The following is a 60,948-nucleotide window of genomic DNA, read 5'->3' as shown; positions in this document are numbered from 1 at the left end:
CGACTACTTCCTCTACGTCGTGTCATCGCTTCCGCAGTCGGTCTGCGTTGGGTACGTAGACAACACTCTCCCCTCGTTGCTATGCATCACATGATCTTGCGTGTGCGTAGGAAATTTTTGAAATTACTACGAAACCCAACAGTGGTATCAGAGCCTAGGTTATTGATGTTGATGTTATATGCACGAGTAGAACACAAGTGAGTTGTGGACGATACAAGTCATACTGCCTACCAGCATGTCATATTTTGGTTCGGCGGTATTGTTGGACGAGACGACCCAGACCAACCTTACGCGTACGCTTACGCGAGACCGGTTCCCTCGACGTGCTTTGCACAGAGATGGCTTGCGAGCGACTGCCTCTCCAACTTTAGGTGAACCAAGTATGGCTACGCCCGGTCCTTGCGAAGGTTAAAACGGAGTCTATTTGACAAACTATCGTTGTGGTTTTGATGCGTAGGTGAGATTGGTTCTTACTTAAGCCCGTAGCAGCCACGTAAAACATGCAACAACAAAGTAGAGGACGTCTAACTTGTTTTTGCAGGGCATGTTGTGATGTGATATGGTCAAGGCATGATGCTGAATTTTATTGTATGAGATGATCATGTTTTGTAACCAAGTTATCGGCAACTGGCAGGAGCCATATGGTTGTCGCTTTATTGTATGCAATGCAATCGCGATGTAATGCTTAACTTTATTACTAAACGGTAGTGATAGTCGTGAAAGCATAAGATTGGCGAGACGACAACGATGCTACGATGGAGATCAAGGTGTCGCGCCGGTGACGATGGTGATCATGACGGTGCTTCGGAGATGGAGATCACAAGCACAAGATGATGATGGCCATATCATATCACTTATATTGATTGCATGTGATGTTTATCCTTTTATGCATCTTATCTTGCTTTGATTGACGGTAGCATTATAAGATGATCTCTCACTAAATTATCAAGAAGTGTTCTCCCTGAGTATGCACCGTTGCCAAAGTTCGTCGTGCCCAGACACCACGTGATGATCGGGTGTGATAAGCTCTACGTCCATCTACAACGGGTACAAGCCAGTTTTGCACACGCAGAATACTCAGGTTAAACTTGACGAGCCTAGCATATGCAGATATGGCCTCGGAACACGAAGACCGAAAGGTCGAGCGTGAATCATATAGTAGATATGATCAACATAATGATGTTCACCGATGAAACTACTCCATCTCACGTGATGATCGGACATGGTTTAGTTGATTTGGATCATGTGATCACTTAGAGGATTAGAGGGATGTCTATCTAAGTGGGAGTTCTTAAGTAATATGATTAAATTGAACTTAAATTTATCATGAACTTAGTCCTGGTAGTATTTTGCAAATCATGTTGTAGATCAATAGCTCGCGTTGTTGCTTCCCTGTGTTTATTTTGATATGTTCCTAGAGAAAATTGTGTTGAAAAATGTTAGTAGCAATGTTGCGGATTTGATCCGTGATCTGAGGTTAAATCCTCATTGCTGCACAGAAGAATTATGTCCTTAATGCACCGCTAGGTGACGGACCTATTGCAGGAGCAAATGCAGACGTTATGAACGTTTGGCTAGCTCAATATGATGACTACTTGATAGTTTAAGTGCACCATGCTTAACGGCTTAGAATCGGGACTTCAAAGACGTTTTGAATGTCATGGACCATATGAGATGTTCCAGGAGTTGAAGCTAATATTTCAAGCAAATACCCGAGTTGAGAGATATGAAGTCTCCAACAAGTTCTATAGCTAAAAGATGGAGGAGAATCGCTCAACTAGTGAGCATGTGCTCAGATTGTCTGAGTACTACAATCGCTTGAATCAAGTGGGAGTTAATCTTCCAGATAAGATAGTGATTGACAGAATTCTCTAGTCACCATCACCAAGTTAGTAGAACTTCGTGATGAACTATGACATGCAAGGGATAACGGAAACGATTCCCAAGCTCTTCGTAATGCGGAAATTGACGAAGGTAGAAATCGAGAAAAACATCAAGTGTTGATGGTAGACAAGACCACTAGTTTCAAGAAAAGGGGCAGAAGGAAGAAGGGGAACTTCAAGAAGAACAGCAAGCAAGTTGCTGCTCAAGTGAAGAAGCCCAAGTCTGATCCTAAGCCTGAGACTAAGTGTTTCTAATGCAAAGGGACTGGTCACTGGAAGCGGATCTACCCCAAGTGATTGGTGGATAAGAAGGATGGCAAAGTGAACATAAGTATATTTGATATACATGTTATTGATGTGTACTTTACTAGTGTTTATCGCAAACCCTCAGTATTTGATATTAGTTCAGTTGCTAAGATTAGTAACTCGAAACGGGAGTTGCAGAATAAACAGAGACTAGTTAAGGGTGAAGTGACGATGTGTGTTGGAAGTGGTTCCAAGATTGATATGATCATCGTCACACACTCCCTATACTTTCGGGATTAGTGTTGAACCTAAATAAGTGTTATTTGGTGTTTACGTTGAGCATGAATATGATTTGATCATATTTATTGTAATACAATTATTCATTTAAGTAAGAGAATAAATTGTTGTTCTGTTTACATGAATAGAACCTTATATGGTTACACACCCAATGAAAATAGTTTGTTGGATCTCGATCGTAGTGATACACATAATCATAATATTGAAACCAAAAGATGCAAAGTTAATAATGATAGTGCAGCTTATTTGTAGCACTGCCGTTTAGGTCATATTGGTGTAAAGCGCATGAAGAAACTCCATGCTGATGGGATTTTGGAATCACTTGATTATGAATCACTTGATGCTTGCGAACCATGCCTCATGGGCAAGATGACTAAGACTCCGTTCTCCGGAGCGAGCAACTGACTTATTGGAAATAATACATACTGATGTATGCGGTCCGATGAGTGTTAAGGCTCACGGCAAGTATCGTTATTTTCTGAACTTCATAGATGATTTGAGCAGATATGGGTATATCTACTTGATGAAACATAAGTCTGAAACATTTGAAAAGTTCAAAGAATTTCAGAGTGAAGTGGAAAATCATCGTGACAAGAAAATAAAGTTTCTACGATCTGATCGCGGAGACAAATATTTGAGTTACGAGTTTGGTCTTCAATTAAAACAATGTGGAATAGTTTCACAAACTCACGCCACCTGGAACACCACAATGTAATGGTGTGTCCGGACGTCATAACCGTACTTTATTAGATATGGTGCGATCTATGATGTCTCTTACCGATCTACCACTATCATTTTTGGGGTTATGCATTAGAGACAGCTGCATTCACGTTTTAAAATAGGGCACCATCTAAATCCGTTGAGACGACACTGTATGAACTATGGTTTAGCAGTAAACCTAAGCTGTTGTTTCTTAAAATTTGGGGCTGCGATGCTTATGTGAAAAAGTTTCATCCTGATAAGCTCGAACCCAAATCGGAGAAGTGCGTCGTCATAGAATACCCAAAGGAAATTGTTGGGTACACCTTCTATCACAGATCCGAAGGCAAGACATTCGTTGCTAAAATGGATCCTTTCCAGAGAAGGAGTTTCTCTCGAAAGAAGTGAGTGGGAGGAAAGTAGAAAACTTGATAAGGTAATTGTACCTTCTCCCTTATTGGAAAGTAGTTCATCACAAAAATCTGTTCTTGTGACTACTACACCGGTTAGTGAGGAAGCCAATGATAATGATCATGAAACTTCAGATCAAGATACTACTGAACCTCGTAGATCAACCAGAGTAAGATCCGCGCCAGACTGGTACGGTAATCCTATTCTGGAAGTCATGTTACTAGATCATGATGAACCTACGAACTATGAAGAAGCGATGGTGAGCGCAGATTCCGCAAAGTGGCTTGAAGCCATAAAATCTGAGATGGGATCCATGTATGAGAACAAAGTATGGACTTTGGTTGACTTGCCCGATGATCGGCAAGCAATTGAGAATAAATGGATCTTCAAGAGGAAGACGGACGCTGATAGTAGTGTTACTATCTACAAAGCTAGAATTGTCGCAAAAGGTTTTTCGACAAGATCAAGGTGTTGACTACGATGAGAGCTTCTCACTCGTATCTATGCTTGAGTCTGTCTGAATCATGTTAGTAATTGCCACATTTTATGAAATCTGGCAAATTGATAAACAAAACTGCATTCCTTAATGGATTTATTAAAGAAGAGTTGTATATGATGCAACAGAAGGTTTTGTCAATCCGAAAGGTACTAACAAAATGTGCAAGCTCCAGTGATCCATCTATGGACTGGTGCAAGAATCTCGGAGTTGGAATATACGCTTTGATGAGTTGATCAAAGCATATAGTTCTATACAGACTTGCGGTGAAGCCTGTATTTACAAGAAAGTGAGTGGGAGCACTACAGCATTTCTGATAAAGTATATGTGAATGACATATTGTTGATCGGAAATAATGTAGAATTATTCTGTAAAGCATAAAGGAGTGTTTGAAAGGAGTTTTTCAAATAAAGACTTCGGTAAAGCTGCTTACATATTGAGTATCAAGATTTATAGAGATAGATCAAGACGCTTGATAAGTTTTTCCAATGAGTACATACCTTGGCAAGATTTTGAAGTAGTTCAAAATGGAACAGTCAAAGAAAGAGTTCTTGCCTGTGTTACAAGGTGTGAAGTTGAGTAAGACTCAAAGCCCGACAACGGCAGAAAATAGAAAGAGAATGAAAGTCATTCCCTATGCCTCAGTCATAGGTTCTATAAAGTATGCCATGCTGTATACCAGATCTATTGTATGCCCTACCACTGAGTTTGGCAAGGGAGTACAATAGTGATCTAGGAGTAGATCACTGGACAGCGGTCAAAATTATCCTTAGTGAAATAAGGATATGTTTCTCGATTATGGAAGTGGAAAAAGGTTCGTCGTAAAGGGTTACGCCGATGCAATTTTTGACACTAATCTAGATGACTCTAAGTCTCGGTCTAGATACATACTGAAAGTGGGAGCAATTAGCTAGAGTAGCTCCATGCAGAGCATTGTTGACATAGAAATTTGCAAAATACATGTGGATCTGAATGTGGCAGACCCGTTGACTAAGATTCTCTCACAAGCAAAACATGATCACACCTTAGTACTCCTTGGGTGTTAATTACATAGCAATGTGAACTAGATTACTGAATCTAGTAAACCCTTTGGGTGTTGGTCACATAGCGATGTGAACTATGGGTGTTAATCACATGATGATGTGAACTATCGATGTTAATCACATGGTGATGTGATCTAGATTATTGACTCTAGTGCAAGTGGGAGACTGAAGGAAATATGCCCTAGAGGCAATAATAAAGTTATTATTTATTTCCTTATTTCATGATAAATGTTTATTATTCATGCTAGAATTGTATTAACCGGAAACATAATACATGTGTGAATACATAGACAAACAAAGTGTCACTAGTATGCCTCTACTTGACTAGCTCGTTAATCAAAGATGGTTATGTTTCCTAACCATGAACAATGAGTTGTTATTTGATTAACGAGGTCACATCATTAGTTGAATGATCTGATTGACATGACCCATTTAATTAGCTTAGCACCCGATCGTTTAGTATGTTGCTATTGCTTTTCTTCATGACTTATACATGTTCCTATAACTATGAGATTATGTAACTCCCGTTTACCGGAGGAACACTTTGGGTACTACCAAACGTCACAACGTAACTGGGTGATTATAAAGGAGTACTACAGGTGTATCCAATGGTCGATGTTGGGTTGGCGTATTTCGAGATTAGGATTTGTCACTCCGATTGTCGGAGAGGTATCTCTGGACCCTCTCGGTAATACACATCACATAAGCCTTGCAAGCATTACAACTAATATGTTAGTTGTGGGATGATGTATTACGGAACGAGTAAAGAGACTTGCCGGTAACGAGATTGAACTAGGTATTGGATACCGACGATCGAATCTCGGGCAAGTAACATACCGATGACAAAGGGAACAACGTATGTTGTTATGCGGTCTGACCGATAAAGATCTTCGTAGAATATGTAGGAGCCAATATGGGCATCCAGGTCCCGCTATTGGTTATTGACCAGAGACGTGTCTCGGTCATGTCTACATTGTTCTCGAACCCGTAGGGTCCGCACGCTTAAGGTTACGATGACAGTTATATTATGAGTTTATGCATTTTGATGTACCGAAGGTTGTTCGGAGTCCCGGATGTGATCACGGACATGACGAGGAGTCTCGAAATGGTCGAGACATAAAGATTGATATATTGGAAGTCTATGTTTGGACATCGGAAGTGTTCCGGGTGAAATCGGGATTTTACCGGGTTACCGGGAGGTTACCGGAACCCCCCGGGAACCATATGGGCCTTCATGGGCCTTAGTGGAAAGGTGAAAGGGCTGCCCACCAGGGCTGCGCGCCTCCCCCCTTCCCCTAGTCCTATTAGGACTAGGAGAGGTGGCCGGCCACCCTTCTCCTCTTTCCCCCTTTGGGGATTCCTAGTTGGAATAGGATTGGAGGGGAGTCCTACTTCCGGTAGGAGTAGGACTCCTCCTGCGCCACCTCCTCCTGGCCGGCGCCTCCTCCCCCCCTTGGCTCCTTTATATACGGAGGCAGGGGCACCTCTAAACACACAAGTTGACACAAGTTGATCCACGTGATCTATTCCTTAGCCGTGTGCGGTGCCCCCTGCCACCATATTCCTCGATAATACTGTAGCGGAGTTTAGGCGAAGCCCTGCTGCTGTAGTTCATCAAGATCGTCACCACACCGTCGTGCTGACGGAACTCTTCCCCGACACTTTGCTGGATCGGAGTCCGGGGATCGTCATCGGGCTGAACGTGTGCTCGAACTCGGAGGTGCCGTAGTTTCGGTGCTTGATCGGTTGGATCGTGAAGACGTACGACTACTTCCTCTACGTCGTGTCATCGCTTCCGCAGTCGGTCTGCGTTGGGTACGTAGACAACACTCTCCCCTCGTTGCTATGCATCACATGATCTTGCGTGTGCGTAGGAAATTTTTGAAATTACTACGAAACCCAACAGCAGCACAGTAGCGTAAGTATTTCCCTCAGTTTTTGAGAAACAAGGTATCAATCTAGTAGGAGGCTCCTCACAAGTCCCACGAACCTACACAAACAAACAAAGAACTCGCAACCAACGTGATAAAGGGGTTGTCAATCCCTTCACGGCCACTTGCGAAAGGGAGATCTGATAGAGATAATATGATAATATAAATATATTTTTGGTATTCTATAATATAGATGCAGAAAATAAAGATGCAAATAAAAGTAGATTGGAAACTTATATGATAAAAGATAGACCCGGGGGCCATATGTTTCACTAGAGGCTTCTCTCAAGATAGCATAAGTATTATGGTGGATGAGCAAATTACTGTCAAGCAATTGATAGAAAAGCGAATAATTATGAGATTATCTAGGCATGATCATGTGTATAGGCATCACGTCCGCAAAAAGTAGACCGACTCCTGCCTGCATCTACTACTATTACTCCACACATCGACCGCTATCCAGCATGCATCTAGAGTATTAAGTTCATAAGAACAGAGTAACGCATTAAGAAAGATGACATGATGTAGAGGGATAAACTCAAGAAATATGATATAAACCCCATCTTTTTATCCTCGATGGCAACAATACAATACGTGTCTTGCAATCCTTTCTATCATTGGGTAAGAACACCACAAGATTGAACCCAAAGCTAAGCACTTCTCCCATGGCAAGAAAGACCAATCTAGTAGGCCAAACCAAACCGATAATTCGAAGAGACTTGCAAAGATAACTCAATCATACATAAAAGAATTCGGAGAAGATTCAAATATTATTCATAGATAAACTTGATCATAAACCCACAATTCATCGGATCTCGACAAACACACCGCAAAAAGAGATTACATCGAATAGATCTCCACAAGTGAGGGGGAGAACATTGTATTGAGATCCAAAAAGAGAGAAGAAGCCATCTAGCTAATAACTATGGACCCGAAGGTCTGTGGTAAACTACTCACAAATCATCGGAGGGGCTATGGTGTTGATGTAGAAGCCCTCCATGGTGGATTCCCCCTCCGACAGAATGCCGGCGACGGCTCCAAGATGGGATCTCGCGGATATAGAAGGTTATGGTGGCGGAAATATTTCTTCGGTGGCTCCCTGGATGTTTTTGGGGTATGTAGGCATATATAGGAGGAAGAAGTACGTCGGTGGCCGCCCGAGGGGCCCACGAGACAGGTGGCGTGCCCTGTAGGGGTGGGCGCGCCCCCACCCTCGTGGATGCCTCGCCTGCTTCTTGACTTGCACTCCAAGTCCTCCGGATCACGTTCGTTCCAAAAATCACACTCCCGAAGGTTTCATTCCGTTTGATATTCCTTTTCTTTGAAATACTTAAATAGGCAAAAAAACAGCAATACGGGTTGGGCCTCCGGTTAGTAGGTTAGTCCCAAAAAATGATAGAAATGTGTAAAATAAAGTCCATAGACATCCAAAACAGGTAATATAATAGCATGGAACAATAAAAAATTATAGATACGTTGGAGACGTATCAAGCATCCCCAAGCTTAATTTCTGCTCGTCCTCGAGTAGGTAAATGATAAAAAAGAATTTTTGATGTGGAATGCTACCTAGCATAATTCTCAATGTAATTTCTCTTTATTGTGGCATGAATGTTCAGATCCAAGTGATTCAAAATAAAAGTTCATATTGACAAAATAAATAGCAATACTTCAAGCATACTAATAAAAGCAATCATGTCTTCTCAAAATAACATGGCTAAAGAAAGTTCATCCCTACAAAATCATATAGTTAGGCTATGCTTCATTTTTGTCACACAAAGATGTTCCCAACTTCTATACCCCCGATGACAAGCCAAGCAATTGTTTCGTACTTAAATAATCTCAAACTCTTTCAACCTTCACGCAATACATGAGCGTGATCCATGGACATAGCACTATGGGTGGAATATAATAATGATTGGGGATTGTGTGGAGAAGACAAAAAAAGGAGAAAGTCTCACATTGACGAGGATAATCAACGGGCTATGGGAATGCCCATCAATTGATGTCAACATGAGGAGTAGGGATTTCCATGCAACGGATGCACTAGAGCTATAAATGAATGAAAGCTCAACAAAAGAAAACTAGTGGGTGTGCATCCAACTTGCTTGCTCACGAATACCTAGGGCATTTGAGGAATCCCATCGTAGGAATATACAAGCCAAGTTCTATAATGAAAAAAATTCCCACTAGTATATGAAAGTGACAACCTATGAGACTCTCTACATGAAAACATGGTGCTACTTTGAAGCACAATATATGAGACTCACTACATGAAGAACAAGGTGCTACTTTGAAGCACAAGTGTGGAAAAAGAGATAGTAGCATTGCCCCTTTATTTATTTTATTTTCCTTTTTTCTTTTTTTGTTTGGCCTTTTTTTGGACTTCCTTTTTTTTCTTTTTGGGCAATGCTCTAATAATGATGATCATCACACTTTTATTGATTACATCACATGAATTACAACTCGAAACTAGAACAAGATATGCCTCTATATGAATGCCTCCGGCGGTGTACCGGGATGGTGCAATGAATCAAGAGTGACATGTATAAAAATTATGCATGGTGGCTTTGCCACTAATACGATGTCAACTACATGATCATGCAATGGCAATATGACAAAAGTAATGGATGTCATGATGATGATGAACAGAACGGTGGAAAGTTGCATGGCAATATATCTCGGAATGGCTATGTAAATGCCATAAATAGGTAGGTATGGTGGCTGTTTTGAGGAAGATATAAGGAGGTTTGTGTGTGATAGAGCGTATCATATCACGGGGTTTGGATGCACCGGCGAAGTTTGCACCAACTCTCAAGGTGAGAAAGGGCAATGCACGGTACCGAAGAGGCTAGCAATGATGGAAAGGTAAAAGTGCGTATAATCCATGGACTCAACATTAGTCAAAAGAACTCATATACTTATTGCAAAAATTTAGAAGTCATAAAAAACCAAGCACTACGCGCATGCTCCTAGGGGGATAGATTGGTAGGAAAAGACCATCGCTCGTCCCCGACCTCCACTCATAAGGATGCACAAGCCAGGTACACTTCATGCTTCAAATTTGTTACACAACTTTAACCATACGTGCATGCTACGGGACTTGCTAACTTCAACACAAGCATTCTTTAAATTCATAATCACCCAACTAGCATGACTTTAATATCACTACCTCCCTATCTCAAAACAATTATCAAGTATCAAGTTGATCATAGCATCCAATTCACTTCTCATGATAGTTTTTATTATACCCAACTTGGATGCTCATCATTCTAGGATCAATTTATAACCATAGCAAATACCATGCTGTTCTAAAATACTCTCAAAATAATATAAGTGAAGCATGAGAGATTAACAATCAGTTTGAACATACTCCAAATATGTGGGATCTAAAGTTGACACTCTTCCAAACCCACTTTCAATATTATTGCAAACACTATTATCAATCTCATATTCATCATGGGGCTTAAATAAATTTTCAAGGTTATAAGAAGAATCACCCCAATCATGATCATTTAAACAAGTAGTAGACATAGCAAAACTAGCATCCCCAAGCTTAGGGTTTTGCATATTATTAGCACAATTGACATCAAGAGAATTTATAGGAAAATCATTGCAATCATGCTTTTTATTCAAGGAGTTATCATGAATCTCTTCATAAATTTCATTATCATAATTTTCAGATTCACAAATTTTTAGCAAAGCTTCATAAAGATAATCTAGTGCACAAAACTCACTAGCAATTGGTTCATAATAATTGGATCTCTTAAAAAGATTAGCAAGCAGATGAGGATCCATATATCTTAAGTTCTCTGTTTAGCAATAAATAAACAACTATTCCAACCAAACGAGCAAACGAGCCAAGTAAGACATCAAAGCAAAAACATGAACAGAAGAAGGGCGAATTAAACGGCAAGGGTGAAGTGGGGGAGAGGAAAACGAGAGGCAAATGGCAAATAATGTAAATGCCAGGGAGATGAGTTTGTGATGGGTACTTGGTATGTCTTGACTTGAGCAAAGACCTCCCTGGCAACGGCGCCAGAAATCCTTCTTGCTACGTCTTGAGCTTGCGTTGGTTTTCCTTGAAGAGGAAAGGGTGATGCAGCACAGTAGCGTAAGTATTTCCCTCGGTTTTTCAGAACCAAGGTATCAAGCGAGTAGGAGGCTCCTCACAAGTCCACGAACCTACACAAACAAACAAAGAACTTGCAACCAACGCGATAAAGGGGTTGTCAATCCCTTCACGGCCACTTGCGAAAGTGAGATCGGATAGAGATAATATGATAAGATAAATATATTTTTGGTATTTTATAATATAGATGCAGAAAATAAAGATGCAAATAAAAGTAGATTGGAAACTTATATGATAAAAGATAGACCCGAGGGCCATAGGTTTCACTAGAGGCTTCTCTCAAGATAGCATAAGTATTATGGTGGGTGAAGAAATTACTGTCGAGCAATTGATAGAAAAGCGAATAATTATGAGAATATCTAGGCATGATCATGTGTATAGGCATCACGTCCGCAACAAGTAGACCGACTCCTGCCTGCATCTACTACTATTACTCCACACATCGACCGCTATCCAGCATGCATCTAGAGTATTAAGATCATAAGAACAGAGTAACGCATTAAGAAAGATGACATGATGTAGAGGGATAAACTCAAGCAATATGATATAAACCCCATCTTTTTATCCTCGATGGAAACAATAAAATACATGTCTTGCAACCCTTTCTGTCACTGGGTAAGAACACCACAAGATTGAACCCAAAGCTAAGCACTTCTCCCATGGCAAGAAAGATCAATCTAGTAGGCCAAACCAAACCGATAATTCGAAGAGACTTGCAAAGATAACTCAATCATACATAAAAGAATTCAGAGAAGATTCAAATATTATTCATAGATAAACTTGATCATAAACCCACAATTCATCGGTTCTCGACAAACACACCGCAAAAAGAGATTACATCGAATAGATCTCCACAAGAGAGGGGGAGAACATTGTATTGAGATCCAAAAAAAGAGAAGAATCCATCTAGCTAATAACTATGGACCTGAAGGTTTCTGGTAAACTACTCACAACTCATCGGAGGGGCTATGGTGTTGATAGAAGCCCTCCATGGTGGATTCCCCCTCCGGCAGAACGCCGACGATGGCTCCAAGATGGGATCTCGCGGATACAGAAGGTTACGGTGGCGGAAATATTTCTTCGGTGGCTCCCTGGATGTTTTCAGGGTATGTAGGCTTATATAGGAGGAAGAAGTACGTCGGTGGCCGCCCAAGGGGCCCACAAGACAGGGGGCGCGCCCTGTAGGGTTGGGCGCCCCCCCACCCTCGTGGCTGCCTCGACTGCTTCTTGACTTGCACTCCAAGTCCTCCAGATCACGTTCGTTCCAAAAATCATGCTCCCGAAGGTTTTATTCCGTTTGGACTCTGTTTGATATTCCTTTTCTTCGAAATATGAAATAGGCAAAACAAACAGCAATACGGGCCGGGCCTCTGGTTAGTAGGTTAGTCCCAAAAATGATATAAATGTGTAAAATAAAGTCCATAGACATCCAAAATAGGTAATATAATAGCATGGAACAGTCAAAAATTATAGATACGTTGGAGACGTATCACCACCGTGAGCCTCAACGCTCATTGGACCGCATACATCACTATGTATTATTTCCAACAAGTTGATTGCTCACTCCATTGTTCCAGAGAACGGAGTCTTGGTCATTTTTCCCATGAGGCATGGTTCACATGTGTCAAATGATTCATAATCAAGAGACTCCAAACATCCATCTACATAGAGTTTCTTCATGCGTTTGACACCAATGTGACCAAGGTGGCAGTGCCACAAGTATGTGGGACTATCATTATCAACCTTACATCTTTTGGTATTCACACTATGAATATTTATAACATCACGTTCGAGATTTAATAAAAATAAACCATTGGCCAGCGGGGCATGACCATAAAACATATCTCTCATATAAATAGAACAACCATTATTTTCGGATTTAAATGAGTAGCCATCTCGCATCAAAAGAGATCCAGATACAATGTTCATGCTCAAAGCTGGTACTAGATAACAATTATTGAGGTTTAAAACTAATACCGAAGGTAGATGTAGAGGTAGCGTGCCACCGACGATCACATAGACCTTGGAACCATTCCCGACACGCATTATCACCTCATCCTTCGCCAGTCTCCGCTTATTCCGCATCTCCTGTTTTGAGTTACAAATGCGAGCAACCGCACCAGTATCAAATACCCAGGAGTTACTACAAGCGCGGGTAAGGTATACATCAATAACATGTATATCATATATACCTTTGGTGTTGCCAGCCTTCTTATCCGCTAAGTACTTGGGGAAATACCGCTTCCAGTGACCATTTCCCTTGCAATAAAAGCACTCAGTCTCAGGCTTGGGTCCATTCTTTGGCTTCTTCCCGGCAACTGATTTACCTGGCGCGACAACTCCCTTGTCGCCCTTCTTGAAGTTCTTCTTACCCTTGCCTTTCTTGAAACTAGTGGTCTTATTCACCGTCAACACTTGATGTTCCTTTTTGATCTCCACCTCCGCTGATTTCAGCATCGAAAATAACTCAGGAATGGACTTCTCCATCCCTTGCATATTGTAGTTCATCACAAACCTCTTGTAGCTAGGTGAAAGCGACTGGATGATTCTGTCAATGACCGAGTCATCTGGAAGATTAACTCCCAGCTGAGACAAGCGGTTGTGCAACCCAGAATTTTAAGTATATGCTCGCTGACAGAACTGTTTTCCTCCATCTTACAACTGTAGAACTTGTCGGAGATTTCATATCTCTTGACCCGAGCATGAGCTTGGAAAACCATTTTCAGCTCTTGGAACATCTCATATGCTCCGTGTTGCTCAAAACACTTTTGGAGCCCCGATTCTAAGCTGTAAAGCATGACACACTGAACCATGGAGTAATCATCACTACGCGACTGCCAGGCGTTCATAACGTCTTGAGTTGCTGGGAAAATGGGTGCGCCACCTAGCGGTGCTTAAAGGACATATGCTTTCTTGGCAGCTATGAGGATGATCCTCAAGTTACAAACCCTGTCCGTATAGTTGCCTCCATCGTCTTTCAGCTTGGTTTTCTCTAGGAACGCGTTGAAGTTGAGGGTAACATTAGCATGGGCCATTTGATCTACAGGATAGATTGTAAAGATGATTTTAGACTAAGTTCATGATAATTAAGTTCATCTAATCAAATTATTTAATGAACTCCCACTCAGATAGACATCCCTCTAGTCATCTATGTGATACATGATCCGAATCGACTAGGGCGTGTCCGATCATCACGTGAGATGGACTAGTCATCAACGGTGAACATCTCCATGTTGATCACATCTACCATACGACTCATGTTCGACCTTTCGGTCTCTCGTGTTCCGAGGCCATGTCTATACATGCTAGCCTCGTCAAGTCAACCTAAGTGTTCTGCATTTGTAAATCTGGCTTACACCCATTGTATGCGAACGTTAGAATCTATCACACCCGATCATCATGTGGTGCTTTGAAACAACAAACTTTCGCAACGGTGCACAGTTAGGGGGAACACATTTCTTGAAATTTACGTGAGGGATCATCTTATTTATGCTACCGTCATTCTAAGCAAATAAGATGTAAACATGATAAACATCACATGCAAATCATAAAGTGACATGATATGGCCAATACCATCTTGCGCTTTTGATCTCCATCTTCGAGGCATGGCATGATCACCATTGTCACCGGCATGACACCATGATCTCCATCATCGTGTCTTCATGAAGTTGTCTCGCAAACTATTACTTCTACTACCATGGCTAACTATTAGCAATAAAGTAAAGTAATTACATGGCGCTTATATTGACTCGCGGGTCATACAATAAATTAAGACAACTCCTATGGCTCCTGCCGGTTGTCATACTCATCAACATGCAAGTCGTGATTCCTATTACAAGAACATGATCAATCTCATACATCACATATATAATTCATCACATCCTTTTGGCCATATCACATCACATAGCATACCCTGCAAAAACAAGTTAGACGTGCTCTAATTGTTGTTGCATGTTTTACATGGCTGCTATGGTTTTCTAGCAAGAACGTTTCTACCTACGCAAAAGCCACAATGGTGATATGCCAATTGATATTTACCCTTCATAAGGATCCTCTTCATCGAATCCGATATGACTAAAGTGGGAGAGACAGACACCCGCCAGCCACCTTATGCAACAAGTGCATGTCAGTCGGTGGAACCTGTCTCACGTAAGCGTACGTGTAAGGTCGGTCCGGGCCACTTCATCCCACAATGCCGCCGAATCAAGATAAGACTAGTAACGGTAAGCAAATTGACCAAATCATTGCCCACAACTACTTGTGTTCTACTCGTGCATAGAATCTATGCATAGACCTAACTCATGATGCCACTGTTGGGGAACGTAGTAATAATTCAAAAAAATTCTTACGTGTCACCAAGATCAATCTGGGAGATGCTAGCAATGAGAGAGAGAGGGAGTGCATCTGAATACCCTTTAAGACTGCAAAGGGGAAGCGTTACAAGAATGCGGGTGATGGAGTTGTACTCGCGGCGATTCAAATCACGGAAGATCCGATCCAAGCGCCAAACGGACGGCGCCTCCAGGTTCAACACATGTATAGCCCGGGGAATGACAATCCCCAAGTGCAGGGAATCATCATAGCAATTCCCAAAGGTGGAAGTGATAAGTATGGAGTGTCGAACCCACAAGGAGCTAAAGGTAAGATCAATATTCCCTCAAGCCCTATCTGTCATTGATACGACTCTACGTGCACCGAACGTTTGCTTCCAACTAGAAACAAGAAATAAAACTGTGTTGTGGGTATAAAGAGGATAACTTTGTATGATATCGGAGAGCTAAACTATAAAAGTAGGTGCTGTTATCATAAATTTAGAATATACTACTAAATAATATAAATAGCGAGTGTGGAATAGTGGTGGATCGGTGTGCGGAATTGTCCTAAGCAATTGTTAACAAGATCGATAGTCGTCATTGCAATTTCATATGAGGGAGAGGCATAAGCTAACATACTTTTCCATCCTTGGATCATATGCACTTATGATTGGAACTCTAGCAAGCATCCGCAAATACTAAAGATCATTAAGGTAAAAACCCAACCATAGCATTAAAGCATCAAGTCCCCTTTTATCGCATACGCAACAACCCCCTTACTCGGGTTTGTGTTTCCGTCACTCACGCAACCCACTATAAGTGAATTATGCACGTATTGCAACACCCTACAGCGGGAATCCCTCACTCTTGCGCGACACGGAGGGCACCGTAGGACAGCACCAAAATAAAACATACAACTCGTACCAATCTAGATCACCAATCAACTCAAGGACAAAAGATATCTACTCAAAACATCATGGGATGGCAACACATCATTGGATCATAATATGTAGTATAAAGCGCCATGTTCAAGTAGGGATTACAGCGGGGTGTGGGAGAGTGGACCGCGTAAAGGAGATGCGGATGGTGATGATGATGGTGATGTTGATGAAGACGATCACCGCGGCGATGATTCCCCTCCCGATAGCACTCCGGTGCCACCAAGAGAGAGGAGGAGAGGTTCTCCCCCTTGTGCTTCCTCCTCCATGGCTTTCCTCCTCTGGTCCTTGGCCTTCATGGCGATGATGGCCCCTCCGAGATCCTCCTCCATGGCCTCCAGTGACGATGGCCCCCTCCGGCACCCTGCCGGAGAGGGCCTAGATTGATTTCTCGTGGCTACAGTGGCTTGCGGCGGCGGAACTTCCGATCTAGGTTAATTCCCGAAGGTTTCTGTATTTATAGGAATACTTGGCATTGGTTTCATGTCAGGGGGGTCTCCGGGTTTTCCACAAGATAGGGGGGCGCGCCCTAGGGGGGGGGTCGCCCCCCACTCTCGTGGGCAGCTCGGGACTCTTCTGGCCCAACTCCGATGCTCCGTGGTCTTCTTTTGGTCCATAGAAAATCCTCAAAAATTGGCACGTCATTTGGACTCCGTTTGGTATCCCTTTTCTGTAAAACACAAAAACAAGGAGAAAACAGAAACTGGCACTGGGCTCTAGGTTAATAGGTTAGTCCCAAAAATCATATAAAATGACATATAAATGCATATAAATCATCATAGAAGGATAATATAATAGCATGAATACTTCATAAATTATAGATACGTTGGAGACATATCAGTATCCCCAAGCTTAATTCCTGCTCGTTCTCGAGTAGGTAAATGATAAAAGAAATAATTTATGAAGTGTGAATGCTAGTAGGTGCACAAGTTTGATCAAAGATAATTTCAATCACCTTTTCTAGCATCAATATGTGTCATAATAATAGCTTATCTCATAAAACTTTTCATGATCAAATAACAATCTATTCACAATGTCAAGTATGGTTCAGAAACTTCATTGAGAACTAAAAAACTATAATCTCAGTCATTGAAGAAATTGCAATTTATCATAACATCAGAAAGAGTCAAGAATAGAGCTTTTCAGCAAGTCCACATACTCAACTATCATATAGTCTTCTACAATTGCTAACACTCATGCAATACTTGTGGTTATGGAGTTTCAGCCGGACATTGAGAAAGATAGGGGCTTATTGTGTTGCCTCCCAATGTATTCACCTTTAGGTGATGTCAACAATAATAGCCCATGCTAACTTACATCCAATTTGATATATATATCATGATCTTTCAAACACGAGGAGCTTGCCAAAGGATAAAATGAAAAAGGGAAAGGTGAGGATCACCTTGACTCAAGCGTAAAGTAAAAGCATAAAGTAAAAAATAGGCCCTTCGCAGAGGGAAGCAGAGGTTGTCATGCGCTTTTAGGGTTGGATACACAAAATCTTAATGCGAAAGAATGTCACTTTATATTGCCCCTTGTATGTGGACCTTTATTATGCAGTCCGTCGCTTTTATTACTTCCACAACAAGATCGTACAAAGTTTATTTTCTCCACACTAATAAGTTATGCATATTTAGAGAGAAATTTTTATTGCTTGCACCGATGACAACTTACTTGAAGGATCTTACTCAATCCATAGGTAGATATGATGGACTCTAATGGCAAAACTGGGTTTAAGGATATTTGGAAGCACAAGTAGTATCTCTAGTTGGTGCTAGGAATTTTTGGCTAGCATGAGGGGGAAAGGCAAGCTCAACATGTTTGGAAGGTCAATGACAATATACAGAAAACATAAACCATTACGTTGTCTTCCTTGTCCAACGTCACTCTTTTAGCATGTCATACTTAATGAGTGCTCCCAATCATAAAATATGTCCAAGATAATATATTTGTATGTGAACCTCTCTTTCCTTATTACTTCCTATTAATTGCAACGATGACCAAAACTACGTTTGCCAACTCTCAACAATTTTTATGCCTCATACTCTTTATATGTGAAGTCATTACTATCCATGTTATAAGCAAATGAAACATATATAAATTCAGACTCATGACATTCAACTCATTCAACAATTTACTCATAGGATATAAGTGAAGCACACGAGTAAATGAAAAACTACTCCAAAAGATATGAGTGAAAGACACCGAGTAGTCAAATAATTAACTAGCCATGGGAGGGTTCCCTTTTTTATTCAATATTCAGATCCAATGATTTTATTCAAACATCAAGTAAAATTGAAATAAAATGACATTGCAAGGATAGCACAACTCATGTGAAGAAGCAAAAACTTAGGCTCAACCGATACTAACCGATAGTTGTTTGAACAAGAGAGGTGGGATGCCTACCGGGGCATCCCCAAGCTTAGATGCTTGAGACTTCTTGAAATATTATCTTGGGGTGCCTTGGGCGTCCCCAAGCTTGAGCTTTTATGTCTCCTTAATTCCTCTCATATCAAGGTTTCTCTTTTTATCAAAAGCTTCATTCACAACAAACTCAACAAGAACTCGTGAGATGGGTTAGTATAAACCAATACAAAACCTTATCATTTTCTACTGTAACAAATCACTAAAATTATTATTCAACATTGAATACTAAATGCCTCTGCATATTTAATACTCCTATCCTCAAATAGAATCATTAAACAAGCAAACATACGCAAATAATGCAAACATAACAGCAATCTGCCAAAACAGTACAGTCTGTAAAGAATGAAAGAGTATCAATACTTCCCTAACTCCAAAAATTATAAGAGAAAATTCCCACTGTAATAAATTTATCAGATCTTAATATGCAAAAAGATTCAACATTATACCATTCTCTTACTTTTCTAGGGAATTTTTGCAACAGCGGCAAACTTTCTGTTTTGAAATAGCAACATGTATACTAGCAAAATAAGCATGGTAAAGGCTATCCTTGACATTTTTATTGAAACTAAAGATGCAAAACATTATTATAAATAACAGCAAGCAAATACTAACAAGAGGAAATGACGCTCCAAGAAAAACACATATCATGTGGTGAATAAAAATATAGCTCCAAGTAAAGTTACCGATGAACGAAGACGAAAGAGGGGATACCTTCCGGGGCATCCCCAAGCTTAGGATCTTGGTTGTCCTTGAATATTACCTTGTGGTGCCTTGGGCATCCGCAAGCTTAGGCTCTTGCCGCTCCTTATACCATAGTCCATCGAATCTTTATCCAAAACTTGAAAACTTCAACCACACAAAACTCAACCAAACTTCGTGAGATAGGTTAGTATGATAAAGAGTAAACCATGCACTTTGGTACTGTAAAAGAAAAGGTTCATATTTTTTTTTCACATAATGCCTACTGTACCATATTATTTCTACAATTTATATTGAGAAATATAAGCCATAGAAACTAGAAAACAAGCAAACTATGCAATAAAAACAGAATCTGTCAGAAACAGAATAGTCTGTAATGATCTGAACAATAACCACACTTCTGCTACTCCAAACATTATGAAATAAATTTATGGAAGTGAGGAATTTTTCTATTAATCTTCTTCAAAAAGAATCAACTCAAAATCACTCTTCTGTATAAAATGACAGCTAATCTCGTGAGCGCAAAGTTTCTGTATTTTACAGCAAGATCACATTAACTTTCACCCAAGTCTTCCCAAAGGTCTTACTTGGCACTTTATTGAAACTAAAGCTATAAAACATGATTACTACAATAGCTTAATCATGTAGACACACAAAAACAGTAAGGATAAATATTGGGTTGTCTCCCAACAAGCGCTTTTCTTTAATGCCTTTTAGCTAGGCATGATGATTTCAATGATGCTCGTATAAAAGAAAAGAGTTGAAACACAAAGAGAGCATCATGAAGAATATGACTAGCATATTTAAATCTAACCCACTTCCTATGCCTAGGGATTTTGTGAGCTTAGGAACAAGAATCAACTAGCATAGGAAGGCAAAACAAGTACAACTTCAAAAATTTAAGCACATAGAGAGGAAACTTGATATTATTGCAACTCCTACAAGCACATATTCCTCCCTCATAAAAAATTTCAGTAGCAACATGGATAGCAACTTTGTTCTCATACTCAATTGTAACCTCTTCCAAAATAGTGTAATACTAACTAAAGTTGACACTCTTCCAAATCCACTTTCATAAATATCGTACAAAGATTCAACCTCCTCCAAGATAGTGGGATCACTAATTCCTAAAGTTGACACTCTTCCAAACCCACTTTAAATTATAGTATTATTCATACTCCAAAAGATATAAGTGAAGTTCATGGAGCATCTTACAATTAATATAAACTAGCCAATATCCAAGCTCAAAATATATAAGTGAAGCGCACGAAGCATTCTACAAAACCATACTCAAACGATTTAAGTGAAGCACAAAGAGCAATTCTATAAGATAATAATTAAAAGATATAAGTGAAGCACATGAAGCATTCTGTAAATCAATGAAGAGATAGCTCATACTAGCATGATTCTTAAAGAAAAATACAAACACAAAGGACACAAATCATGTGAACAAAACAAAAACCAAGGTATTACCGATATTTGTTGAAGAAGAAAGATGGGATGCCAACCGGGGCATCCCCAAGATTAGATGCTTGAGTATCCTTTGAAATACAGTGAGGAAGCTGGCGCCGGCTCCTCCGGCCCACGCTTGGCTCCGTGCGGGCTGCACAGTCCGTGCCTCCCCACGTTGTCCCCTTGCGCCGCCTGCTGCTGCTCCCCCACGCGGACAACGGTGGGTTCTTGTGCCCACCCCTGCGGCGCCGGCCCAGACACGCACGCCGGAGTCAGACGCGTGAGCCGCCCGTCGCGAGAGGCAGCGAGCAAGGGAGAGGGACGTGGCGAAGAGCTCTGTCCGCAGCCGCCGCGGGTTACCCATGGAGCCCGACGAGGACGAGCGGCTCCTCGCCTGGGTCTACCGCCGGTCGCTTACGACGGCGGAGACAGACGCTCGGCAGCTCCGCCAGAAGAATGTGAAGGCTCTCCGGCTAGCTATCAAGCAGTCTGAGCGCGAGGCCAAGGAGAAGGTGATGGAGGCGGCTCGGATGCCCAAGGTGAAGTGGCAGCAGGACCGGGTTGTCCGACGCCTCAAGGGCCTCATCATCGTCTCCTCCTCTTCCGACGACGACGACGGCTCCTCGCCTGGGTCTACCGCCGGTCGCTTACGACGGCGGAGATAGACGCTCGGCGGCTCCTCCGGAAGAATGCGAAGGCTCTCCGGCTAGCTATCAAGCAGTCTGAGCGCGAGGCCAAGGAGAAGGTGATGGAGGCGGCTCGGATGCCCAAGGTGAAGTGGCGGCAGGACCGGGCCGTCCGACGCCTCAAGGGCCTCATCATCATCTCCTCCTCTTCCGACGACGACGACGGCTCCTTGTTCGACGAGTCGGACGATCCTCCACAAACCGCCAACGGCTACAGCAGCGCCGCCGACCAGAAGGGGAAGGGGACGGCCCGAAAGTGGTGAAGATCCGCTTTGCTTCAATTTAATTTCAAGTTTTAGATGTAGTTTCAAGTTGTCCGTCGTTTGAACTTTGGTCGTCGTTTGGACATCCGATCTTTTGGTGAAAGTATTGTGTTTGCCTGTGTCCGTTTATTGATCTACAACCGTAGAGGGCAAATATGACCCCTCAAATGCCCGCAGACGCGTCCGGACGCATCCGTGGGCAGTGACCGGACACTCTAACTTTACAAAAGACACCATCTGATTAGTGTGGACCCGTTACATGTTCCATTGGTAAAAGATACCACATAGTACAATACCATCGTATTCAAGGCACTCCAGCTCATTTAGAAGGTGACACCAATAATATTAGACATACAATAAACATAAAAATACTAGCATATTTATTGTTTCCTATACATACCCATATTGTATTAAATGTCTTATAAAAAGTTACAGAGGGAGTATTTCATTAGCAAACTAAAGTATGTTGTATGGATATGTAGTTCTCAAATTAACACACCAATCAACCATGTACTACACCACCATTTCCAGAGCCACCACCTACACTTCCACCAGCTGACCCAACTCCGGTACCTCCCCCGCTTCCGTTACCGCCGTTTGCACTGCCATACCCTCCCCCACCACCCACAACAGTGCCGGCACGACCAACACCGCTACCACCTCCTTCGCCTCCCCCACTTCCACCTACACCGGCGCCACCACCGCCCCCACCACCGGCGCTTATAGTAACCCCGCGATGGCCTATGTGAAATCCGATGCCACCTCTACCGCCACCACCTGCATGCACACCGCCGGTGCTAGCTGCCCCGCCTCCACCTCCACCTATCCCTACATCCACGCCACCATGGCGCCCTATATGAACTCCAATGCCACCTCCACCGCTACCACCTGCATGCACCCCGCCGGTGCTAGCTGCTCCACCTCCACCCCCGCCTATCCCAACATCCACGCCACCATGCCCTATATTGATGCCAATGCCCGCACCTGCTCCACCACCTACGCTTGGGCCACCGCCATGGTTAGTAGTAGCTCCACCTCCAAGTCCGCCACCTATGGCGATGGAGGTGTCGTGCCCACCATGGCTGATACTCACACCGAAACCTCGGCCACCGCCCTTGCTTCTCCCACCTCCGATGGAGAAAGACTTGCTGTCATTGAGGGTGTTCTTGTCCGCATACAGGAGCCTTGCACCAGTAGGCGGGGGGAGTGAGAAGAACACTACTAGAATTGAGATGGCAAGGAAGCAAGAAAAAGAAGTGGCCATGAGGAACTGCGGGGAAGGGTGGTGCAATTGTTGTATGTGTAGTGTACACCGATCGATGATGTAAGTGGGTAGCTGGTAGCTGCATGCCTTTATATATAATCCGGTTATGATAAATAAATCATGTTGCTTGATCAATGCTGTACTGAGTAACCGGCCTCAAGCAAAGGTGGTTTGTAGGTGAGCTGTATAGCACATGCATGGCCAAGAAAATGCTGTTCAATGCACGGAACAATTTCATTTGCTGTCATGTTCTAAAGTGTTGCTCTGGTCTTTTTGAAAAAACTAACGCAACCATTCACACGTACTTTGGTCGACATGTACATGCAAAGTTGAGTTCCACATGGCCTTTCAAGCTCATCTTCTGGGTGCAGATTTACTTTTCTTGCAGGTGTGCTGACAGCTAGCGAATATGTTCTGCTCGAGGGCATGTGCTAAACCAAAGGCATCTCCAACGCCGTGTCACAAAATGTCCGCAAATCGTCCAGATTGATGCGTCCGAACGTTTTTTTTTACCATCCAACGTGATACCGCAAACTTTGGAGGACGGGTTCGCGAGTCTGGATTTCCGCAAACCGGCCACAAACCAGGAGAGATTTGTGGGAGTCCGAACCTCCGCCACGTAGGACTCTGACAATCCCAGTCCGCTTTTGTTCCACTATGTTCCTTCCCCCTTGCTCTGTATCCATACCCTTCTAGCCCAACACCGACATTCTCTCACTCCACCGTTTCGGCCACCGACGCCCCCCACCCTCCCACGCGCGTGCCTGCCTGGCTTCGACTATGCCGCCGTTCACCCCGAATCTGTTAGCAACTAGGTATCCTTCGCTCCCTGCTGACGCACGATGGCACAATTGTCTAATTTTAACCTATAACTACCTTGTGAGAGAGAAATTACATACATAATATAACAATAAAATCACTGTATATAATTGTTTGCAAAAATCCATCTAGTTCTCTCTCCGTTTTCTCTACTCCCTCCGTCCCAAAATTCTTGTCTTAGATTTGCCTAGATACGGATGTATGTAATACTAAAACGTGACTTGATACATCCATATTTAGACAAATCCAAGACAAGAATTTTGGGACGGATTGAGTACTTTAAGGACCGTGAGCCAAAAAACTCAAGGTTGACCTTTTCTATTTTGTACATCACTAAATTCCCGATATGATGTACTCCCTCCATTCCAAAAAAACTCGTCTTCCATTTGTGTATCTAGACACGTTCCAGTGTTAGATACATCCGTATCTAGATAAATCTAAAACAAGTTCTTTTTGAGATGAAGGTAATAGAAATTGCTACCTACTGTACCAAGATATTTTTTCTGTAAGATTATAAAGGTAACTGCAGCGGAAATTTGCAATGACTTGTTGATGTTCTTTTTCAATTTTGCACATATGCTAGGAGTCTGCCTTTTCCTCATGGGGCGTGTACATGCCTGAGGCCGTGCCATAATGATCTAAACAAGCTTTGTGCCGCGAAAGCTCAAGTCCACAGTGGATGTGCAAGAATTATCGAGGCAATTGATTACATCAAGATTCTTTCTAGGAATCTAGTAAAATAGCCTAAAATGCATCCAAAATTTCCCCTTCAAGCCCCTCACGTTTTTCTCGATACACTTCAAACACATCTCACTCATATTCCTCCTGTTAAAAGCACTTCAAGAATGGCAAATATGTTCAAGCTCACGGATGCAAACACATATAATTTACATCCACCGTTGGATGCAGATTGAGCATCCATGATAGATTGGGGACGTCCATATGTGTGTGGAAAACTGTGTTGGACAGGTAGGTGAGTGCCTTCTTATGGGCTGAGTCCATGCTTAATTGTACATTGGGCCAACTATTACATGTGCATGTGGTTGTTAATCCGTCACAGCATCATTTTCATGGTTAAATCCTATTCGACGCTTATTGCACCCAACTATCGACAAAACACACCAGATGTTAGAAATGGGTCGATTCAATTCCGGAGTCCCGCCGGTAGTGTATTTAGGGGTGGATAGGGTGGTCCATGGACCACACCGAGGTTTCCCTATAGCCTCCATATTAAAGCAAAAAATATATTCTTTATACATAAATAAATAAATTCAAATGGAATGTTCTAGTGCTAGGCCAACTTGGCCCACTGCCTGGCTATGCCACTGGGTCTAATTTTATTTTTCTCTCACCGTGTGCACTTGTATTGGTTTAGCAATTTTTCCTTCTCATTTCTTTTTCTTTGTTTTTTTCTCTTTACTTTATACTTTTCCATTTTTTATGTTTTTATTTTCATTTTCATTTTTTATTTCCCAACTTTTTTCATGTTTTACCATTTCAAGAAATACTTTTTTCATTTATATATAGACAAAGGCATTTTTAAAGTTCTTTTAAAAAAATAAACAAACCTTTGAAAGACATGAACAAATTTAAAAATGGAAAAAATATTTTTAATACATGATGTTCTTTTTTCAAATGGTATGAATTTTTATAGAATTAAAGAATACTTTTACTAAAATATGTGAACACTTCTAAAAATACATGTACATTTTTAAAATGTGTGAAGACGTCTTAAATTCCATGAACAATTTTTTAAATACTTGAATAGTTTTTTACATTTTTTTGAAAATACGTAGAAATTGAAATATGTTTGAAAAATTTATTAAATACATAAACATGCCTCAATAACATTTGTGAAACAAAATAATTTTTAAACAAAAAAGCTGTAAAACTAAAATCTAATAGTATTGGCGTGCCTTTGGTGGCCCAGTAATTAGTGTATGTGCGCTACCCTGCCTATTTATTTGATTCCCTCAGCGGCTGTTTGGGCTCCTCAGCGGCTGTTTATCATGGTATAACGGATCCCGCTACCTTGGAGACACTAGCGTGCAGAGAGGCCCTTGCTCTTGCAGAGGATCTTCAGGTGACAAATATGATGATTGCCTCGGATTGCAAAGGAGTGGTACAGGATATAAATGAAGGTTCAGGTGGGGCGCACTCGGCCATTGTACATGAAATAACACTTCGGAGAAGCTTCTTCAATTTGGTTGTTTTATGTTTTCGAGCGTAGAAGTCATAATTTCGAGGCTCAGTCTCACCAAATTCGCTTGTAACTTAGGAGTTGGTCAGCATGTTTGGTTGGGAACACCCCATGACCAACGCCGTGTACCTATGAACATTGCTATTATATAATAAAGTGGCGAGATTTCTCAAAAAAAATATTATTTGATGCCCTAGTTTTAATGATGGGTGGGAGTTCTTGCAATCTCTCATTGACTAGTTTTTTTTTCTTTTTTGCACGAGTCTTATTGACTAGTATTAGTATATTTTTGTTCCTGGTAATTGATGAGCATGTTTGATCATTTGAGTATTTTCATATTGAAATGGTTTCAACAGAGAAATGAAATAAAGATCACGATATGAAAGTTGAAGCCAGCGATCAACCTTAATTATTTCCCATAAAAAACTTTATTAATTATTAATTCTTACATGGCGATCGACATAGCTAGGAGTAGTATGCATACATGGCACTACTCACTAGTCACTAGCTATGGTTTATTCAGGAATATAACACACACAAACACACGCACACACATAAAACGGTGGAGCATGAATCAAAGCTAGCCAATGCGGGGGGTCTCCGCGACGGTGTCGACGAAGATGCGGACACGGTCGGGCCTGAAGTCCTCGGTCACGGCGGTGCCGACCGGGAAGACCTCGATGATCTTCACGTCCGGCCTGTCCTTCATGATGATCTTCTTGGCCTCCTCGATGGACTTGCCAACCAGCTCCGGCCACGACGCCTTCTTGCCGCAGGCGTCGTCCGAGGAGCTCATTCTCGTAGTGAGGACCTTATAGATTGTAAGTAGAAATCGAAATAGCCAGCCAGCTAAAGATTCACCAAAACTGAGACATGCACGGTGAGTAGTGCTCACCTGTTGAACTGAAGCACGCACTCTCGAGCCTCGACTGATGGAGGATGATCCTGATCGAATTCGTGATAGAGAGCTTTGTTTGTACTACTTGACTTGGCTTGGAGGCTCGGCTCGCTCGGGGGCTGTATTTATGGACGAAGATATGCAGCGAGATTGGTGCGCAGTCGCCACACGATAGTACTATCTTCACAGATGCGGTCAGGTCAAACAAGCAACCTCTAGCTTAATTAGTTAGGCTGTATTTGACTATAGTACTGAATTCCATGAGGTGGATAACGACATGGTACTGCTGAAATAGTGGAGGATAAGGTTGATGTATATGTACGAGAGTAGAAAAAAACGCAGGCGGTGCAACATACGCCTCAAAGTCACACTTGAATTGCAATAAATGGACAGAACGACGATCTGACTGCTAGCTAAGCAACAGATCAATGACGGGGACATGACTAGCTTGTTCACTCTCAGAATGATAATTAATATGAAAAAAGAGATAATGTATGTAGACTTCGCTTAAGATGTACTCCAGTAGTCTAAGAATGTGACGGGCCAACTAGTAGTCTCTAAATTTCAATGAAAAGAATTATCTCATCTCCTTCATCTAAGGATCAAATAACTCATAAGCTTCGATATATTTACTGGACAAAATATGCGGAGGGTGTGTGTGTGGAGGTGTGTCTTCGACGGATCTCACATCATTTGATCGGTAGTTATCTTTGATGGATCCGCTCAGATCCGGTCTTCGTTCGTCTATGTTCTTGTGCCTTCATGTTAGATCCTTTCGATCAACGTCTCTCTTTATCGGCGACTGTTGTTGTTTTGATGCGTTGGTCCAATGGGGCTTTAGCACGACGACTTTCTGACTGCCTATTATAACATGTTTTGCCCATCTCCGGCGAGGGAGTGATGATGATGGGGGCGCTCCTTCGGCTCGTCAGTGCTTACAGTACTCGTTAGGTGGTCTGCGAATTTGAATGTATTTTTTTTAATTTCAGGTGCTCGTTTTACTGTTAAGATTGATGATGAATAGATCGAAAGTTTTTCCAAAAATAATAATGGAACTTGGACCTCAACCTCTATGAAATTAGCTTGCTCTTGTCTGCTAGGGTTGGCCGGCAGCAAAGGGAACGACAGTGGGCCTGAAGGTAGATGTGATATGTTTCGTGAAGGCTAGGGTTGGCCGGCCCTCCAATATATAGGCGCGGCTGCGTGGAGAGACGTGGGCCGGACCCACGTCGGGAACCGCCCATGATCTGACGTCTCAGATCATGCTCTTCTATTAGAGACTCATCGTTCCTGACCGGCAAAAATAAGCACATATGTGTGAGCTCGGCTTGGCTCATTGCCGCAACCTGCAGCGTAGCGCGTCGTGACGAGGCGAAGGAGCGCACGGGAACCACTTCTCAAGTTTCAATAGCATGTGAAAGAGAATCCCTTATAAGGAGGTCCAACTCCTCTCCAACTAGCAATGTGCAACTAAAATTTCCACCATACATATTAACATAAACCCCGAAATCACTAATTGAGGAGTACTCCTTCCAAAAATCACTCCCACCTCCCTAGGTTGTGACAAGTGGCACGCTGCATGTGCGCCACTTGTCGCAACCTAGGAGTTTTTCATTTTTTTTGTAGACCGGTTTATTCAAAACGTTTTATCTCTTAAACTGTGCGTCCAAATGTTGAACCGTTTTCACCGTTAGATTCCTCGCGTTGGGATCTTCAAAACTAGATCCCATATTGATAGTTTTTGACAAAGTTTTTTCACGAAAAAACCGGACGATAAAAACTGAACAAAAAAACCAAACTGGGAACACTTTTTTTCACTTTCTAGAAGTTGTTTCAAAGAGGCACGACCGTGCCTCTCGCGAAAGATAAAAACACATTTTTTTCTTGTTTCCGAGAGGCGTGCCTCTCACGGAAGCATAGCCATGCCTCTCGCGGAAGTAAAAACATGCCTCTCAAGGAAGAAAAAAAAGAAGAGAAAACGTGTTTTTTTCGTTCTTCAGCTAGTTGCTGCCGATCAATCGAAAACACTAATTGAGGAGTACTTCTTCCAAAATCACTTCCACCTCCTCAGGTCGCGAAAAGTGGCGTGCTGCCTGTGCGCCACTTGTTGCAACCTGAAAGTTTTTCCTTTTTTGTATATCTGTTTATTCAAAATGATTTACCTCTTAAACAGTGCGCCCAAATCTCGGACCATTTTTACGGTTAGATTCCTCACGTCGAGATATTCAAAACTAGATTCCATGTTGATAGGTCTTGATGAACTTTTTTTTTTCACGAATAAAACAGGACGAAAAACCCGGACCGAGAGCATGTTTTTTCCTTACCGAAAGCCATTTCTGAGAGGCGCGGTCGTGCCTCTCGCGGAAGCAAAATCGTGCCTCTCACGATAACAAAAAGAGAGCAAAACACTTTTTTCGTTTCCGAAAAGCACGGCCATTTTGTTTCCGCAAGAGTAGTTTTTTTTTCTGAGTTAGACTCTGCGAGTGCGAGGAGAAGTTAGCGCTGGCCTTCGGCGCGATTGAACGTGGTCTAGGCCTAGTAGCTATGCCCCGAGTGTTTTTTTTGCTCTCGTTGTTATGTGTTTTTCTGGGAAAGCGGTTTTCAGCGTTATTTACAGTGATATTTCAGAAGTTATTTTTCTCTGGTTTTCAATTTTTTCTTTCTTTTATATGTTTTCTTTTGTGCGATTCTTTACCATGATTTTGTTTTGTTTTAGTTTTCTTATTCTCTTTATGTCTATCTTTTCAGTTTTCTTTCGCTTTATTCGTCCTCTTACAACTTTTTTCATATTTTTTCTTTCTTTTATTTCCCCCCTTTTAAAATACATGTTGACTACTTAAATACACATTTAACATTTTCTCATAAAGGCTGAAAAAAATAGATACATGTTGAACATTTTTTAAATACACGTTGAACATTTATTTGTATATATCTCAAACATTTGTAAAATGCACATTGACCATTTTTAAATACACAGTGAATAATATTAAACACACCTTGACCATTTTGTTTTCCAAGATGTTATGATTCTTTTTGTAAAACATGATAAAACATTTCTGAAGTGATTATGTACATTTTTATATAAATGGCACAGTTATTTAATTTATGCTTTGACCATTTTTACTTAATTATGCGAACACGAATTTACATTTCATGAACATTTTTAATCTTACGTATGTATTTTCATGAACATAGTTGTAAAACATGCAAAATTATCTCCATAGTGTTTATGTACATGTTCAATGTCACATTTATGTTACATTTTTTTACTAAATTGTATGAACAATTTTTTACATTTTATGAATTTTTTAGAAAAATGTTAACATATTTTTGAAATGACAGACACAATGTTTGACATTTTTGTGTGTGTAAATTACATGACAATGACATGCCCCTGGGGTGTATCCGTGGAGGGCGGAAGAGGCCGAATGGACAAAGGGCGGCCCAAGCATGCAACTCGAAGTCCACCTACAATACAAGATGCATGGCCGCCTTGGGGGATAAGACAAGGACTCTGCTAAAAAAACTTATCTGGTTAGGTGTCCGCTTTTTTACATGTACAAATTGACAAGGTTTCTCGTACTCAATGTAGATCGGGACACCTCCTAATCAGCTCGGGACCTTTTTTTAGTCTAAACACACTTCACTTTATTGAAAAATGTTCATAGGGATACAATTCAAATCTGAGGGGTTTATGAGCCACACATGGCGCCCCGGGTCCAGACCAAAATCATGCTTAGCGAGGCTATGTGCCTCTTGATTGGTTTCCCGGCCTTCAAAGATGACGAACATTGATGGAAAAGCTCCATCGTCTCTCTAATCTCCTTCACAATGGTTGCATACATTCCACCAATGCCTAACTTGATATCCTGCACCACACCCTTGGAGTCAGAGGCAACTATAACATGAGATAACGATAGATCTTGGGCAAGTGCAAGAGCCTCCCGGCAAGCTAGTGCCTCGAGCGTAGCAGGATCAATGATGCCGGCGCATCTGATTGCAGATGAGCCCAAGTAATTGCCGTCTCCGTCTTTGCACACTGCACTGAATGAGCCTTCATCATTTGCTCTATTAACAGCCCCATCAACACGTATTTTTGCAAAGTTCTCTGGTGGCCTCACCCAGCTAGGCTTCCTCGCGCTGGATCGAATAGCTGGAGTGTTCTTCACCACAATTGGCTTACAGTCATTGAGTTCCCGGATGTACTTCATGATGAATTGGTGGGTTGACATCGGACTCTGAAAAATGTGCTCGTGTAAGGCTTGGCGCTGAGAGAACCAAATGGCCCAGAGAGTAACCAATACTTGAGTAAACTCCGCCGACGGAAGCGTGTCCAGGAGGGAGAAGATCCACCATTTTGCATCTGGTTCGGTCGTTTCCGATAGAACTTGAAAGATCTCCGGCGCTTTAATGCCCAAACCGAACAAGCAACATGGCAGTGCAGAAGGGAGTGTTGCCAGGAATCTGTTGCACCACATAGACCGCAGCTGTCCACCGTCGACATGTTTCGGTGATGTAACATATCCGCCGCCGGGATCGACTGTTGGGCTAGTCTCCAAAGAAAGATCTTTACCTTTGAAGGCACATCTAGTTTCCATAGCTTGGACCACGACATCTGTTCACCTTCAGAGTTGGAAGAATCTGAGCGCCCCTCCAACCAAGCTTCTTGGCTGTGTTTTGTGGTGACCTGTAACCTATTGAATTACTGATGGGCTTTGGTCCATATAAGACAATAATCCTTGGTTAATCTCTAAGACCCATTTAGATGCATGGCAAGTGGTTGGAAATTTATGTACCATACTGTTATAGTAGTAAGAGTGAGACCCCTTTGTAAGGGTTGTTCTATCATATGTCACTGAGAGCTTGGGAAGAGGAGTTGTACACGCGCGCTCCTTCTTTTCCCCCGCCCGCCTCGCCTCATCACGATGCACGCGCGCGCACGCGCTGCGGGTTGCGGAAATGGACCTAACCTTATTTTTGCCGGTCAAGAATGATTAATTAATTATGGATTAATTAACGAGTCACTAACGGAGTGCTGCCACTGTCCGAGATGTTGGACCGTGGGTTGTTCGCGGCCTCGGTCGTGGGCCTATTCCCAGGCCCATCTATTCGACGGCCTATATTGCTCCTGATCCGTCCCCGTCTCCGTTCTCCTTGGCTTCTACTACTTCCCTTGCATCGACCCCATGGCTGACTACACCGCCGCTGAGGTTGCTGTTGCCGCCGCCGCGTTGGCCTGACCAACCCGTGGGTATGATCTGTTCATCCCTCATTTACTCGTTCATGTGCTAGCCGTATATGTTGTGTTGATAGATGTTTCGATTCTATGTAGTGTAGTGCTCACATGCTTAGGTATCGATATGAGATGCATACTGTGATTGCTATGTTTACTCTTTACTCATGGATTAGTCTAATCGAAAACGTGTTGATATTTCCAACATAACCTAGTCTCAGACCCCTATATAGGGACTGATACAGACCCACAATAGGTACACACTCATTACCACCTTACAAGCTGGCATCCTTTAGTCTAAGGCAAGCACCCCTGTAGGATCTTACGGTCAAATCATTGTACTTCCTCCATTTACTTATACAAGACCACTATGGAATATACATTTTGCATCTATACAAGGCCATCAACGTAATGGAGGCAAAAATTAATGATATTTTCTCGTGCTAACAGCCCATTTAATACTTGCATGCTTGCACTTATAATGATACGCGGTTACTTCCTCCACTCAGTTTTCTTCCATGCATGCGGTGTATTGATGGTCTCAGTAAATGAAAAAAAGCTAGCTTGTAAAATATGTATTAAATTTTATCTTGGTATCTGTAATATGAGTTTGTGGCCTTGTATATAAAAATGAAGGGTGTACCCACAATCTCTAATCCTTATTATTAGGCCGAGGCGGAGGGCTGTACTTTTTTTTTGAGCATCAGTACAGACACAAGCGCTCATATACACGCGCATACACTCATCCCTATAAACGCACACAAGCACACCCTACCCCTATGAGCACCTCCGAGAGACTGAGCCGGCATATCATCTTGATGATTTACGAAGCCACCATAGGCGCCTCGTCGTCGACGGGAACGTCTCCTCCCACTGAAAGCACATCGCCGGAAATCCTGAAATAAATTCAGGAATAATGCGAGCACCAGGATTTGAACCCTGGTGGGTTGGGGATACCACTGTCCACCTAGCCATCTCAACCACAGGTTGGTTCAGGAATAATGCGGAGGGCTGTACTAATATTAGGCTTAATTACTCCGGCAATTAGCAAGGATATGGGCTAAGCTGTCAGGCCCAAAACTAATTTGCAACATGGAAACACATGCCAAGTCTTCTCAAGGCTGCACGTACACACGCATCCACACCATCGGCTAAACTGCCGCATTGTGGCGACGTGTTAAGCGGCTAGGGTTTGCCCTTGGACCTTGGTGGAGCACCTGCGAATCGTTGCCAGCTGCCGGGCGGCGCACCGTCGCCGCTCGGTGATTAGCAAAGCTGCTGTTCGCCGCGCATCAGTTGAGTACAGTTCTATGAGCGTATGGACTACAGTCAGCTGAGCGGCACCGCCACATTCAATTCTGCTAACTTATCCCGTGACCGAGAGACTGTCAGGACCTGAACCAAGAGCATACTGAAGAAGAACCTGCAGAGACAAGTCAAGTTTAGACAAGCAACGGTCCAGATAGGCAGCAACCAACTCAACGGCTCGGATGGAATCCTCACCATTTCACCTGGGGTTAAGTTTCAGTCACTGTCTGTAACAGTTAAGTATTGTAAAAGGGTTTTACCGCGATAAGCTGGATGGTAGCTTATAGGCAGACGTGAAGGTGAGACTCAGCAAGTTGTAATTCAGAATTCCTTTTAGTTGGTAGATAGAACCCTAGCTATCATACAGAAGACAGGGTCTCTTGCCTCGCGATCCATCTCTTGTACCAGCGAACTCCCAGAGAATTTCTCTGTTCTTGCGTAATTCGAGTTGATCTAGCAATTCCTGGTAATTTGAGTCTTATAAGGGTATCGGAGCGCCGACTGATTTCCTCGGCGGCTACTCGACGACGGCGAATCGGGCTGTGGAGAGCAGGAGGTTGGGGTCTCTCATAAAATCCCTCCCGTCCCTCCCAGTTCATGGCGGCGGTATTAGTGGCGGCGACGCGGTGACGGTGACATTTGGGCGCAGATCATCAAGTCCGATCCGGTTGCTGAGAGATATTCTCTCGATGGTAAAATTCCGGGATCTGACGGGATCCGTGCGCCAAAGGAGTTGGATTCATCTTGCTTCAGGTAGGCGGGACTAGTTGCAGTTCATACTCGGGCAAGATGGCGGATACGAGAGCCAAGGTACAGATCACAGTGGATCGAGTGGAAAAGGATGTAGCAGATCTGAGGGCTGAGATCGAGGGACTACAAGAACTTAAGCAGGAAGTAACCAAGATCAAGTCAGAGATGGTGACTATGCCTAGATGTTGGGGAACATAGTAATAATTCAAAAAAATTCTTATGTGTCACCAAGATCAATCTAGGAGATCCTAGCAACGAGAGAGAGAGGGAGTGCATCTTCATACCCTTGAAGATCGCAAAGCGGAAGCGTTACAAGAACGCGGATGATGGAGTCGTACTCGCGGCGATTCAAATCACGGAAGATCCAATCCAAGCGCCGAACGGACGGCGACTCCGCATTCAACGCATGTACAGCCCGGGGACGTCTCCTCCTTCTTGATCCAGCAAGGGGAGAGGAGAAGTTGAGGGAGAACTCCGGCAACACAACGGCGTGGTGGTGGTGGAGCTCGTGGTTCTCCGGCAGGGCTTCACCAAGCACTAGGGAGGAGGAGGAGGTGTAGGAGGGGGGAGGGCTGCGCCAGGGGAAGGGTGTGGCTGCCCTCCCACCCCCCCTCTATTTATAGGGTGAAGGGGAGAGGGGCCGGCCCCCCTAGATGCAACTAGAGGGGGGGAGGGGGGAGCTTGCCCCCCAAGTTGGTGGGAGCCTTGGGCCCTTGGGGGACGCACCAGCCCACTAGGGGGCTGGGTCCCACCCATATTCACCCCACTTGGTCCCCTGGGGTAGGTGGCCCCACCCGGTTGATCCCTGGACACCTTTCGGTGGTCTCGGTACAATACAGATAACCCCCGAAACTATTCCGACGACTGAAACTGGACTTCCCATATATAAATCTTCACCTCCAGACCATTCCAAAACTCCTCGTGACGTCCAGGATCTCATACAGGACTCCAAACAACTTTCGGTAACCACATACAATTTCCCATTACAACTCTAGCATCACCGAACCTTAAGTGTGTAGACCCTGCGGATTCGGGAACCATGCAAACATGACCGAGACATCTCTCCGGCCAATAACCAATAGCGAGATGGATACCCATATTGGCTCCCACATGTTCCATGATGATCTCATCGGATGATCCACGATGTCGGGGATTCAATCAATCCCGTATGCAATTCTCTTTGTCCATCGGTATGTTACTTGCCTGAGATTCGATCGTTGGTATCCCCGTACCTCATTCAATCTCATTACCGACAAGTTTCTTTACTCGTTCCGTAATGCATGATCCCGTGGCTAACTCCTTAGTCACATTGAGCTCATTATGATGATGCATTACCGAGTGGGCCCAGAGATACCTCTCCGCCATACGGAGTGACAAATCCCAGTCTCGATTCATGCCAACCCAACAGATACGTTCGGAGATACCTGTAGTGCACCTTTATAGTCATCCAGTTACGTTGTGACATTTGATACACCCAAAGCATTCCTACAGTATCCAGGAGTTGCACAAGCTCATGGTCTAAGGAAAGATACTTGACATTATAAAAGCTTTAGCAAACGAACTACACGATCTTGTGCTATGCTTAGGATTGGGTCTTGTCCATCACATCATTCTCCTAATGATGTGATCTCATTATCAATGACATCCAATGTCCATGGTCAGGAAACCATAACCATCTATTGATTAACGAGCTAGTCAACTAGAGGCTCACTAGGGACATGTTGTGGTTTATGTATTCACACATGTATTATGTTTTTCGGTTAATACAATTATAGCATGAACAATAGACAATTATCATGATCAAGGAAATATAATAATAACCATTTTATTATTGCCTCTAGGGCATATTTCCAACAGTCTCCCACTTGCACTAGAGTCAATAATCTAGTTACATTGTGATGAATCGAACACCAATAGAGTTCTGTTGCTGATCATGTTTTGCTCGTGGAAGAGGTTTAATCAACGGATCTGTGACATTCAGATCCGTATGCACTTTACAAATATCTATGTCTCCATCTTGAATATATTCACGAATGGATTTGAAGTGACGCTTGATGTGCCTGGTCTTCTTGTGAAACCTGGGCTCCTTGGCAAGGGCAATAGCTCTTGTGTTGTCACAGAAGAGAGTCATCGGGCCCGACGCATTGGGAATCACTCCTAGGTCTGTGATAAACTCCTTCATCCAGACCGCCTCCAGTGCTGCTTTCGAAGCAGCTATGTACTCCGCTTCACATGTAGATCCCGCCACGATGCTTTGCTTGCAACTGCACCAGCTGACTACCCCACCATTCAAAATATACACGTATCCGGTTTGTGACTTGGAGTCATCCAGATTTGTGTCAAAGCTAGCATCGACGTATCCCTTTATGACGAGCTCTTCGGCACCCCCATAAACGAGAAACATATCCTTAGACCTTTTCAGGTACTTCAGTATATTCTTGACCGCTGTCTAGTGTTCCATTCCGGGATCACTTTGGTACCTCCCTACCAAACTTATGGCAAGGTTCACATGAGGTCTGGTACACAACATGGCATACATAATAGAGCCTACGGTTGAGGCATATGGGATGACACTCATCTTTTCTCTATCTTCTGCCGAGGCCAGGCATTGAGCTGTGCTCAGTTTCACACCTTGCAATACAGGTAAGAACCCATTGTTGGACTGATCCATATTGAACTTCTTCAATATCTTGTCAAGATATGTGCTTTGTGAAAGACCAATGAGGCGTCTCGATCTATCTCTATAGATCTCGATGCCTAATATGTACTCCAAGGTCCTTCATTGAAAAAACTTATTCAAGTAGGCCTTTATGCTTTCCAAAAGTTTTATATCATTTCCCATCAATAGTATGTCATCCACATATAATATGAGAAATGCTACAGAGCTCCCACTCACTTTCTTGTAAATACATGCTTCTCCATAAGTCTGTATAAACCCAAACGCTTTGATCACTTCATTAAAGAGGATGTTCCAACTCCGAGGTGCTTGCACCAGCCCATAGATGGAGCACTGGAGCTTGCTTACCTTGTCAGTATTCTTAGGATTGACAAAACCTTCCAGCTGCATCATATACAATTCTTCCTTAAGGAAACCGTTAAGGAATGCCGTTTTGACGTCCATTTGCCAGATCTTGTAATCATAGAATGCGACAATTGCTAACATGATTCGAACGGACTTCAGCATCGATACAGGTGAGAAGGTCTCATTGTAGTCAACTCCTTGAACTTGTGATAACCCTTAGCGACAAGCCGAGCCTTATAGACGGTCACATTACCATCCGCGTCAGTATTCTTCTTAAAGATCCACTTATTCTCTATGGCTTTCTGATCATTGAGCAAGTCCACCAAAGTCCATACTTTGTTCTCATACATGGATCCTATCTCTGATTTCATGGTTTCAAGCCATTTGTTTGAATCCGGGTCCACCATCGCTTCTTCATAGTTCGAAGGTTCACCATTGCCTAACAACATGATTTCTAGGACAGGGTTGCCATACCATTCTGGTGTGGAATGTGTCCTTGTGGACCTACGAAGTTCAGTAGTAACTTGATTCGAAGTTTCATGATCATCATCATTAACTTCCTCTCTAGTGGTGCAAGCACCACAAAAACATCTTCCTGAGCTACGCTACTTTCCGGTTCAAGAGTGGTTACCTCATCAAGTTCTACTTTCCTCCCACTTACTTCTTTCGAGAGAAACTCTTTCTCCAGAAAGGATCCATTCTTGGCAACAAAGAGATTGCCCTCAGATCTGAGCTAAAAGGTATACCCAATAGTTTCCTTAGGGTATCATATGAAGATGCATTTTTCCGATTTGGATTCGAGCTTTTCAGGTTGAAGTTTCTTGACATAAGCATCACATCCCCAAACTTTTAGGAATGACAGCTTAGGTTTCTTCTGAAACCATAACTCATACAATGTCATCTCAATGGATTTAGACGGTGCCCTATTAGTGAATGCGGCAGTCTCTAAAGCATAACCCCAAAATGATAGCGGTAGATCAATAAGAGACATCATAGATCGCACCATATCCAATAGAGTGCGATTATGATGTTCGAACACACTGTTTCGCTGAGGTGTTTCCAGGCGGTGTGAGTTGTGAAACAATTCCACATTTCCTTAAGTGCGTGCCAAATTCATGACTCAAATATTCTCCTCCATGATTTGACCGTAAGAACTTTATTTTCCTGTCATGTTGATTTTCTACCTCGCTATGAAATTCCTTGAACTTTTCAAAGGTCTCAGACTTGTGTTTCATTAAGTAGACATACCCATATCTACTCAAGTCATCAGTGAGGGTGATAACATAATGATAGCCACATGCTATGTCTTGAGCTTGCGTTGGTTTTCCTTGAAGAGGAAAGGATGATGCAGCACAGTAGCGTAAGTATTTCCCTCAGTTTTTGAGAAACAAGGTATCAATCTAGTAGGAGGCTCCTCACAAGTCCCACGAACCTACACAAACAAACAAAGAACTCGCAACCAACGTGATAAAGGGGTTGTCAATCCCTTCACGGCCACTTGCGAAAGGGAGATCTGATAGAGATAATATGATAATATAAATATATTTTTAGTATTCTATAATATAGATGCAGAAAATAAAGATGCAAATAAAAGTAGATTGGAAACTTATATGATAAAAGATAGACCCGGGGGCCATAGGTTTCACTAGAGGCTTCTCTCAAGATAGCATAAGTATTACGGTGGATGAGCAAATTACTATCAAGCAATTGATAGAAAAGCGAATAATTATGAAATTATCTAGGCATGATCATGTGTATAGGCATCACGTCCGCAAAAAGTAGACCGACTCCTGCCTGCATCTACTACTATTACTCCACACATCGACCGCTATCCAGCATGCATCTAGAGTATTAAGTTCATAAGAACAGAGTAACGCATTAAGAAAGATGACATGATGTAGAGGGATAAACTCAAGCAATATGATATAAACCCCATCTTTTTATCCTCGATGGCAACAATACAATACGTGTCTTGCAATCCTTTCTATCATTGGGTAAGAACACCACAAGATTGAACCCAAAGCTAAGCACTTCTCCCATGGCAAGAAAGACCAATCTAGTAGGCCAAACCAAACCGATAATTCAAAGAGACTTGCAAAGATAACTCAATCATACATAAAAGAATTCGGAGAAGATTCAAATATTATTCATAGATAAACTTGATCATAAACCCACAATTCATCGGATCTCGACAAACACACCGCAAAAAGAGATTACATCGAATAGATCTCCACAAGTGAGGGGGAGAACATTGTATTGAGATCCAAAAAGAGAGAAGAAGCCATCTAGCTAATAACTATGGACCCGAAGGTCTGTGGTAAACTACTCACAAATCATCGGAGGGGCTATGGTGTTGATGTAGAAGCCCTCCATGGTGGATTCCCCCTCCGACAGAATGCCGGCGACGGCTCCAAGATGGGATCTCGCGGATATAGAAGGTTATGGTGGCGGAAATATTTCTTCGGTGGCTCCCTGGATGTTTTTGGGGTATGTAGGCATATATAGGAGGAAGAAGTACGTCGGTGGCCGCCCGAGGGGCCCACGAGACAGGTGGCGTGCCCTGTAGGGGTGGGCGCGCCCCCACCCTCGTGGATGCCTCGCCTGCTTCTTGACTTGCACTCCAAGTCCTCCGGATCACGTTCGTTCCAAAAAATCACACTCCCGAAGGTTTCATTCCGTTTGATATTCCTTTTCTTTGAAATACTTAAATAGGCAAAAAAACAGCAATACGGGTTGGGCCTCCGGTTAGTAGGTTAGTCCCAAAAAATGATAGAAATGTGTAAAATAAAGTCCATAGACATCCAAAACATGTAATATAATAGCATGGAACAATAAAAAATTATAGATACGTTGGAGACGTATCAAGCATCCCCAAGCTTAATTTCTGCTCGTCCTCGAGTAGGTAAATGATAAAAAAAGAATTTTTGATGTGGAATGCTACCTAGCATAATTCTCAATGTAATTTCTCTTTATTGTGGCATGAATGTTCAGATCCAAGTGATTCAAAATAAAAGTTCATATTGACAAAATAAATAGCAATACTTCAAGCATACTAATAAAAGCAATCATGTCTTCTCAAAATAACATGGCTAAAGAAAGTTCATCCCTACAAAATCATATAGTTAGGCTATGCTTCATTTTTGTCACACAAAGATGTTCCCAACTTCTATACCCCCGATGACAAGCCAAGCAATTGTTTCGTACTTAAATAATCTCAAACTCTTTCAACCTTCACGCAATACATGAGCGTGATCCATGGACATAGCACTATGGGTGGAATAGAATAATGATTGGGGATTGTGTGGAGAAGACAAAAAAAGGAGAAAGTCTCACATTGACGAGGATAATCAACGGGCTATGGGAATGCCCATCAATTGATGTCAACATGAGGAGTAGGGATTGCCATGCAACGGATGCACTAGAGCTATAAATGAATGAAAGCTCAACAAAAGAAAACTAGTGGGTGTGCATCCAACTTGCTTGCTCATGAATACCTAGGGCATTTGAGGAGTCCCATCGTAGCAATATACAAGCCAAGTTCTATAATGAAAAAAAAATTCCCACTAGTATATGAAAGTGACAACCTATGAGACTCTCTACATGAAAACATGGTGCTACTTTGAAGCACAATATATGAGACTCACTACATGAAGAACAAGGTGCTACTTTGAAGCACAAGTGTGGAAAAAGAGATAGTAGCATTGCCCCTTTATTTATTTTATTTTCCTTTTTTTCTTTTTTTGTTTGGCCTTTTTTTGGACTTCCTTTTTTTTTCTTTTTGGGCAATGCTCTAATAATGATGATCATCACACTTTTATTGATTACATCACATGAATTACAACTCGAAACTAGAACAAGATATGACTCTATATGAATGCCTCCGGCGGTGTACCGGGATGGTGCAATGAATCAAGAGTGACATGTATAAAAATTATGCATGGTGGCTTTGCCACTAATACGATGTCAACTACATGATCATGCAATGGCAATATGACAAAAGTAATGTATGTCATGATGATGATGAACGGAACGGTGGAAAGTTGCATGGCAATATATCTCGGAATGGCTATGTAAATGCCATAAATAGGTAGGTATGGTGGCTGTTTTGAGGAAGATATAAGGAGGTTTGTGTGTGATAGAGCATATCATATCACGGGGTTTGGATGCACCGGCGAAGTTTGCACCAACTCTCAAGGTGAGAAAGGGCAATGCACGGTACCGAAGAGGCTAGCAATGATGGAAAGGTAAAAGTGCGTATAATCCATGGACTCAACATTAGTCAAAAGAACTCATATACTTATTGCAAAAATTTAGAAGTCATAAAAAACCAAGCACTACGCGCATGCTCCTAGGGGGATAGATTGGTAGGAAAAGACCATCGCTCGTCCCCGACCTCCACTCATAAGGATGCACAAGCGAGGTACACTTCATGCTTCAAATTTGTTACACAACTTTAACCATACGTGCATGCTACGGGACTTGCTAACTTCAACACAAGCATTCTTTAAATTCATAATCACCCAACTAGCATGAATTTAATATCACTACCTCCCTATCTCAAAACAATTATCAAGTATCAAGTTGATCATAGGATCCAATTCACTTCTCATGATAGTTTTTATTATACCCAACTTGGATGCTCATCATTCTAGGATCAATTTATAACCATAGCAAATACCATGCTGTTCTAAAATACTCTCAAAATAATATAAGTGAAGCATGAGAGATTAACAATCAGATTGAACATACTCCAAATATGTGGGATCTAAAGTTGACACTCTTCCAAACCCACTTTCAATATTATTGCAAACACTATTATCAATCTCATATTCATCATGGGGCTTAAATAAATTTTCAAGGTTATAAGAAGAATCACCCCAATCATGATCATTTAAACAAGTAGTAGACATAGCAAAACTAGAATCCCCAAGCTTAGGGTTTTGCATATTATTAGCACAATTGACATCAAGAGAATTTATAGGAAAATCATTGCAATCGTGCTTTTTATTCAAGGAGTTATCATGAATCTCTTCATAAATTTCATTATCATAATTTTCAGATTCACAATTTTTTAGCAAAGCTTCATAAAGATAATCTAGTGCACAAAACTCACTAGCAATTGGTTCATAATAATTGGATCTCTTAAAAAGATTAGCAAGCAGATGAGGATCCATATATCTTAAGTTCTCTGTTTAGCAATAAATAAACAACTATTCCAACAAAACGAGCAAACGAGCCAAGTAAGACATCAAAGCAAAAACATGAACAGAAGAAGGGCGAATTAAACGGCAAGGGTGAAGTGGGGGAGAGGAAAACGAGAGGCAAATGGCAAATAATGTAAATGCGAGGGAGATGAGTTTGTGATGGGTACTTGGTATGTCTTGACTTGAGCAAAGACCTCCCTGGCAACGGCGCCAGAAATCCTTCTTGCTACGTCTTGAGCTTGCGTTGGTTTTCCTTGAAGAGGAAAGGGTGATGCAGCACAGTAGCGTAAGTATTTCCCTCGGTTTTTCAGAACCAAGGTATCAAGCGAGTAGGAGGCTCCTCACAAGTCCACGAACCTACACAAACAAACAAAGAACTTGCAACCAACGCGATAAAGGGGTTGTCAATCCCTTCACGGCCACTTGCGAAAGTGAGATCGGATAGAGATAATATGATAAGATAAATATATTTTTGGTATTTTATAATATAGATGCAGAAAATAAAGATGCAAATAAAAGTAGATTGGAAACTTATATGATAAAAGATAGACCCGAGGGCCATAGGTTTCACTAGAGGCTTCTCTCAAGATAGCATAAGTATTATGGTGGGTGAAGAAATTACTGTCGAGCAATTGATAGAAAAGCGAATAATTATGAGAATATCTAGGCATGATCATGTGTATAGGCATCACGTCCGCAACAAGTAGACCGACTCCTGCCTGCATCTACTACTATTACTCCACACATCGACCGCTATCCAGCATGCATCTAGAGTATTAAGATCATAAGAACAGAGTAACGCATTAAGAAAGATGACATGATGTAGAGGGATAAACTCAAGCAATATGATATAAACCCCATCTTTTTATCCTTGATGGCAACAATAAAATACATGTCTTGCAACCCTTTCTGTCACTGGGTAAGAACACCACAAGATTGAACCCAAAGCTAAGCACTTCTCCCATGGCAAGAAAGATCAATCTAGTAGGCCAAACCAAACCGATAATTCGAAGAGACTTGCAAAGATAACTCAATCATACATAAAAGAATTCAGAGAAGATTCAAATATTATTCATAGATAAACTTGATCATAAACCCACAATTCATCGGTTCTCGACAAACACACCGCAAAAAGAGATTACATCGAATAGATCTCCACAAGAGAGGGGGAGAACATTGTATTGAGATCCAAAAAAAGAGAAGAATCCATCTAGCTAATAACTATGGACCTGAAGGTTTCTGGTAAACTACTCACAACTCATCGGAGGGGCTATGGTGTTGATAGAAGCCCTCCATGGTGGATTCCCCCTCCGGCAGAACGCCGACGATGGCTCCAAGATGGGATCTCGCGGATACAGAAGGTTACGGTGGCGGAAATATTTCTTCGGTGGCTCCCTGGATGTTTTCAGGGTATGTAGGCTTATATAGGAGGAAGAAGTATGTCGGTGGCTGCCCAAGGGGCCCACAAGACAGGGGGCGCGCCCTGTAGGGTTGGGCGCCCCCCCCACCCTCGTGGCTGCCTCGACTGCTTCTTGACTTGCACTCCAAGTCCTCCAGATCACGTTCGTTCCAAAAATCACGCTCCCGAAGGTTTTATTCCGTTTGGACTCTGTTTGATATTCCTTTTCTTCGAAATATGAAATAGGCAAAACAAACAGCAATACAGGCCGGGCCTCTGGTTAGTAGGTTAGTCCCAAAAATGATATAAATGTGTAAAATAAAGTCCATAGACATCCAAAATAGGTAATATAATAGCATGAAACAGTCAAAAATTATAGATACGTTGGAGACGTATCACCACCGTGAGCCTCAACGCTCATTGGACCGCATACATCACTATGTATTATTTCCAACAAGTTGATTGCTCACTCCATTGTTCCAGAGAACGGAGTCTTGGTCATTTTTCCCATGAGGCATGGTTCACATGTGTCAAATGATTCATAATCAAGAGACTCCAAACATCCATCTACATAGAGTTTCTTCATGCGTTTGACACCAATGTGACCAAGGTGGCAGTGCCACAAGTATGTGGGACTATCATTATCAACCTTACATCTTTTGGTATTCACACTATGAATATTTGTAACATCACGTTCGAGATTTAATAAAAATAAACCATTGGCCAGCGGGGCATGACCATAAAACATATCTCTCATATAAATAGAACAACCATTATTTTCGGATTTAAATGAGTAGCCATCTCGCATCAAAAGAGATCCAGATACAATGTTCATGCTCAAAGCTGGTACTAGATAACAATTATTGAGGTTTAAAACTAATACCGAAGGTACATGTAGAGGTAGCGTGCCGCCGACGATCACATAGACCTTGGAACCATTCCCGACACGCATTGTCACCTCATCCTTCGCCAGTCTCCGCTTATTCTGCATCTCCTGTTTTGAGTTACAAATGCGAGCAACCGCACCAGTATCAAATACCCAGGAGTTACTACAAGCACGGGTAAGGTATACATCAATAACATGTATATCATATATACCTTTGGTGTTGCCGGCCTTCTTATCCGCTAAGTACTTGGGGAAATACCGCTTCCAGTGACCATTTCCCTTGCAATAAAAGCACTCAGTCTCAGGCTTGGGTCCATTCTTTGGCTTCTTCCCGGCAACTGATTTACCTGGCGCGAAAACTCCCTTGCCGCCCTTCTTGAAGTTCTTCTTACCCTTGCCTTTCTTGAAACTAGTGGTCTTATTCACCGTCAACACTTGATGTTCCTTTTTGATCTCCACCTCCGCTGATTTCAGCATCGAAAATAACTCAGGAATGGACTTCTCCATCCCTTGCATATTGTAGTTCATCACAAACCTCTTGTAGCTAGGTGAAAGCGACTGGATGATTCTGTCAATGACCGAGTCATCTGGAAGATTAACTCCCAGCTGAGACAAGCAGTTGTGCAACCCAGAATTTTAAGTATATGCTCGCTGACAGAACTGTTTTCCTCCATCTTACAACTGTAGAACTTGTCGGAGATTTCATATCTCTTGACCCGGGCATGAGCTTGGAAAACCATTTTCAGCTCTTGGAACATCTCATATGCTCCGTGTTGCTCAAAACACTTTTGGAGCCCTGATTCTAAGCTGTAAAGCATGACACACTGAACCATGGAGTAATCATCACTACGCGACTGCCAGGCGTTCATAACGTCTTGAGTTGCTGGGAAAATGGGTGCGCCACCTAGCGGTGCTTAAAGGACATATGCTTTCTTGGCAGCTATGAGGATGATCCTCAAGTTACAAACCCTGTCCGTATAGTTGCCTCCATCGTCTTTTAGCTTGGTTTTCTCTAGGAACGCGTTGAAGTTGAGGGTAACATTAGCATGGGCCATTTGATCTACAGGATAGATTGTAAAGATGATTTTAGACTAAGTTCATGATAATTAAGTTCATCTAATCAAATTATTTAATGAACTCCCACTCAGATAGACATCCCTCTAGTCATCTATGTGATACATGATCCGAATCGACTAGGGCGTGTCCGATCATCACGTGAGATGGACTAGTCATCAACGTTGAACATCTCCATGTTGATCGCATCTACCATACGACTCATGTTCGACCTTTCGGTCTCTCGTGTTCCGAGGCCATGTCTATACATGCTAGCCTCGTCAAGTCAACCTAAGTGTTCTGCATTGGTAAATCTGGCTTACACCCATTGTATGCGAACGTTAGAATCTATCACACCCGATCATCATGTGGTGCTTTGAAACAACAAACTTTCGCAACGGTGCACAGTTAGGGGGAACACATTTCTTGAAATTTACGTGAGGGATCATCTTATTTATGCTACCGTCATTCTAAGCAAATAAGATGTAAACATGATAAACATCACATGCAAATCATAAAGTGACATGATATGGCCAATACCATCTTGCGCTTTTGATCTCCATCTTCGAGGCGTGGCATGATCACCATTGTCACCGGCATGACACCATGATCTCCATCATCGTGTCTTCATGAAGTTGTCTCGCAAACTATTACTTCTACTACCATGGCTAACTGTTAGCAATAAAGTAAAGTAATTACATGGCGCTTATATTGACTCGCGGGTCATACAATAAATTAAGACAACTCCTATGGCTCCTGCCGGTTGTCATACTCATCAACATGCAAGTCGTGATTCCTATTACAAGAACATGATCAATCTCATACATCACATATATAATTCATCACATCCTTTTGGCCATATCACATCACATAGCATACCCTGCAAAAACAAGTTAGACGTGCTCTAATTGTTGTTGCATGTTTTACATGGCTGCTATGGTTTTCTAGCAAGAACGTTTCTACCTACGCAAAAGCCACAATGGTGATATGCCAATTGATATTTACCCTTCATAAGGATCCTCTTCATCGAATCCGATATGACTAAAGTGGGAGAGACAGACACCCGCCAGCCACCTTATGCAACAAGTGCATGTCAGTCGGTGGAACCTGTCTCACGTAAGCGTACGTGTAAGGTCGGTCCGGGCCACTTCATCCCACAATGCCGCCGAATCAAGATAAGACTAGTAACGGTAAGCAAATTGACCAAATCATTGCCCACAACTACTTGTGTTCTACTCGTGCATAGAATCTATGCATAGACCTAACTCATGATGCCACTGTTGGGGAACGTAGTAATAATTCAAAAAAATTCTTACGTGTCACCAAGATCAATCTGGGAGATGCTAGCAACGAGAGAGAGAGGGAGTGCATCTGAATACCCTTTAAGACTACAAAGGGGAAGCGTTACAAGAATGCGGGTGATGGAGTTGTACTCGCGGCGATTCAAATCATGGAAGATCCGATCCAAGCGCCAAACGGACGGCGCCTCCAGGTTCAACACATGTATAGCCCGGGGAATGACAATCCCCAAGTGCAGGGAATCATCATAGCAATTCCCAAAGGTGGAAGTGATAAGTATGGAGTGTCGAACCCACAAGGAGCTAAAGGTAAGATCAATATTCCCTCAAGCCCTATCTGTCATTGATACGACTCTACGTGCACCGAACGTTTGCTTCCAACTAGAAACAAGAAATAAAACTGTGTTGTGGGTATAAAGAGGATAACTTTGTATGATATCGGAGAGCTAAACTATAAAAGTAGGTGCTGTTATCATAAATTTAGAATATACTACTAAATAATATAAATAGCGAGTGTGGAATAGTGGTGGATCGGTGTGCGGAATTGTCCTAAGCAATTGTTAACAAGATCGATAGTCGTCATTGCAATTTCATATGAGGGAGAGGCATAAGCTAACATACTTTTCCATCTTTGGATCATATGCACTTATGATTGGAACTCTAGCAAGCATCCGCAAATACTAAAGATCATTAAGGTAAAAACCCAACCATAGCATTAAAGCATCAAGTCCCTTTTTATCGCATACGCAACAACCCCCTTACTCGGGTTTGTGTTTCCGTCACTCACGCAACCCACTATAAGTGAATCATGCACGTATTGCAACACCCTACAGCGGGAATCCCTCACTCTTGCGCGACACGGAGGGCACCGTAGGACAGCACCAAAATAAAACATACAACTCATACCAATCTAGATCACCAATCAACTCAAGGACAAAAGATATCTACTCAAAACGTCATGGGATGGCAACACATCATTGGATCATAATATGTAGTATAAAGCGCCATGTTCAAGTAGGGATTACAGCGGGGTGTGGGAGAGTGGACCGCGTAAAGGAGATGCGGATGGTGATGATGATGGTGATGTTGATGAAGACGATCACCGCGGCGATGATTCCCCTCCCGATAGCACTCCGGTGCCACCAAGAGAGAGGAGGAGAGGTTCTCCCCCTTGTGCTTCCTCCTCCATGGCTTTCCTCCTCTGGTCCTTGGCCTTCATGGCGATGATGGCCCCTCCGAGATCCTCCTCCATGGCCTCCAGTGACGATGGCCCCCTCCGGCACCCTGCCGGAGAGGGCCTAGATTGATTTCTCGTGGCTACAGTGGCTTGCGGCGGCGGAACTTCCGATCTAGGTTAATTCCCGAAGGTTTCTGTATTTATAGGAATACTTGGCATTGGTTTCATGTCAGGGGGGTCTCCGGGTTTTCCACGAGATAGGGGGGCGCGCCCTAGGGGGGGGGGGTCCCCCCCCCACTCTCGTGGGCAGCTCGGGACTCTTCTGGCCCAACTCCGATGCTCCGTGGTCTTCTTTTGGTCCATAGAAAATCCTCAAAAATTGGCACGTCATTTGGACTCCGTTTGGTATCCCTTTTCTGTAAAACACAAAAACAAGGAGAAAACAGAAACTGGCACTGGGCTCTAGGTTAATAGGTTAGTCCCAAAAATCATATAAAATGACATATAAATGCATATAAATCATCATAGAAGGATAATATAATAGCATGAATACTTCATAAATTATAGATACGTTGGAGACGTATCAGTATCCCCAAGCTTAATTCCTGCTCGTTCTCGAGAAGGTAAATGATAAAAGAAATAATTTATGAAGTGTGAATGCTAGTAGGTGCACAAGTTTGATCAAAGATAATTTCAATCACCTTTTCTAGCATCAATATGTGTCATAATAATAGCTTATCTCATAAAACTTTTCATGATCAAATAACAATCTATTCACAATGTCAAGTATGGTTCAGAAACTTCATTGAGAACTAAAAAACTATAATCTCAGTCATTGAAGAAATTGCAATTTATCATAACATCAGAAAGAGTCAAGAATAGAGCTTTTCAGCAAGTCCACATACTCAACTATCATATAGTCTTCTACAATTGCTAACACTCATGCAATACTTGTGGTTATGGAGTTTCAGCCGGACACTGAGAAAGATAGGGGCTTATTGTGTTGCCTCCCAATGTATTCACCTTTAGGTGATGTCAACAATAATAGCCCATGCTAACTTACATCCAATTTGATATATATATCATGATCTTTCAAACACGAGGAGCTTGCCAAAGGATAAAATGAAAAAGGGAAAGGTGAGGATCACCTTGACTCAAGCGTAAAGTAAAAGCATAAAGTAAAAAATAGGCCCTTCGCAGAGGGAAGCAGAGGTTGTCATGCGCTTTTAGGGTTGGGTACACAAAATCTTAATGTGAAAGAATGTCACTTTATATTGCCCCTTGTATGTGGACCTTTATTATGCAGTCCGTCGCTTTTATTACTTCCACAACAAGATCGTACAAAGTTTATTTTCTCCACACTAATAAGTTATGCATATTTAGAGAGAAATTTTTATTGCTTGCACCGATGACAACTTACTTGAAGGATCTTACTCAATCCATAGGTAGATATGATGGACTCTAATGGCAAAACTGGGTTTAAGGATATTTGGAAGCACAAGTAGTATCTCTAGTTGGTGCTAGGAATTTTTGGCTAGCATGAGGGGGAAAGGCAAGCTCAACATGTTTGGAAGGTCAATGACAATATACAGAAAACATAAACCATTACGTTGTCTTCCTTGTCCAACGTCACTCTTTTAGCATGTCATACTTAATGAGTGCTCCCAATCATAAAATATGTCCAAGATAATATATTTGTATGTGAACCTCTCTTTCCTTATTACTTCCTATTAATTGCAACGATGACCAAAACTACGTTTGCCAACTCTCAACAATTTTTATGCCTCATACTCTTTATATGTGAAGTCATTACTATCCATGTTATAAGCAAATGAAACATATATAAATTCAGACTCATGACATTCAACTCATTCAACAATTTACTCATAGGATATAAGTGAAGCACACGAGTAAATGAAAAACTACTCCAAAAGATATGAGTGAAAGACACCGAGTAGTCAAATAATTAACTAGCCATGGGAGGGTTCCCTTTTTTATTCAATATTCAGATCCAATGATTTTATTCAAACAGCAAGTAAAATTGAAATAAAATGACATTGCAAGGATAGCACAACTCATGTGAAGAAGCAAAAACTTAGGCTCAACCGATACTAACCGATAGTTGTTTGAACAAGAGAGGTGGGATGCCTACCGGGGCATCCCCAAGCTTAGATGCTTGAGACTTCTTGAAATATTATCTTGGGGTGCCTTGGGCGTCCCCAAGCTTGAGCTTTTATGTCTCCTTAATTCCTCTCATATCACGGTTTCTCTTTTTATCAAAAGCTTCATTCACAACAAACTCAACAAGAACTCGTGAGATGGGTTAGTATAAACCAATACAAAACCTTATCATTTTCTACTGTAACAAATCACTAAAATTATTATTCAACATTGAATACTAAATGCCTCTGCATATTTAATACTCCTATCCTCAAATAGAATCATTAAACAAGCAAACATACGCAAATAATGCAAACATAACAGCAATCTGCCAAAACAGTACAGTCTGTAAAGAATGGAAGAGTATCAATACTTCCCTAACTCCAAAAATTATAAGAGAAAATTCCCACTGTAATAAATTTATCAGATCTTAATATGCAAAAAGATTCAACATTATACCATTCTCTTACTTTTCTAGGGAATTTTTGCAACAGCGGCAAACTTTCTGTTTTGAAACAGCAACATGTATACTAGCAAAATAAGCATGGTAAAGGCTATCCTTGACATTTTTATTGAAACTAAAGATGCAAAACATTATTATAAATAACAGCAAGCAAATACTAACAAGAGGAAATGACGCTCCAAGCAAAACACATATCATGTGGTGAATAAAAATATAGCTCCAAGTAAAGTTACCGATGAACGAAGACGAAAGAGGGGATACCTTCCGGGGCATCCCCAAGCTTAGGATCTTGGTTGTCCTTGAATATTACCTTGTGGTGCCTTGGGCATCCGCAAGCTTAGGCTCTTGCCGCTCCTTATACCATAGTCCATCGAATCTTTACCCAAAACTTGAAAACTTCAACCACACAAAACTCAACCAAACTTCGTGAGATAGGTTAGTATGATAAAGAGTAAACCATGCACTTTGGTACTGTAAAAGACAAGGTTCATATTTTTTTTCACATAATGCCTACTGTACCATATTATTTCTACAATTTATATTGAGAAATATAAGCCATAGAAACTAGAAAACAAGCAAACTATGCAATGAAAACAGAATCTGTCAGAAACAGAATAGTCTGTAATGATCTGAACAATAACCACACTTATGCTACTCCAAACATTATGAAATAAATTTATGGAAGTGAGGAATTTTTCTATTAATCTTCTTCAAAAAGAATCAACTCAAAAGCACTCTTCTGTATAAAATGACAGCTAATCTCGTGAGCGCAAAGTTTCTGTATTTTACAGCAAGATCACATTAACTTTCACCCAAGTCTTCCCAAAGGTCTTACTTGGCACTTTATTGAAACTAAAGCTATAAAACATGATTACTACAATAGCTTAATCATGTAGACACACAAAAACAGTAAGGATAAATATTGGGTTGTCTCCCAACAAGCGCTTTTCTTTAATGCCTTTTAGCTAGGCATGATGATTTCAATGATGCTCGTATAAAAGAAAAGAGTTGAAACACAAAGAGAGCATCATGAAGAATATGACTAGCATATTTAAATCTAACCCACTTCCTATGCCTAGGGATTTTGTGAGCTTAGGAACAAGAATAAACTAGCATAGGAAGGCAAAACAAGTACAACTTCAAAAATTTAAGCACATAGAGAGGAAACTTGATATTATTGCAACTCCTACAAGCACATATTCCTCCCTCATAAAAAATTTCAGTAGCAACATGGATAGCAACTTTGTTCTCATACTCAATTGTAACCTCTTCCAAAATAGTGTAATACTAACTAAAGTTGACACTCTTCCAAATCCACTTTCATAAATATCGTACAAAGATTCAACCTCCTCCAAGATAGTGGGATCACTAATTCCTAAAGTTGACACTCTTCCAAACCCACTTTAAATTATAGTATTATTCATACTCCAAAAGATATAAGTGAAGTTCATGGAGCATCTTACAATTAATATAAACTAGCCAATATCCAAGCTCAAAATATATAAGTGAAGCGCACGAAGCATTCTACAAAACCATACTCAAACGATTTAAGTGAAGCACAAAGAGCAATTCTATAAGATAATAATTAAAAGATATAAGTGAAGCACATGAAGCATTCTGTAAATCAATGAAGAGATAGCTCATACTAGCATGATTCTTAAAGAAAAATACAAACACAAAGGACACAAATCATGTGAACAAAACAAAAACCAAGGTATACCGATATTTGTTGAAGAAGAAAGATGGGATGCCAACCGGGGCATCCCCAAGATTAGATGCTTGAGTATCCTTTGAAATATTTACTTCGGGTGCCTTGGGCATCCCCAATCTTGAACTCTTGTCTCTCTTTATTCTTCTCACATCGGTAACTCCTCGTTCTTCAAACACTTCATTCAAAAAAAACTTGAACAAAAACTTGTGAGATCCGTTAGTGTAATAAAGTAAACTATCACTTTAAGGTACTGTAATTAACTAATTCTTTGTTAATATTGGTGTTAAAACTACTGTATTCCCACTTATCTATGGTTCATACCCTGCATACTATCCATAGATGCATCAAAATAAGCAAACAACACACGAAAAACAGAATCTGTCAAGAACAGGACAATCTGTAGTAATCTGGAAGTTTAGTAAACTTCTCTAACTCCAAAAATTATGAAATAAATTTGAAAATTTGAATAATTTGTACAGAAGTAATATGCATAACATTTCAGGCCCATTTGACTTTCCAGTAAAAAATGTAAATTCATGCACTACAGCCAAACTTTCTGTTTTTGTTCTGCACATAGTAAGCAAGCAATCTTATCACACTAAAACCCAAGCTTGGCACATTATTTTTATAATACAATGGATATATACAAGGGGATAATTATTTACAGAGAAACTTCCATGAAAAATTCTACATTGTTTCCGTGAGCATGAACACAAGTGCTCAAGGTCGACCCTCACTTCTTCAATGCATAACTTTCCAATCACTTCTCTTTTTGAAAAACTTTTTTAGGCATGAGAGGCAAGTAAATATTTTTTGGTATTTTCATTCTTTTTAATTTTTTCTGTATGTTTCACCCACAACGAAACAGAAACAAAAAAGAAAAAACAAAATCTACTAAGTGAAGAAAGCAAACAAGTACACACGAGAATATCAACCCCACGCTATTGCTCCCCGGCAACGGCGCCAGAAAAAAGTTTGACAATCCCCAAGTGCAGGGAATCATCGTAGCAATTCCCAAAGGTGGAAGTGATAAGTATGGAGTGTCGAACCCACAAGGAGCTAAAGGTAAGATCAATATTCTCTGAAGTCCTATCTGCCACTGATACGACTCTACGTGCACCGAATGTTTGCTTCCAACTAGAAACAAGAAATAAAACTGTGTTGTGGGTATAAAGAGGATAACTTTGTATGATATCGGAGAGCTAAACTATAAAAGTAGGTGCTGTTATCATAAATTTAGAATATACTACTAAATAATATAAATAGCAAGTGTGGAATAGTGGTGGATCAGTGTGCGGAATTGTCCTAAGCAATTGTTAACAAGATCGATAGTCGTCATTGCAATTTCATATGAGGGAGAGGCATAAGCTAACATACTTTTCCATCCTTGGATCATATGCACTTATGATTGGAACTCTAGCAAGCATCCGCAAATACTAAAGATCATTAAGGTAAAAACCCAACCATAGCATTAAAGCATCAAGTCCCCTTTTATCGCATACGCAACAACCCCCTTACTCGGGTTTGTGTTTCCGTCACTCACGCAACCCACTATAAGTGAATCATGCACGTATTGCAACACCCTACAGCGGGAATCCCTCACGCTTGCGCGACACGGCGGGCACCGTAGGACAGCACCAAAATAAAACATACAACTCGTACCAATCTAGATCACCAATCAACTCAAGGACAAAAGATATCTACTCAAAACATCATAGGATGGCAACACATCATTGGATCATAATATGTAGCATAAAGCACCATGTTCAAGTAGGGATTACATCGGGGTGTGGGAGAGTGGACCGCGTAAAAGAGATGAGGATGGTGATGATGATGGTGATGTTGATGAAGACGATCACTGCGGCGATGATTCCCCTCTCGATAGCACTCCGATGCCACCAAGAGAGAGGAGGAGAGGTTCTCCCCCTTGTGCTTCCTCCTCCATGGCTTTCCTCCTCTGTTCCTTGGCCATCATGGCGATGATGGCCCCTCCGAGATCCTCCTCCATGGCCTCCAGTGATTATGGCCCCCTCCGGCACCCTGCCGGAGAGGGCCTAGATTGATTTCTCGTGGCTACAGAGGCTTGCAGCGGCGGAACTGCCGATCTAGGTTAATTCCTGAAGGTTTCTGTATTTATAGGAATACTTGGCGTTGGTTTCACATCATGGGTGTCTCCGGGCTGTCCACGAGATAGGGGGGCGCCCTAGGGGGGGGGGGCGCCCCCCACTGTCGGGGGTTGGGTACAACATATGCCAAATGATGGCTTATCATGGTGGGAGCGAGTAGAACGTCGCCGGTGCCCGGAAGCGGGATGAGGCGAAGACATGCACGCCGGCGGAACTTACCCAGCTTCAGGGCTCTCCGAGGAGATAACACCCCTACTGCTGCTCTGCGGGGTCTCCGCATGGTCACTATGGCAAAGTGGTTACAATGGTGCTCCTGGAGCTGTTTCTGGAGGTAGGAGAGGGCAAGGCTAGCTCTCTCCTTCCTATGCTCTAAAGTCTATCTCTCTCTCTGGGTCCGAACCCTTTGCATGGGCTTCTCGGGGGGTTTATATAGGCCTACCCCCCAGGGGTACAAAGGTAATCTGGCTGGGCGCAGGTCCCAGCCGTCTGTCTCTCAGGCCGTCGTCCTCTCTGCCGACTATTGAGGCCCGCCGACTGGCTGGCCCCGCGGACAGGCCTAATACTGTAGCGGTACTCCTGATGACTCTGGTTTGGTCATGTGGTTATGGCAACAGCGCCATCGTCCGGCATGCGTTCACTGTCGCCATTCCCCATCTTGTCTGGTTAATGGCGTGCGGGGCCTGTGGGAGGGGTTGGTCGACTCCAGGGGGCCGACTCCCGCGGGTCTGTCTTCAGGGCGCTCGTGCCGTCTTCTGTCTACCCACTGACAGGCGGCCCCGCCGTCCTTGGGTCGTACAGGCAGGCGTCGTGGGCACAATGCGCCGCCCACTATGGCTGAGGTCAGGGCAGGCATGGCAACAGTGCCGCGCCTCACCGGAGATCTTCAGCGATACGGCTTACTATAGCCATGCCGGCCCCTTGTAAGTAGGGGGGACGGCCAGGCCGTGGCCGTACCCCGCCTCGCCCTTCGAGACGAGGGTGGAGTCGCGGGCCGACTCCCCACAGCCGGTCTCTCTGGAAGTCACCGGCCATGAGTCGGCTTATCTTGGAGTCACCGTCTGGGACTCGGCTTATCTTGGAGTCACCGTCCGGGACTCGGCATATCTTGGGGCCGTCCCTAGGACTCGGCATAACTTGGAGTCGCCATTTGGGACTCGGCTTATCTTGGAGTCGCCGTCTGGGACTCGGCATATCTTGGAGCCGTCCCTGGGACTCGACATAACTTGGAGTCTGCTCTGGGACTCGCATATCTGGGAGTCGCTCTGGGACTCGGTAGATCTTGGAGTCGGTCCTGGGACTCGGCTTGAGGGGCGCAACCTGTCCCGATGTCTTGAAAGGTTCTGGGGCTCGGGTTGGCCTACCCGTGGCCCATTACTCCGACAGTAGTCCCCGAAGCTGGTGAGGCTCCGCGGATACTGCACCGTGGGGCTTCAACAGTTTCATTCCTCTGGTGGTAGAATATGAGCTTCACTTGCCGTCTTCCCTATGGCCGACTACCCAGAGTTGAACTCGCAGAGGTCCGTCTTGCTCCCTAAGGAGTTCGAACATTGCGGGGGGAAACCAGGCGGCGTGCCTGATACGCTTCTCCGTGGTCGCCCGTTGCTGCTCTGTCGCTCGGTGCCACGCGGCGAGGCCAGTCTGCCTACCCACGCGCGCGACGGGACATGTCATCAGGTGGGGCCCACCACTACCGTGCCTCGGTATCCGAACGGATCCGTTGCCGCCGTGCGGACGGTTGGGTTTCCCACGTAGTTACTGTGCGCAGTAACTTCGTGGGGTAAATTGTGGGGCGGGGCATGGGGTCCCGCGCGTAGTTAATCCCATGCCCGCCCCATCGGCTTCTCAGTCCCATGAGGCTATAAGTAGGCGGGGGGAGGGGAGCGGTGAAGCACGCGCGCCCATCTTCCCTGCTCCCCCGCCTCCTCCTGCCTCCTCTGCTTCCTGTCTCCTTCTCACCGCCGTCATGCTGCTCCACGCCGCGCCCGCCACGATGAGCTCCTCCTCTGCTGCCGCGGCCCCTGCCGTGCGCTCCAGCGTGTGGGACGGCTCCGACGTGGATGACGACCTCATCAAGTTCCTTCGCCGGACGCGCCGCCTCCCCAGCGCGAACCTCGTGCGAGCCCGCGCCGTGCCGGCAGGGGAGATACTGCCGGCGTCGGAGGAGGGTGAGCGGGTCATTTTCCGCTCGCACCTCATGCATGGCCTGGGGCTGCCAGCGAGCGGCTTCTTCCGCTCCTTCCTGGAGCTCCATGGGCTCCAGCCGCACCACCTCACGCCGAACACGGTGGTGCTGCTGGCTGCCTTCGCCACCCTGTGTGAAGGCTTCCTCGGCGTTCTCCCCACCATCGAGCTGTGGGGGAATTCTTTCAATCCAAGCTCGGCACGCACGTCGCCGGCGTGCTGGCCCAGTGCGGCGCCTTCATCGCGATGTGGCGAACGACGGCCGACAATCCATTTCCCGCCATCCTGTTGATCAAGTTGGTGAGGATGTGGTAGTGGTTGTACTTCTACGTGAAGAACGTCGCCCCAGACGGCGACTGGGTCAATCTGCCGCCCTACGAAGCCGGCCCACTGGCTGGGAGGCTCCCTAGCTGGTCCCACCGAGTCAAGCCGCTGACTCCCGCCGGAGCCGCCGCCGTAGCGCGACTCCGAGTTCTGATGCAGTCGGAGGGCCTGGTTGGAGCCGACTTGTTGGCCGCCTTCGTGGCGCGCCGAGTCCTCCCTCTTCAAGGCTGGCCTCATCTGATCAGTAAGATGAGCGGCCACCGGGACCCGAGTCGGATGTGCACCAGGGACATGCCCCGTACGGAAGTGGCGAACATGGTGAACCACATCGCGAACTGCGAGCTCGCGGCAGACTGGAAGTTCGGCGAGGAGCCGTACTCGCGCGCCAACCCTCCTCCTGCAGTAAGTCGCGTCTCTGGTTTCTCTGTTTTCTCTGTAGCTGAATCCGACTTCTGAGCCTTTTGGTTTCTTTGAGTCAGAATCCCCTCATTCAGCCCGCAGCCGGCGTCGAAAGACCGCCCCGTGAGTTAGTCCCCGACCGGGCGGAGAGCGATATCGATGACCCCGACTTGGGGGCGGCGGTGATGGAGGCCGACACTGAAGGCGGAGGCGGGGGAGTGGGAGGCGGCTTCAGGCCCTTGGCCACCTTCACCGACTGGCCTGAAGACAACTTTGAAGGGGAAGTCACCCCGCGCCGCCGGCCAAGGGTTGGCCTGCCGGGTCCGAGTTCCTCCATCGGCCAAGGCGGCGCGAAGAGGTGCCACGCCGGGCTGAGTTCATTCGGCGGCAAGCCGAAGGAGCTCAAGGGGGCGGCCGCCGCGACCAGACGGGAGGAAGCGGCCGTGAAAGCCAACCGCTTCCGCAAGGAAGTGAAGAAGCCGCCATTGATTTCTGCGTAAGTGTCTTTGCCTTATTTTCTTTCGGTGAATTCTGTCCAAGTCTTTTACACCCCCTCCTTTTTTAGGGCCCCTCTTACCCTTGAGAGGATCGCCGCCCCGTCCGTCATGGGGTTGGCAGAGATATCCGCCAACACTCGGCGGATTGACCCCTCCGCTGACCTTCGGGAGGCGACGGAGCGAAACGCGCGGGAGAAGCGCTACGAGGAAGAGGCCGACTGCCTGGAGAAAGCGGAGGCCGAGAAGGTGGCGGCTTCCGCCTAGAGAAAGCTGGAAGAGGCCGAAGCCGCCGCTACAGCAAGTCGGCGAGCCGAGGAGGCCACGCGCCGCCAGTCGGTGTTTCTCGTCACCCCGTTGTCCTCCGCGCCGCCGCCCCCGGAGTTCACGGGGTAGACTGGGGAAGCTGGCGCCGAGAACCCCGTCGTGGAGAAGGAAAGCGGCGAGGCCTCCATGTCGGACACGCTCGTGCCGCCACCGCCGCCTCCGCCGCCATCTGGGAGCGCGCGTGGAGAACAGCCGACGGGCCCGCCGGTGCCGCCGACTGCGGACGAATCCAAGGCGAGGCTGCTTCTCCAAGTCGCCTCGCAAGTGCGCCGCCGTCTTGAGAGGGCGACCTCGGCGCCACGACCCCAGGAGACCGGCGACGCCAGCTCGGCAATCCCAGACGCCGAGGCGACGAGCGCCGCGCCCGTTGGGTGGTTGCGCGGAGGTGGCACAGGGCCGGTGAACCAAGCGCTTCTGGATGTCCAGGCGAAGCTGCGAGCTAAAGGCGACACCCTCCAAAACTGCACCAGGGCGCACCTGGCAGCGCGAACGGCCGTCCGAGTATTTCTCCTTCTTTGATTTTTGTTTTTCTTGTTCTTCTCCGTGGGGGCGCGCCAGCGCACCCACTGGGTGTAGTCCCCGAGTTTCGGGCCGGCTGCTGAGCAGGCGGTTCAGAACTCCCTCTGGTGAGTTCCAAATATTTAACTTTGTCTGAAATGCTTATTGCAGGAGTATCACAACCTCCGCGCTACCACCTTCAACCGCAACATTGAGGAGCTAGGCAGGCGGACTGCCGACTTGTCGAAGAGCCGGAGTGAGTCCTTCTTCTTTTTTGCGGGGGCGCGCTGGCGCACCCGTGGGCTGTAGTCCCTGAGATTCAGGCCGACTGCTGAGCAGTCGGGCCGGATCTTCTCAGCGACTTTCTTTGTTGATGACTTATCATTTTTCCTCTTTTTTCTTCTTCAGGGGCCAACGCTACTCTTCAGCAGCAGCTGGGCGAGGCCAACACTGCCTTGCGCGCTAAGGAGGAGGAGTGCAGCAAACTTGCCACAGAGCACGACCTGCTGGCAGCGCAGCTGGCTGAGCAGAAGGAGCTGCTCAAGAAGGCGCAGGACGAGGCCGAGAAGAAGGAGGCCGCTCTCCTGGCCGAGTTCGAGAGCGAGCGCTCCTCCTGGACTGACAGGGAGGCGATGCTGACCTCCGGCTTCCATGAGATCGAGGACATCGTCGATGGTGAGTTTCTTTTCTTCCTTTCTTTCTTCGAGCTTCCGACTATAGGTCAGGCCGATTTCTGATTTTTTGACTCACTTCTTTTTTGTCTTGGCAGACTTCTTCCCTGGCCACTCGCAGGCAGTCACTCAGGCCATCGAGGCTGATCGCGAGGTGCGGAGGGCAAGCGGAGCGGAGATCACCGCTAACGCCCCCCGGACCGTCGAGGAGCAGCTTCTAAGCATCGAGGCCCGTCTTCGTCCGGCCCATCGGCTGATGCGCCGGCTTCAGCGTGCCGGCGCCCATGCGGTTGCCGCTCTGTGGCCAGACATGCCGGCCCTGCGCATCGCCAGTCGGACCGCCGACTGGCTGGAGGTCGCAGCTGGCCGTCTTGAAGCTTGGAAAGGTTCCTCGGCCCGGGCCGGAGCGCGCCGGGCCTTGGAATTCGTCAAGGCGTGGTATATGGGGCTGGACCTGGACCGGCTGGCCGCGTTCCAGTCAGAGGCCCAGGCAGAGCTGGTGGCAGTGGAGGGTGCCCTTGTCAAGCGTGCGGTGGTGATCTCCGACTACACGAACACCAGCGTCTTCGTCCCTGAGCGGGCTGCAGGCAGCGAGGAGGTGCCGCCAGAGTGGTTCGGGATGAACCCGGACTTCGGCGAGGACTCGGCGGAGGTGATTGACTCCAACACCGAGGAGGAAGGCGAGGCGGATGACGAAGGCGAGACGGAGATGCCAGAAGTCGGAGCGGGCGACCAGCCTCAGCTCGACCGTGCCTCCAGCAACGAGCCGCGTTCGACTGGGCCGACTGCCGCCGGTGGCGATCAAGCCGAGACTGCCCAGCCGGCCGCCCCGGCGCCTGACACCGCCGTCTTCTCCGACCCTCCGAACCCGTCTGCTGCTCCCTAGGCTGCCTTCTGGCTTTATTTTGTCTTTTCTAGAAAGTCTTTAAAGAACTTGTTAATTTGCACAATTCCACCCGCGGGGTGTAATTTGAACTCCTGTTCGAAGATTCGGCCAAGGGTCTATGCTATGTAAATATTAATCCGAGTTCTATCTTTCCTTGCTCATTGCTCTTTAGGCTTTTCCCTTTGCTGCCTTCCTTTAGTCGCTGCCTTGCCAGTCGGACAACCGCTCTGCGGACTGTCGCTGGATCAAATGCTTGGCTACTTTGGGAAGGTAGGTACTCGGCC

General features: G+C 43.9%; 1 protein-coding gene and 1 long non-coding RNA gene across 2 annotated transcripts; both read right to left on the bottom strand.

Annotated features, from left to right (window-relative positions):
* Positions 1–22,175: 22,175 nt before the first annotated feature.
* On the bottom strand, positions 22,176–23,280 carry LOC123064909 (glycine-rich cell wall structural protein-like). The gene has a single exon (XM_044488303.1). It carries the CDS (start codon positions 23,175–23,177, stop codon positions 22,416–22,418), a length of 762 nt encoding a protein of 253 aa, XP_044344238.1. The 5' UTR covers positions 23,178–23,280; the 3' UTR covers positions 22,176–22,415.
* Positions 23,281–26,595: 3,315 nt separating this feature from the next.
* LOC123064908 (uncharacterized) lies at positions 26,596–27,265 on the bottom strand. The gene is made up of 2 exons (XR_006430843.1): positions 27,092–27,265; positions 26,596–27,007 (listed from the first exon to the last, which is right to left on the bottom strand). It is a non-coding gene; the product is annotated as an uncharacterized lncRNA (long non-coding RNA).
* Positions 27,266–60,948: the final 33,683 nt, after the last annotated feature.

This window comes from Triticum aestivum, chromosome 3B (assembly GCF_018294505.1).
Source record: "Triticum aestivum cultivar Chinese Spring chromosome 3B, IWGSC CS RefSeq v2.1, whole genome shotgun sequence".
Classification (NCBI taxonomy): domain Eukaryota; kingdom Viridiplantae; phylum Streptophyta; class Magnoliopsida; order Poales; family Poaceae; genus Triticum; species Triticum aestivum.
This window is presented reverse-complemented; position numbering and strand designations above follow the sequence as displayed.

Excerpts from the sequence above, each read along its gene's own strand:
- LOC123064909 (XM_044488303.1), bottom strand. The coding sequence starts at position 23,177 with ATGGCCACTTCTTTTTCTTGCTTCCTTGCCATCTCAATTCTAGTAGTG.